At 43.4% G+C, this 72,089-nt stretch overlaps 2 protein-coding genes across 2 annotated transcripts; one reads left to right on the forward strand and one right to left on the reverse strand.

The window, feature by feature from the left end:
• Positions 1 to 2,173: 2,173 nt before the first annotated feature.
• LOC109771737 (monocopper oxidase-like protein SKU5) lies at positions 2,174 to 7,031 on the forward strand. The gene is made up of 9 exons (XM_020330433.4): positions 2,174 to 2,465; positions 3,194 to 3,303; positions 3,972 to 4,242; positions 4,646 to 4,784; positions 5,249 to 5,618; positions 5,752 to 6,117; positions 6,213 to 6,291; positions 6,418 to 6,617; positions 6,716 to 7,031. The coding sequence occupies exons 1-9, from the start codon at positions 2,319 to 2,321 to the stop codon at positions 6,825 to 6,827; spliced, it is 1,794 nt and encodes a 597-aa protein (XP_020186022.1). The 5' UTR covers positions 2,174 to 2,318; the 3' UTR covers positions 6,828 to 7,031.
• Positions 7,032 to 8,285: 1,254 nt separating this feature from the next.
• On the reverse strand, positions 8,286 to 12,417 carry LOC109771736 (uncharacterized). The gene is made up of 9 exons (XM_020330431.4): positions 12,022 to 12,417; positions 11,858 to 11,911; positions 11,337 to 11,420; positions 10,712 to 10,837; positions 10,007 to 10,074; positions 9,855 to 9,924; positions 9,567 to 9,632; positions 9,389 to 9,466; positions 8,286 to 8,941 (listed from the first exon to the last, which is right to left on the reverse strand). The coding sequence occupies exons 1-9, from the start codon at positions 12,358 to 12,360 to the stop codon at positions 8,891 to 8,893; spliced, it is 936 nt and encodes a 311-aa protein (XP_020186020.1). The 5' UTR covers positions 12,361 to 12,417; the 3' UTR covers positions 8,286 to 8,890.
• Positions 12,418 to 72,089: the final 59,672 nt, after the last annotated feature.

Consider the following 72,089-nt stretch of genomic DNA (forward strand, 5'->3'; position numbering starts at 1 on the left):
CGTGGCCTAGCCATGTATGCAACGTTACACAGTTTTCACGTACGACATGCAAAATGCAATGTAGACAGGTGGTAGAATTGGTTTCGATGCCACGGTTTGGTTCCGGTGGATGGATCACACCACCCACACCCACAGTCATAACCATACGTGCGCGTGCTCTCATTTTCAACACCCAGCCCCACTTTAGTTTAATTTGGTATATACTAATAATCAACCCGGTTTGTATAGTTTCCCTTCTTAATGCACGGGTCGTCTTTTTATTATTTGTTACTATATTTTTTCTATAATAAATAAGAATGCATGTATTTGTAGTAAAACATGGCATCAAGTTACGATCACCGGCTTGTTACATCTTCCATGTGAGAGTGTCATTGTTAGTTACTCTGTTTCAAAATAATTAAAGTTCTACTGAGGGATAAGAACCATGAAAAGCAAGATCCTAAATAATAAGAAAACATAAATCGAGAAAGAGGAAACCACAAGAGTGAAGACCACTAAAGCCAACTTCAACTATTCTGGAATCGGTGAAGTTACTAAGAAGTTGCATTGAGCAGCCCGTCCAACTCTACCAACATAATTGCAAACCACGTGTGATGCGGTGTCGCGCACATCCGCATAGGTTTCACAAATGCATTTTCATCCTTTTTGAACATGAACTGCTTTTCTTATAAGCACCATGAAATTTCATCAACTCCCTCCCATAGAGACGATGGTCGAAAACATACCATAGTACTTTTGCACCCACCCACCCAATCCCCACCCCCCCCCCCCCCCCCCCGACCTCTTAGGGCCTCTTTGATTCACGGGCACCGGGTGGCAGACCCGTGGCAACCAGGGTGGGCTGATCCTTTGTCGACTGTCGGTATAATATTAATATTTGGCATTGTTTTACATTGTAGCTATGTTGTTGGCCTGGGACATGACTTCAACCTGACACTATTATTGCTTTGATTTCCGGAAAATGGGAATAGAGAAAACATATAATTAGAGTGTCGAATCACGTGTGATTGTAAACCGAAAGTATTTGCATCAAAAAGTATCTGACATTATACAAGAAACATAAATAAATTGTAACAAGAGGTTTGAGTTACTAGAATTTTTCTCCAAAACGTAATGCAATACAATAATTACTAGTAGAACGCCGTGCGTTGCTACGGGCTATAATACATATATATCAATCAAACAGATGATTAAAGTCATACTCAAAGTCGAAGCTCATTTCTCTCTCATACTTCCAGGCGTGTTCGGACATAAAACAGGGGTCCAGCGGGCTTTCCAAAATTCAGCCGTCTGAATAGTCCAGACTCTCCCCAGTATAGCCCATATGTGGGGAAGAAATGTGATTGTTCGGACTATCCACCATATTATTTCCAAGCGCAGTCCCAACACAAAACTCCACCCCAGATGCATGCACTCTTTCATTTTCTCTGCTGGACCCTCCTTCCCGTTCAGTTTCGCATCGTAGTTGGACATTTCTCGATGGATCCCTCTCCTTTATCGGAAGACGCTCATCTCACCTTCGCCATGATGCCTACGCCACTTTACACTGTACTTCCTCATGGACCGCTAAAAAGCAGTTCCCCATGTGTATCACTTCTCCTTCGCTACCCTCACCATTCAAAAGAACCCTCCATATGGTTTCTAATAGGGCCCATAACAAACAATCGGTCACATTTTCTCTCCTTATCCTCCCTTCCATCAACCACCCCTTACATGTAACTTCAATCCGTACATTCCTCATCATTTATGTTACATAAGTTAAATAAGCAAGGTTTAGAAAAAAAATTCTCAGAATTTTTAGAATTAGGCTCAATTAACCTGCCGCTAACATTTGTAAATCTGGGATATGGCAGTGCACAATATTTGCGTGCATCTTATCAACAACCAATTTGGAATAGGCACTATTTCTCTTTCCTCTCGATTTTCTCTGTGAATGCAGTCACTAAAATACAACCTATGAATTTCTTTGTTGCTGTTTTCTTTTAATAAAATATAAAATAAAGGGGGGTTTCCTTGTGGAGCACCGCCAGATCAACGACTGTATCTGCTAATTTATTTGCTCATGGAAATGCATTAAAAGCGCACGATTGGAAACTCCCATTTTAATATGGAAATGGATCCTCTACACATCTCTCTCTCTCTCTCTGGAAAAGGCTGCTGCCGCTGGTCCTCTCTCCTCTTTTCCTTTCAAAACCCACGCCGAAGGAAAGAAAGAAAGAAAGGAAAACAAAACCTTCCCTGCTGCGCGCAGACGCAGGACGCAGGACGTCGTACGTGCGATACGAGAGCAGGGGAGTTGGTGGCGGGCGGGAGGGCCGATGTTGGCGAGGGTGGTCGCGGCGGCCGTCCTGGCGCTCGCCGCCGTCGTGGCGTCGGCGTCCGCGGCGGCGGCCGGCGACGCCACGTATCCGGTTCGGTGGGAGGTCGGGTACATGACGGTGGCGCCGCTCGGCGTCTCGCAGAAGGTTCGCGTGCAAGGAACAACAACTGCACTCTCTCTCTCTCTCTCTATCTCTCTCTCTCTCTCTCTCTCTCCCTGTGTGTGTGATGTTGATTCCGTCTTCGGACATGTTCTTTTGTTCTTGAAATTTCAGCAAAAAAAGGTGTCGTTTTTGCCGTTGTTTTGAGGAACTCGTGTTGGAAATGCTACCTTTGCCTGTTTTCCTTCTTCTTCTCCCCCGTGTTGCTAATTCGCGGCCTCGAACGCACGATCCCGTCGTGCTGCCTTCGGTTCCTGTTGCAGGGGGGCGTTGATCTGATGGATTTTTTGTCTTAATTGTTTTCAAGGAATTATTTTATCGTTGTAGGCAAAATAAATAAATAATCTATGCGGGTTTTTGTCTTAATTTGAGACAGAATGACGGCCTTAAATCTCGAAATAAATCTGTAGCGGCCTCGCGAGTTTCTTGTCCTAAAAATAGCAAGTTGCCGTATTGTACTTGACTTTTCATAGATCATCAATCTTTTTGGGGGTTGGATTACTGCCTCTCTTTCTCGAGGTTCTAGCATTAATTTCGTGGAAAAAATAGGTTTTGTTTTTACATCAAATTCGTTTGTTCATTTATTATTCATGCCAAGCAGGAGTATTTTTTACAGCTCCCTTCAGAAAGAAAGGGATTTTTTTACAGAATTTATTTATTCATATCTGGTGTGGATGCAAAATTACAAGTGATGATAAAATTCTTTTTTGCAGGTGATTGCAATCAACAACCAGTTCCCTGGGCCACTCCTGAACGTGACAACCAACTGGAACGTGAGGGTGAACGTCCAAAACAACCTGGATGAGCCTCTCCTCCTCACCTGGTTTGTATCCTACCATCCCAGATTCAAAATAATTATTCCTTCTGCATTGCAATTCTTTTCCATTCTTTAGCTAGATATATGTTGGAATGTACACAAATTTGTGAACATGGCGTGCGAATGAAGGAAATGTACAGCTACATCTTTAGTAGTTTCTGTTATCTGTGACGAATTCCCATCTTTAGCTGTAGTCTCATTTGCATGGTGGCAGGAGTATTAGGCATTGTGTCACGCAAATGCTTTCTCTATTTGGGGACGTTTATAAGCTTATTAATACGATCACGCCGTGGCATAACCATATGTGCACATCACTATGCTTTTTTCCATGTATTTGCTCAACTCATCTGTGGACAATTCTCTGTATCATTAGCTCATACATTTATTGTTGCAGAAAATGCTAACTTCTTTCACTGTCTCTGTAGTTTTGTACAGCCCTTTCTTTCAATACGTATTTCCTATACATCCAGTAATCGCTGTTCTACATATAACAAACAACACGTCAACACCTGAAATGCTTACTCATAAGTAAGTTGGGACATGTTAAAATGCTACTTCTCGAGGGCCCTTTCTGCACATTCCAACATTTAAATGTGCATATGGAGGTCCTTGCGCGCCAATTCTGATCAAGTGAATAACTGGGAGTGCTCTCATCTCATATGTATGGCTGGCAGGGATGGCATCCAGATGAGGATGAACTCATGGCAGGACGGCGTCGCCGGCACCAACTGCCCAATCCCTCCCGGATGGAACTGGACCTACCAGTTCCAGCTCAAGGACCAGATCGGAAGCTTCTTCTACTTCCCTTCGCTCGGCCTACAGCGGGCTGCCGGCGGCTACGGCCCCGTAACCGTCAACAACCGCGCCATTGTGCCCGTCCCCTTCAACCAGCCTGATGGCGACATCACCTTGTTCATCGGAGATTGGTACACCAAGAGCCACACGGTAAGTCCTGATTCTTTGGTTGCAATATTCAGTTTAGTTTTCTTTTCTTTTTGCGAAAAATGTTCAGTTTATTGTCTGTCAGTATTTCATAAATAGTCTGAGAGAACACTGAGTTCTTGACCCCTGACACTATCTTTCTTGATTCCTGGCAGAAGCACATTACCATATAGCGTTGATATGTATTGTTGTTCTGGCAAGATATAGGGAAAATCAATCTAGTATTGATTAGAAATTCATTTCCCGGTTTATTCTTGCCTTAGACCGATAATAATTGGCAAGGGAATAATATGTTTTTACAGCAATAAATACAAGTATATCATCCAATGAGTTGTCTGATCCATGGACTGTGATTTTCTTAAACACTTTGCCTTTGTGCTTGAGAAGTGCTCTCTGTCACTTGCAGGAACTGAGGGACATGCTAGATGATGGCAAGGATCTTGGGATACCTGATGGGATTCTGATAAATGCAAAGGGCCCTTGCAGATATGACACCACACTGGTTCCAGAAGGCCTTCAATATGAGATTGTTGGAGTTGAACCAGGTAACTTGTCTTCGATCACAAAAAAGAATGACCTTCGAATCTGCACTTGTATATATGTGCCCAATTCTCATATTTTCTGGATTATTTCATGTTCCTGGTTTAAGCTAGTTATTTATACCATGTTGTAGTCGACAGCTATTCAAAGTCTCCAGGTATAGTGAATATAATTGTGAACTGTTTGAGTTGGAATTTGGCAAAAATGTGACTAGAAAATGAATTGTATCTAATGCTGAGCACAATAGTATGGCATATTATCGTTGTTACAAAATGGTCAGATTTATTACATATCTTAGCGTGACCTGGAAATTGCACGAGTGAAGGAAACGAGATTAGAAAATTCTAGCTACACTAAGATATCAGTGTCAAGATTGTTAACATACACCTTCCTGATAGTTATCAGCACCACTGCTCCCACACTCTATCATATGAAGTATAATACTCCAAAAACCCAATGCTCTAAACAGGCAAAACATATTGCTTCCGCGTTCACAATGTTGGCACCTCAACCAGCCTGAACTTCAGAATCCAGAACCACAACATGCGTCTCGTAGAGGCTGAAGGAACATACACTTATCAGCAGAATTACACCAACCTCGACATACATGTCGGACAGTCGTACTCTTTCTTGGTGAGCATGGACCAAAATGCAAGCACAGACTATTACATTGTGGCAAGCCCGAGGTTTGTGAGCAGCGAAGCTCGCTGGCACGATGTCAATGGTGTAGCAATCCTGCAGTACTCAAACTCCAAAGGCAGTGCTTCTGGCCCCCTCCCTGATGCTCCAGATGACTTCTACGACAAGTACTATTCCATGAACCAGGCAAGGTCTATCAGGTCAGTGACTGATGGATGACTTGACAACATTGCTGTAATAATATTTTGTTCATGTAACTTAGAAACATGTTTGTTCTTAACCATCAACTCTTGAAACTTGTCTCCATGATGAGTCCTTGCATTGTTGTTCCAGGATGAATGTGAGTTCCGGTGCTGCACGTCCAAATCCACAGGGATCATTCCGCTACGGCTCGATCAACATCACGCAGACCTTTGTCTTGAAGAACGAGTCGCCCTTGCGCATTGACGGGAAGCGTCGAAGGACGATAAACAGAGTGTCATACTCACCTCCTGAGACTCCACTGAGGCTTGCTGATCTCCACAACCTTACTGGGGTCTACAAAACTGACTTCCCCACAATGCCAAGCAATGCGCCACCAAGGAGGGCTTCATCTGTGCTAAATGCTTCTTACAAGGGCTTCCTCGAGATGGTCTTCCAGAACAATGAAACCGATGTTCAGACCTACCATCTGGATGGTTATTCATTCTTTGTAGTCGGGTATGCAACATTCTTTGTAGGATACACTTTGTATAGTCTTGAAACCAGCGAGTAGTTACTCATGTAAATGGGCACTATCATGTTGTGAATTCCAGGATGGACTATGGTGAGTGGACGCCAAACAGCAGGGGTTCATACAACAAGTGGGATGCCATCTCTCGCAGTACTACACAGGTAAAAGACATCATCTGACCATCATGTGTCAAAGCCATACTACACTTGTGAAGACAAATGCATTCATGGTCATTCTGATACACAATTCTCTTCTTCTTTTTCTTTTCCATTCCAAATCAACATCAGGTCTTCCCAGGAGGGTGGACTGCGGTTCTGGTGTCGCTCGACAACGTAGGCATCTGGAATATACGTGCCGAAAAGCTGGACAATTGGTACAATGGGCAAGAGGTTTATGTGAAAGTTGCTGATCCACTGGGCTACAACGTCACCGAAATGATCGCTCCAGACAACACTCTCTACTGTGGTCTGCTGGAACACTTGCAAAAGTATGTCCTGAGCTGAAACACTTGATTTACCCTCTACTGCACCCCCGCTCTTGCGCTGCAATTTCTTACTGTGCCTTTTTATTGTGAAAACCTTTCAGGCCACAGATACATGAGACAAGCAAGAAGTCATCAGGGCATGCCGTAGCTCGATGGAGCACCCAGCTTCTCGCAACCGTGTCATTGATTGTCACGGCTGTGATTGGCAGTTAAATTTGACAAACTGCGAAAAGTTGTTAGTTAGGAATCGTGGGGATTGATAGAACATACATGGGGACGTCAACCATATATAGACTGTAACAGGATGCGTTTTAAATTTTCCTACAGATTCTAATGGTGACTATTAAGTTCTTGAGAAGCACTTTGCCAAAGGCCAAAGTATTTATACTTGGAAATGAAACGCTGTTAGTTTCTTTACTTGTACGTGTTCTCTTCTAGTCCTTGATGCTTGATTTACTGGTGACTGCTGCTAACCTATGAGCAATTGGAATTTATACTGAATTTTGTGCATGATGAATGCATTTGCATAAATACGTATACCCGAGCAGTGCAACAAATGCAATTTCATTGATGGATATACTTGTAGACATGTTATTGAGTAGATTTAGCACTTGTAAACCTGTTCCTTAAGAACAAGGAAACTCACATGATCAGGCTTTAGAAAACAAGATGACCTTGTTTAGGCGTCTTCCTGTCAAAGTAGTGGACAGTGGAAAGATCAATACTCCCTCTGTTCACAAATAGTATAAGATGTTCTAACTTTTTTCTAATTTGGATGTATATAGACGCATTTTAGTGTGTTTCTTCACTCATTACTCATTTCAGTTCGTGAATGGAGGGAGTACTTGTTAAGAGTTTGCATCTCCATTGACACCCACACTCCCTTTGGACCTCTCAACGACTCCGAATAGAGGAGGCGAGTAGGTGCATTAGCCTCTTTTCAGTGTCTGCAACTCAAGAGCCTCATCACTTGCTGAAGAAGCAACTTGGTTATGACCACCTTATTTCCATTGAAATTATTGTGGCCTACTAAGCGTTCTAGTTCTAGGTCCATCCAAACATCTGTATTCCACAAATCATCTAGTACAAGCATGCATTCTCTGTTGCAATGTTCACCCAAGGATTTCTACGAGATCTCTCCCGCTAATTGTATCAAATGGACATGCACCTTTCAGGATGTTCCGAATCATCTTCCCTTATGATCGCATGCACATCCAACTTCTGCGATACTGTGATCCAAATATGACAATCAAAGTGGTCAAGTCTTTATGATCAATGACAAGAGTGGTTATCATAGATCGTCCCATGCATGCCCCAAAGGGTGATGACCGAGGTCCAACTTGTTCTTGCAGCTAACCATTGTATCAGCATTATTTTTCTCCTTCAATACCCACCATCTCATCAGCTGGGTAAGAAAGATAAAGAGGAGTCTTCCGTGTTGGTTGAAACTCTACTACCACCAGGCAGTTGAATCTCATACTGAACACGCAAATTCCGGAGATTCCGCAGTCTTAAGCAATAAAAAATATCACACTGCGCTTTTAAGTCTACAAGCTTTACTTATTCAGTTATTTAGAGAAACTAGATTACATTTATCACTAATACGATAGTAATAGATTGTCGACTTCAGTGTTCCTCAGGCCACCCCAAAACAACAGAGGAACATAAATATACCAGTTAGAGGAACTTAAGTTACTCAATTGAACATCGGTTACCAGCTGACTGGTTAGTGATTAACATATTCCCCAAAACCAACATCGGCATTTTGTGGCTCATCACTTTCCTTAGAAGGAGGGAAAACACGCAAAATTTTAGTACATCATACATGGACGACCAATTGATCCACCCACTTTTGGAAGATCTTGTCGCAATCGGCCCATGCCAGGCATGCTGTTAGTTGCCTCCCCCAGAAGAAACAAAAGAAACTGCATAATGCGAACAGAGATATGATGAGTCCATCAATTCAAGACCATGATATGTCGATGTGTGATTGTATTAGTAACTGCTGAGCGACTCCATTGGCTCAGGCGCACAGATGTGCTTTTCATTCCTGATGTGGCTATAGATGATCTGAGGAAACTCTATCTCATCCATGTCTCCCTGGTGATTAGTAGTCTTGAAGACGGTCCAACTACATCCAAAGCTGTCATCCATTTTTATGCCAAAAAAAGCTGCCATCAATTTGCCTGATTGCCTAAAAGCAGTTTGACTTTCAAGAGCTTGACCTTGACAAGGGAAGTATACAACATCTATGGAGTACACATCATGTTGCAAAGTCAGTCATCTTCTAGCTTTCGACAAATTGTCATCCCGTCCCCAATTGGCACCTACAAATTACTCGTCCTTTGTTAATTAAGATCAAGTACTAAGTAAAACATGAGAAGGATGATGCACCAAATGTATAAGCATATCGGGGCGAAAGCCTTTTTCGGTAATGTATCAGCATATCAAATAAAATTTTGAAACAGTTGAACAAATACAGATATAGTATGCACAAAATAAACTAAATCCTAAGGTCCACAAAGTAAACTAAATCCTAAGGTCCACAAGATATGTATGAGAGCAGTATGAACATGTCACAATATCAGGAAAATAAATTTCTGAAATTTGGTTTTGTACTGCACTACTACGACACATTATTGCTGGTGCCCCTCACATGCTCTAAACAACAGACTAAAGTACAGATATCCCAAGAATTTACAACCAACAGTTGAAAATGGTGACTAATAAGTAAACAAGTATGAGATGGACAGACATATGAGAGAGAGAGCTACCATGCTGATAGTGACACGTTTATCCTCCAAAAGTTTCTTATTGAAGTCCCTTATACTGATAGTATTTGGGTCATTCACCTAAGGAAAAAATGCCAAAAGTGTTATCTAATCTAATATAAAATCTACCATGTAACACCTTTATCATGTCATAGCTCAAAAGAAAGAAAACAGAACTCACTAGCGGATCAGCAACCCTTCCATACCATAGGACATTGTCCATTACAATTAAACCACCAACTCTTACCTGAAACATAACAAACATAGATATATATAATGCTCATCATATAGAAAACATAAATGCTACGATCGCTGTGTATGAAAATTGTAGCTAAAATCATAAAAGGTTTGCCATGGGGAATCTTGTATGAAACTATGAGAGAACACTATGGCAATCATAAGCTGAAAGAACACAGGTATTATATCTGAACAAGCAAACCAAAAAGGTAAACTGCATTTAGAATCTTACTAGCTTAAGTAGAAGTTCAAAATATTCCTCGTACATTCTCTTGTCTGCATCAACGAATGCAAAGTCATAACTAGAAAAACAAATGATTAGTTAGAACATGTAAACGGTCAACTAATAAGATGAAGGGTTATACCATACAGAAGTTATTATACCTGGAAGCTTCACCGCATTCGAGCAATGACCTTAGGGAATCTACAGCTAAAGTATGCTTGACATCCACCTAAGCAATTTTTAGACAGGTAAGCACAGAATCTAGCATACAAGACTACAGATTAGTCCTTGCATACTGGTACGCTATACATTCTAGGAGATCCCAAAAAGGGCCAATATTTCAATTGTAGGTTTTAGAAAACAAAAGGAGGCAATTATTATTGGTTAACCCTACACCTACCTATGAAACGAATGTGAAGTAGTATATGTTGGTAATCCTAATTTCAGAAACTATAACTACATAAGTACAAGGTTAAATAAATCTAATAACAGAGGCATGGAAAATACTCCCTCCGTCCCAAAATAAGTGTCTTAACTTTAGTATAACTTTGTACTAAACTTAGTACAAAGTTGAGACACCTATTTTGGAACGGAGGGAGTAAATCATAATGAATAAAGGAGGGAGAAGTGAAACTAAAAAGAAGGTTTTGTTGTCCTCCCCATTTCTGAGTTTCCCTCCATTATCTAAATGGTTGAGAAATTTAACGTTAAACCAAAAATATGTTGTCCAACCTACTGAAAGTTACATGCAATTAACTGAAAATTACATGCTATGGACCATGAAGTAAACTACAAGTAGATAGAATGATGTAGTTAAGTTGTTACCACCAACTGATCATATCAAGCAAGAGGCTGAAAACAATCACCTTGTGTGCAACCCCAGCAAGCTGATAGTATCTCTTGGCAACTTCTAGAGACCTTTCATCCCTTTCACAAGCAACCAAACGACCTGATTCAGGAAGTGCTAATGCGACAGCTAGTGACGAATATCCCTGCAAAAAGATTAAGCAATGCTAAAATAAGCTCAGTGCATTTCCAACGATCTTGTTACTTCTGTTCTGTACAAGAGTATCTCCTTCACAAGGTCTGAAATGATTATCAGTAATTGCAGCACTTGACAAGTTGACATGCACAATGCACAATCCATGGGTATGTTGTCAAAATACTGCTCAAGGGAGGATGTAAGATAGGCTTTTAGTATCAGCAAAATACCATTCGAAGGTTTATTGTGCATATGCTTTTCAGAAGATACAGTACCCAAGGATGATTTGCTGACCGACTCATGCACACTAGTTATTGTTCGCACATTCTACGTTTAGTTTGCTAGTGCTAGGATAACACATCAGCAATTACTAGTTTAGTACAATAAGTATATACGTCAATACAGCATCCTTTGGTTACAACTTACAAGTACTGATAAGTGTTTACTTGCTGGGGGTGGAAAACTGGAAGGCAAGAAAATCCAGATTAAAAAACAATTGGCTCACATACAGTATAGACGCCAACTTCAATACATCGGTCTGCACCAAGAATTTGCACAAGCATTGCCAGAAGCTGAGCCTGTGCGGGAGAAACCTAGCAAGAGAAAGCAATCAGCTTATACTGAACTTTGGTAAAGTATCTACATATTTTTCAAGAATGAAAACAATGTATAGTATATCATCAAACTGAGACAGTGGTATACACATGCATTCCAAGCATGCCCCGAATACACACAAGTTTGAACTTGCTAAAATAGCAAGACCATAGTAAGGCATTTCTGAAGTTACGAAAATAAAAGTGGAAAATGCCACACTGGATCTATAGTCAACCGGAACGTGAGTTTTTTCAAGTCTTAACGCATGAGTAGAGGACAGAGGTGCCACAACAAGGCAGCTTGAGTTGCACTGTTGTGGATGCAATGCAGGTAGTCTTAGAATTAGATGCGTCATGCATGCACGCACTCTCAACTCAATGCAACGTAAGCGGCTATGCGCAGTTGAGTTCATGTGTCATGTGTGCTGCCTATGTACCTGCATCTGGCTCCCCCTCATGGATGCCGTCTCTTCCCGCAGATCCCGAAGCACCTAACGATCACACAGGGTAAGGGCAGGATAAACAAGCACACGCTGGGTCAGAGCCGCGGCGAACAGCAGCGAATTTGTGGGGACGGAAAGGGGGAGGGAAGGGGGCGCACGGGGTGCTCGCGGACGTTGGAGAGGAGGTAGTCGTAGAGCGGCGGGTCCATGCCCAGCTGCTTCCGCCCGCGCCGCGCCTCCTCTACCGCCAGTGCCGTCATAGCAGCCGAGGAGGGGGAGGAGGAGCACAGGCTGCGGCGGCGGCGGGGGCGGGGGCATGGCGGAGAGCAGTGTCCGAGTGGAGGGGAGGTGGCAGCGGAAGCCAGGGCTCGGGCTTGAGGAGGCCCGACGCCGAGTCCGAGAGTCGCGGCCGCAAACGCCGCCGGAGGAGGAAGGGAGGGGGATACGGCCCAGCGACGCATCGCGTTTGCGCTTTTTCTCCAGCACTCAAGCGGCATTGGCTGACGAGACGCGGATTAGCTTAGCGTCTCCGAGCATGGTTTTCAAAATCGGACTTAAGAACGAGCCGGTGAGCCTCCCAGTTTACGTTTTAATCGATCGAATCGTTTGTTCTTCGGTTTAATCACAGTGAGATATGTACGAATATAAGGGCATCTCCGACGCCGACTCGTAAATTTCCTCCCGTTCACGGACTGGGACTAGACCACGAACACAGATACGGAAAGCCGTCATCCAACGTTACCCGTATACAATTTAACTTGTATTTGAACTAATCGGACAGAATTTATGTAAATCGGCCGATATTCATCAAAATTCGAATAGAAAATAGCACAAATCATCCATACATAGCATGCAAATTAAATCTAGTACAACAATGTCTTAAATTCGACTAGATTAACTTGATGTCCAACATCTTTTTTATCAACAGATCATGCCCTCCCACGCATACTCCTCCTTCAGCTTCATCCAACAATGTGTACGTAAATGACCGTCCCTCTGTGATGTGGTACATCAGCAGCGCGTGCGGGCTACATAATGTGTACACCAGCATTGAGTGAATGAATCAATCAACAAGTTGAGCAAGAGAAAGCAAAACTTACGATCCCGTCTTCTGCCGCGTGCAATGGTCACCTTGCCTCCAGCTGACAAACCACGTTACAAAATTTGATGACACTAGTCTGGATAGCGTACCAGCGATACGATAACGACCTCACACTGCGTTGTTGAATGATGTACATGTCGTAGGGCGCAATGTGCTTTCGTGCGTGGTGAAACGATTCATGCACTTGATGCTAGAAGGTACCACCCCCCTCCTGCCTACAAAATCCGCAGATAAGGTCAACTACGCATCGTACAACAACTCATCCTCCATGTCGAGTAGCTCGCCATCCTTTGTACTCTAAAAACGACATAGCGTTAAAAAAAGCTCAATGGCATTTGACTAAACACCTGCCGAGCGTGGTGTCCGCCATGAAGGCCATCTACATGGGGCAGAGTGTACCTGGGTACAAATGGCTCTAGGGTGGACAGCACCGTCGTAGAGACAAGCGGGCACGTCGGTGCTGGTTGCGGACGTCCGGCAATGCCTATGTGGCGGACGGAGACGTACAACAGCGGCGGCGGAGGTGGAGGGTGCGGATGCAAAGCAAGGGGGAGAAGGGACGGAGTGGAAGTGTAACATCCCAATTTTCAATTTGGATGTTAATCATCAGGTCATCATATGCATCCATGCTCTTTGCATTTTTAATTTGGTATATTTGGTCATTTTTGATCCAATAGACCTTAAGCAACTCAAGGATCAATTGAGAGAGTTGGAGGTTTTTCAAAATATCCATTTTTGAATTTTCAAAATTGGTAAATTGGATCAAGGTGATTTTGTTTGAAATTTTTTTCAATTATTTCAAAATAAAAAAACAATGAGAGAAGATAATATGACTTCTTCAAAACAGAGGAAATAATGGAAATTTAATTTTAAACAAAAAATATTTATTTTATTTGATTTTTATTTGAGATTTTACTCGGTTAAATTAGGAAAAATTGCATTTTAATTCAGAAAAATGTTCATGTTGTCCTAAATATTAAGAGACGACCGTGAAAGTTATTTTTGGAATTTTTAGGATTTTTTTTTTGGATTTTTCCATTTGGCGAAATTATTAAAAAAACTTTTCCCTTGGATCGAACTGGGCCAACGGCCCAGCCGGCCCGCGGCCGCCGCCTCCGTCGCCGTGCCCTCTCCTCTAAGCCGCCCCTCCCCGGGCTTTATAAGCCGAGGCCCCGCCACCCCGTCCTTATCATCACCGCCGCCGCAGCCCCGCCTCCCGCCGCTTTGCGCCACCGCTGCCACGCCGCTGCCTCGCCGCGTCGCCGCCGCTACCCCGCGTCGCTGTCCGCCGCCGATGCCGCTGCCTCTCGCCGCTCGCCGGAGGAAGCCGCCGCCGCCGGTTTCTTTTGCCGAACCGGTAAAAACCGAACTGCCCGCCCCGTTTTTTTGGTTTATTCGTTTAGATCGGTTTTAATTTTTTAGGGTTCGCTAATTAGCGAACATTCACCCGATCTTCTCTGTTAGCGAACGAATTCGTTTGTTAGTTTCTGTTAGCGAACGTTCGTTTGTTAGGTTTTTCTTTTTAGTTTTATTTTTTTCGGCCAGGGACCTATCCATAATTACTTTCATCGCAGATTAGTCCGTGATCTTCAAACCTTCGCTACTTTTTGCTCGTTTATCCAAATCCAGTGAAACCAACGCCAAAATCTTCGTCTCGATCCCCTCTATTCAGATAAAGAACTTGAACATGATTTTGAAAATTTAAAATTTGGTTTCAAGAAGATTTGAATTTGAACTTCTTTTGATTATAGTTTGAGTTTCGTAGCTCCGATTCGATTGATTCTTTTTGCAAATCGAAGCTCTTCGTTCGAACTTTCTGTTTAGATCTTTTCTTTTGGGTTTTACCTTTGCATCTTATGCTTGAGTGCTTATGTATGCCATTGTTTGTTCACGATAGAGTTTCCGGAGTGCGAGGCTTGCTACTACGAATCACTAGGGTTTTATGATCGTCAACAAGGCAAGTAACACTTTGATCATATCCCTTTATTACCCAGGTTTTATGCATTAGTTTCAACCCTCAAACATTGCATGAGTAGGACTTTGATAACATGTGGGTATTGGGAAGTAGATGATGAGGTAGGAACCTATTGTTCTTAAATTCAAACCTTGGGTGTTACTACGTTATGCTTATACTGTTTTGCTATGCTAGTAGACGTGGTTTGGGTTGAGAGAATTCATGAAAGATGTGAGAGTTATTATTAACCAAGGGAACTTAAGGTGGCTACTTTAATACACATCTGGGTGGATTGGTTGTGGGCACCTGGGGATATACCAGTGTTGTCTAAGGAGATCCCGGGGAACTCGTGTGATCATCCTATGGTTTGCCACCCAAGCTCAAAGGGATCATATTGTTATTCATGCTGGAAACTCCCGTGTGCAGCCACAAACCATTATGGGCTCTGGCATAATTGAGTATGTTGTGTGACCTCTTTCAGTGGTAGGCTAGCAGATGTAGGAGATGTAGGTGGTACTGTCTACCCATAGTAAAGAGTTAATGCTTCTGAAAGACTGTGTCTCGGTCATCCATTTCTCAAACATCATGTAGTGCGAGAAATCCAACGGAGGAGATCGAGTCTTGTGGGGAAAAGTGCGCAAACCTCTGCAGAGTGTACAAACTAATCATGGTTAGCCGTGCCCCCGGTTATGGACATCTTGAGTATCTGGTACTTGAATTATTATGTTGATCTCATCACTCTACTTAATTAATTTGTCGGGTTTTTAATTCCTAATTTTGGTATTGAGTTGGGGTTACCTTCTCAATGATTTCAATAGACTATGTAGTTAAATAAAATATATTCCTTTTTGTAGGGAAAAACTAGCTTTATGCAAATGATAACCATAGAGCCTCCACCAGCCATATATGCATGTAGTGTTAGCTGTTATTCTGTTCATTGCTCTATAGTGTTATCTTGCCAGCATATTCCATGTGCTGACCTACACAGGCTGCAATGTATCATGTTGCAGAGTTTTCAGACGAAGAGTAAGGTGCGCTAGGTCGTAGTCGTGCACTCAACATTGCCGTGGAGTTGGATGGACTCGTTTATCTTCGAAGCTTCCGCAATTATCTTATTTAGATGGCCTTCGGCCATATTATTGTGATAAGTACTATTTTTGAGACTCTCGATCTAATAAGTGTGTGATTGAACTCTGCAATAAATCCTTGAGTACTGTGTGTGTCAGCAATACCGATCCAGGGATGACACTTAAGCACAGAGACTTGACCGTCTGAGGTCGGGTCGCTACAAGATGGTATCAGAGCATACGCTGACTGTAGGACGCGACCACTAGGACAAACCACATGATACTCTCCTCTACTCATTTATGACTCTTCTCCATTTCTACTCTATAGATGGCAGACCCAAGGAACAAGTTCACTCAACCGGATGACGACACCCCTTTCGGACGACACTTGAATGAAGTCACTAGGTACCTGAGCATCGGCATACCAAGCTTCACCAGGACCTACACCGCCACTTTACCCGAAGAGGAGCGCTGGATGATTCGACTTCATGTTCCAGGAAGGACGTTCGCGCCAGTTACCGAGCCCATAGAGTTTTCCTTTGATGCACCAACCTGGAGTCTAGGAAAGAGCATGGCCGCCCACATCGCCATTGGACGCATCGGCGAGGTATACAACAAGGATCTTAAGGACACTATCTACCAGATATGTGGACGCCGAGATGAGAAATGGGAGATGATTTGCACCAGGAGGGATAAATCCATTGCACCCTACATCCAGGAGTTAAATCAGCACATTCGTCGTCAGGAGAACCAAATGTGCGCCAATATGATAGACATGAAGAAGGTGATGACCAGGAACATGGAGCTAGAAGAGTAACTCAAGTCTACACGCGATGGATATGAAGAAGAAATTGATGTACTACTGGAGAAGAATGAAGACCTAAAGAAGAAGCTAGGAATATTCATGGGTGATCCCGAGCCTGAGGAGGACATCCATTCTGAAGACTACATCATACTAGATGACACCGACTCCGACCCCGACAGCAATGATGATTATGAAGACAAAGCTGGAGCAGATATCATGGAGTCATCCACCGATCAAAATTTCTAGTCGACCACCATATTATCAGCAGTGTTCTCCCATGTATATAGTAATAGTCCAAGTATTATGTAATGCTAGCTTAGATCGATTGTATGATCTTGTTTGAATTGAGTGGTGTGAAATGAATATGTTTGTCTCATGTGCATATGGGTAGTGATTTCTCTTTAGACCTCACTCTATTCTGTTCTCACCCCTCTAAAACCTATCAGATGCCTCCGAGACATGACCCCGGATTTATCTTCCCACCGGAGCTCACTCAGTTGATCCAACAACAGAATGCCTTGATGCAGTTGCTAGTCCAGAACCAAGGAAACAACAACAACCCACCGCCACCACCTCCAGTGGACAACTTAGCCCGTTTTCTGAGGTTAAATCCGCCGGTGTTCTCTAGTAGCACCGAGCCGATTGTTGCTGATGACTGGCCCCGCAAGATTGGAAGGGAGCTGACCACCGCAGGCTGGACAGATGCTGAGAAGGTGCGCTTTGCCGCACTTCAACTGGATGGACCCGCAGCCTCATGGTGGGAGAATTACACAGCCACTTTCCCCGTGGCGAATATCACTTGGGATCAGTTTCAGCAAGCATTCCGCACCGCACATGTTTTAGCTAGAGCCATGAGTATGAAGAAGCGTGAGTTTCGCAACTTGCGCCAGGGGAACTGTACTGTGACACAGTACGTGGATGAGTTCAGCAAGTTAGCTCACTATGCCCCAGATGATGTGGCCACAGATGCCGCGAAGCAGGAGAAGTTTATTGAAGGGCTGAATGATGAGCTGAGTATGCAGTTGATGGTGGCAACATTCGCCAACTACCAGGAGTTGGTAGATAGGGCCCTCATGATTGAAGGCAAGCAGCAGCAGATTGAGAACCGCAAACGGAAGTATGGACAGGGGAAGTACAACTCTGGAGCTCAACAGAAGTGAAAGTGCGTTATATCGACTAGAGGGGGGGGGGGTGAATAGGCGATTTTTATAAATTCTTCACTGAGGAATTTGTGGGTGAGGAAATTCCTTAGCGAAGAACTACTTGCAGCGGAATAAGTACTCAAGAGTATGCATAGCAGAGCACAAGCATAGTCATCATGCTGAAATGAAAACAAGCACAGAGTACAGAAAGCGTAAACACAGGATAACACAGGATGAAGACAAACAGACTGAGGAAATTGAACTGAGAAAATTGAGAAAGTCTTCAGTCAAAGTCTTCAAACACAGATATGAACAATTGCACAACACAGGAATGAGGAAATGAAAGAGTTGAGGAAATGGAACCAGTTGGCTTGGTGAAGACAATGATTTGGTGGACCAGTTCCAATTGTTGTCTCAGTTGTAGGTCTGGTTGGAGCGGCTAGGTATTTAAACCTGAGGACACCCAGTCCCGGACACACAGTCCTCACCGTATTCTCCTTGAACTAAGGTCACATAGACCTCGTCCAATCACTCGTGGTAAGTCTTCAGGTGACTTCCAAACCTTCACAAACTCGGTCACTCGGCGATCCACAATTTCCTCTTGGATGCTCTAGACCATGACGCCTAACCGTCTGGAAGAAGCACAGTCTTCAAAGGTAACAAGCGTCGGATCCACGCAGGATCAATCTCTTCAGTGATGCTCAATCACTTTGGGTTTGTAGGTGTTTGGGTTTGGGGTTTTTCCTCACTTGATGATTTTCGCTCAAAGTCCTCGGAGGATGGGACGCTCTCAAATGACAAGTGTCAGTTTCTCTCGGAGCAGCCAACCAGCTAGTGGTTGTAGGGGGCGGCTATTTATAGCCTAGGGAGTAGCCCGCATGATAAGACATAAATGCCCTTCAATGATATGACCGTTAGGTGGGTAGATATTTTGGGACAGCTGGCGCATAGCACAGCAACGGTCGGAAATTTGAGGTTCAAATTCCTCAGGGCTATCATGTTCCTCACTGTGTAGGCAATCCGCACTGGCAAATTCCTAACTCCTCAGTCAGAACAAATTCCTCAGAGACCAGAAGAACTTCGTCTCTGTCACTGAAGAATATGACTGAGCTGTATGGGATTTCCAATGGCTTCACTCGAAGGGATTGGTAGGTGTAGGATTTTGAATTGAGCATCACATGGAAATTTTTCCTTAGTATTTCCTCGACCCCCTTTAACAGTACGGTGTTTCCTATGACTCAAGAAAGAGAAAATGAAACTACGAAAACAAAAGTCTTCACGCTTCATATTCCTCAAATGAATACCAAGTCTTCAAGGTCACACCAATTTCTTCACTTTCAAAGTCTTCAGAAAAGTCTTCAGAAATCCAAAGTCTTCAGTCGAAGAACTTCATTTTTAGGGGTCGACTTTCTCTGTAATTATCAAACTCCTCATAGACTTATAGATCTGTGTACACTCACAAACGCATTAGTCCCTTAACCTATAAGTCTTCAATACACCAAAATCACTAAGGGGCACTAGATGCACTTACAATCTCCCCCTTTTTGGTGATTGATGACAATATAGGTTAAGTTTTCAACGGGGATAAACATATGAAGTGTAAATACTGATATTGAGGAATTTGATTGCAAGATATAGAAGAACTCCCCCTGAAGATGTGCATAGTGAGGAATTTGCTTTTGAAGCAATGCAGACTTGAAGAGTTGAATCATGGAGATCTCCCCCTATATCTTGTAATTCATACACGCATTTGACATAATATATGTGTTAGAGTTATAATATAAGTCATGTATACCCCTTTGTATTTATCCCGTTGTATAAGGGGTTTCCTGCATATGTACCACACCTGTACGTATATATATATATATATCGGCCTATGGCCTCATGGGAATATAAGTTGCTTATTCCTAACATGGTATTAGAGCTAGGTCAATTTTTTGCACGCTGCAACTCGTGCTGATCCGTCTCGATCGAAGCCGCCGGCTCCCTCTCGCTCGCAGTTTCCGCCGCCGCTGCCTCTCCTCTCGATCTCTCCTCCCGATCGGCGCTGTGTGGATCGCCACGCTGGGCTGGGCCGCTCCCTCTCCTCCACGCTGGGCTGCCCCGTCCTCCCTGCTCGATCGAAGTCGCCGGCTCCCTCCTGCTTTTGGAGTCCGCCAGCAGGCGCTGCTCCCGCCCGGGCTCGCCCGCCAGCTCCCGTCCGCTGCTCCCGTCCGCAGCTCCCGCCCGCCCGCCAGCTCCCGCCCGGGCTTGCCCGCCAGCTCCCGCCCGGGCTCGTCTACTGCTGTTGTCTGAGGTCTGCTGCACCGGATCTCGCTCCCAGCCGCCGTCCTCGTCCGGCCTCTGCTATTTTCGGATCTTTGCCCCAAAAAAAATGTCTGCTGCATCAGGCTACGTTGCTGTCCCTCGCTGTCCAGTGATCTTCGATGGTACCAACTACACCGAGTTCGCTGGCTTCATGCGCATTCACATGCGTGGCATTCGTCTCTGGGGTGTTCTTTCTGGCGAGGTCTGCTGTCCGCCACGTCCGGTCCCTCCGGTGGCCCCTACTCCGCCGACTCCACTGGTTCTTCCTCCGGACGCTACTCAGGCCGCCAAGGATGCGGCTAAGATTGCTGATGAGGCTGCTGATCGTGCCTATGATGAGAGGGCTTTGGCTTATGAGGAGGCTCTTCAGACGTATCATGGTGCTTTGTCTGTTTACACCCAGTGGCTTGATGATGATGCTCGTGCTGCAGCTGTTCTCACTGCTAGTGTTCTGCCTCAATTTGCTTCTGAGTTTTTGGGTCTTCCTACTGTCTTCCAGATGTGGACCTGTCTTCGTCAGCGCTATGAGCCCTCTGGTGATGCCTTATACCTTTCTGTGGTTCGTCAGGAGCATGCTCTTCAGCAGGGTGACTCTACTGTTGATGACTTTTATGCACAGAGTTCTGCTATCTGGCGCCAGCTTGATTCTCTCCGCAGTGCTGGTTGTCGTACTTGCCCCTGTTGTCAGGCTGTCCAGGCCGATTTGGAGTTTCATCGCGTCTACGAGTTCCTGTCTCGGCTCCATAAGGAGTTTGAGCCCCGGCATGCTCAGTTGCTTGCTCGTGGCCGTATTTCTCTCATGGAGGCGCTTTCAGAGATTCGTGTTGAGGAGACTCGCCTACGTGGTGCTGGTTTGCTGGAGGTTCCCTCTGGGCTCGCTACTCGGGTTTCTTCCACTCCGCCGGCTGCACCGCCCCATTCTCGCTCGAGTGCTCCGCTGCTCTTGCCCACTCCTTCTGGAGGCTCAGGTCGCCCCCGTTCACATTGTGACTACTGCAACAATGATGGTCATATTGAGTCCCAGTGCTACACCAAGCGGAAACACCTGCGCAAGGCGCGATCCTCCTCCTCAGGGACTTCGTCATCTCCCTCGCCAGCTTCAGCCATTGCTTTGACTGAACAGGATATTCTGAGACTTAAGCGTCTGCTCGCGGCTTCAGGTTCTTCCTCGACGGGTACTGCTGGTTCTGTGACTGATGCTTCCCGCACTGAGCACCCGCCCTCTACACAATCAGGTACATTCCCATGGGTTCTGGACTCTGGAGCTTCTTTTCATATGTCTTCTCATTCTTCCGCTTTGTCCTCTCTTCGCTCGTTGGATTCTCCTGTTCATGTCTTTACTGCTGATGGTACTCCACTTTCTGTTGCTAGCAGAGGCCATCTTTCCACTCCTTCTTATTCTGTTCCTGATGTTGCTCATGTTCCTCGACTTACCATGAATCTGTTTTCTGCCGGTCAACTTACTGATTCTGGTTGTCGTGTCATCCTTGATGTTGACTCTTGTTCTGTCCAGGATCGTCGCACGCACACTCTGGTTGGGGCTGGCCCTCGCCGCCGTGATTCTCAGGGTCTTTGGGAGTTGGACTGGCTTCATGTTCCTTCCGCTGCCACTACCATCGCCAGTCCCTCCGCTGCTGTCGCCTCTGTTACTGGTTCCTTCAAGCAGTGGCATCATCGACTTGGTCATCTGTGTGGTTCTCGGTTATCGTCTTTAGTTCGTCGAGGTCTTCTGGGGTCTGTCTCAGGAGATGTCTCTTTAGAGTGTCAGGGTTGTCGTCTTGGCAAGCAGATTCAGTTACCATATTCCCATAGTGAGTCAGTGTCTAAGCGTCCTTTCGATTTAGTCCATTCTGATGTATGGGGTCCGGCTCCTTTCGCTTCGAAAGGTGGTCATAAATACTATATTATTTTCATCGATGATTTTTCTCGTTACACATGGCTTTATTTCATGACTTCACGTAGTGAGGTGTTGTCTATTTATAAGCGTTTTGCTGCCATGGTTCATACTCAGTTCTCTTCACCCATTCGTGTTTTTCGTGCTGACTCCGCTGGTGAGTATATCTCTAAGATGTTGCGTGGTGTCCTTGCTGAGCAGGGTACTCTTGCCCTGGTGCTCATGCTCAGAATGGCGTGTCTGAGCGCAAGCATCGTCACCTTCTTGAGACGGCTCGTGCGATGATGATCGCTGCCTCTCTTCCACCTCATTTTTGGGCCGAGGCTATCTCCACTTCCGCCTATCTCATCAACCTTCAGCCGTCCGCTGCTCTGCAGGGTGGTGTTCCTTTTGAGCGTCTTTTTGATCGTTCTCCCGATTATTCGATGCTTCGCTTGTTTGGTTGTGTTTGCTATGTTCTTCTTGCCCCTCGCGAACGCACCAAACTGACCGCTCAGTCTGTTGAGTGTGTCTTCTTAGGCTACAGTGATGAACATAAGGGCTATCGTTGTTGGGATCCTATCGGTCATCGGATGCGTATCTCTCGAGACGTGACTTTTGATGAGTCTCGTCCTTTCTTTCCACGCCCATCTTCCTCGATATTTTCCGTGGAAGATATCTCTTTCCTCACTTTTCTTGACTCCCCTATCACCCCCGTCGCGCCTTTGCCTATTCATTCCACTCCCTCTGCTTCTCCACCCCTCGTCGATTCGCCGCCACCATCTTCCCCGGTCTCCTCACCTAGCATGTCACCGGATTCTCCACCTTCATCTCCGGTGACTTCTTCGTCGCCACCCCCTGATTCTACCTTGGTGATTCCTCCTTCTCTTGTTCCATCTCTTCCTCAGCATTACACTCGTCGTTCACGACCTGTGGATGCTTCCTTGGATGAGTCGTCCTCTTCCTCTCAGCCTACTTATGGCTTGCGTTCTCGTCCTCGTCCGCCTATTGATCGCTTTGGATTTCCCACCGCTGGTGCTGCTGTTCTTGAGCCGACTTCTTACCGTCAGGCTGTTGTTCATCCTGAATGGCAGTTTGCGATGGCAGAGGAGATTGCTGCTCTTGAACGCACTGGTACCTGGGATCTTGTTTCTCTTCCTCCCGGAGTCCGTCCCATCACTTGTAAGTGGGTCTACAAGGTTAAGACTCGCTCCGATGGTTCTCTTGAGCATCACAAAGCTCGTCTCGTGGCTCGTGGTTTTCAGCAGGAGCATGGTCGTGATTATGACGAGACTTTTGCTCCTGTGGCCCATATGACCACTATTCGTACACTTCTTGCTATTGCCTCTGCACGTCACTGGTCTATCTCTCAGCTTGATGTTAAGAATGCCTTTCTTAATGGTGAGCTGTGTGAGGAGGTGTACATGCAGCCACCACCTGGGTATTCTGTTCCTGATGGCATGGTGTGTCGTCTTCATCGCTCTCTGCTTACTGTGTTTTTCTTGGCGGTTCTCTCATTGCCTGGAAGACGAAGAAATAGATTGCAGTTTCCCGTTCGAGTGCTGAGGCTGAGTTGCGAGCTATGGCTCTTTTGACGGCAGAGGTGACTTGGTTATGGTGGTTACTTCAGGATTTTGGTGTTTCTGTCACTACACCGACTATGCTCTTATCTGACAGTACAGGTGCTATTAGCATTGCGCGTGATCCTGTGAAGCATGAGCTCACCAAGCATATTGGTGTTGATGCTTTCTATGTGCGCGCTGTTGTGCAGGATCAGGTCATTGCTCTTCAGTATGTGCCTTCCGAGTTACAGTTGGCGGATTTCCTGACGAAGGCCCAGACTAGAGCACAACATGGCTTTTATCTCTCCAAACTCAGTGTTGTTCCTCCACCATGAGTTTGAGGGGGGGGGGTGTTGGAGTTATAATATAAGTCATGTATACCCCTTTGTATTTATCCCGTTGTATAAGGGGTTTCCTGCATATGTACCACACCTGTACGTATATATATATATATCGGCCTATGGCCTCATGGGAATATAAGTTGCTTATTCCTAACAATATGAAGAGTTTGAAATGCATGATGAAATATGGTGACTGATGTAATTCAGCATGCATGCAATAACATTAATGAGGAATAAGCATGCAGAAGAAACAACAAAAGTATCACGCCACCATAGAGTTTAAGTTTACAACTCGATCCAACAAAGTCATCAGAAGAACGAGGGTTGTAACTTTAGAAAAAAACGCCCATAAGATAGACCCGCTTTAAGACTAACTCAAATTTCTCCCCCTTTGTCATCAAATGACCAAAAGAGTCGAAAATGAGGACTAACGCCCCTGAAGAATATCAAGGTGATGAAGGAGCGTCAGCATTGTTGGGGTTAGTTGTTGGAGTAGGGCCTGCCGCAGTGTCGTCCAAATCTTCATTTTCATCAGTGTCACATGATGAAGAATAGGAGCTAGCCACCAAGGAAGGAACCTTGACCTTCTTGTACTTCTTCGGAGGAGGTGCAGCCCAGTCAAGATCATCCTTGAGACCCATTGTCTTAAGAATTGAACCAAACTGACGCTTGACCCATTTATGATTGCGATCAACCTTCTGGTGAAGACTGAGGAGAAGCTCACGGTCAGTCATCACCCTGGGTGTTGTGCCTTGAGGATTTTGCTTGGGTGCGTTGGCGGCAGAGTCATCATTGGTGGAGTAGGATGCAGCCTTGCGAAATTGTCCATCCAATGGACGACTGCCTTCATCAATTACAGCAGTAGCCTTGCCCTTTTCATTAGCTGAGGAAAATGTCCGTTTGAGGACTTCAATTGGGGGCAAGTAGCTGCAATGATTCAGTGTATCAGCTTTATAGTTGAGTGAAGACCTTGTCCTGATGAATCTCATAATCCAAGGTGCATAAGGCTTCAACTCAAATGGTGACATGGCGACATTAGCCAGAGTCCTCATGAAGAAATCATGGAAGTTGATGGGTATGCCATGAATGATATTGAAAAGCATATTCTTCATGATGCCAACGACTTCTTCTTCATTTGAGTCGTGGCCCTTGATTGGATCAATGTCTTCATCAGAATGCAATAGACAGTCCGAGGCACATACAGCAATTCCTTCACAAGGAATTTTGTTCTTGAGGTCTGACCTGGCTTCAAAGGCTTCATCAGCACTTGCATGTAGTGATCGGTTAGCTCAGGTTCATTATAGACGCAACAAGCATCTTCAAGGGGCGGACTGAGAGGTAAGGCACGAAGCAATTCAGTAGCTGGAGCCTTATAGTGAGTGTTTTCAGACATCCAGTCCAGCACCCATGAATTCACATCTTCAGAATTTCCAGTGATGTGCAGCGTTGCATAGAATTGAAGAATAAGTTCTTCATTCCAATCACAGATGTCAGTGCAGAAATTTAACAGTCCAGCGTCGTGAAGAACACTGAGGACTGGCACGAAGCACGACAGAGATTCCATGTCCACGTGAGGAATGTGCTCATGATCGAAGACTTTGTCTTTGTCGAACAGCACTGAGGAATAGAAATTTGCCTGGCTGGCAGTCCAGAAACGCCTCTTCCTTATGCGAGCAGAGTCATAGGGGTTGTAATCAGTGAAGAATACATGCTCACCAAAGAAGGCATCAGTCTTGAATTTTTGCTTCCTGGAGAAAGGATCCTTTGGTTTGGGCAGAGGAGTGTCAGTGAGTTGCATCACAACCTCAGGAATCACAATCTCAAGTTCTTCAGGCTGAGGAATTTCTGGTTCCTCTTCAGTGGCAGCCTCATTCTTGAATTCTTCATTTTTAGTTTCTTCAGCACTAGCGGCTGGAATGTCTTCATGAGCTTCATCAGATCCCATTTGAACTGTAGTGACTGGGGACTGAGGAATTTGCTGCAGTGGAGTGAAGAATGGAGAATTGGGGTGCTGACTTTCCCAAAAGTCATCATTCATCACAGGTGTGGTACAACCAATGTCCACATCTTCATCTTCAATTTCTTCAACGCCGGCCTCTTCAGCAGTAAACCGAGGCACAGGCGAGGAAACAACTGGGGTTGAAGGGATTTCATCCACTTCAATTTCTTCATCCATCTGCTCTGACGTAGCAGCAGAAGGAGTTTCTTCATCAGATCCGCTAGGGATCACATATTCTTCACCAAAAGGAACAAGGTCCTTTGATGGCATGGTTGAGATTGGAACAACATCAATCGGGTATGCAAAAGAGCTGGTCATAGGCTTCATTTTCTTCGGAGCAGAAGAATTGAAGAAGCTGATGCTTTCCTTTTCTTCACTGCTGCATGCTCTGCAGCCTTGGTCTTCTTCACATCAGATGCAGATGGAAGGATTGGAGTTGGAGTAGGCGCAGGAGGAGCAGAGGAATTTGGTTCAGTTTCTTCAGGCATAACTGATGCAGTTGCCCTGACCTCTTCATTTTCTTCAGGCGCACCGCTAGTGGGTGCCCTGGAACTCACATTATCTTCAGCAGCCTGATTGTCATCAGTGGTGCTGGCATGTTCTTCAGTTTGCTGAGCAGATGCTTCAGCCTGAGTGACTTCAATATGCACAGGGGCAGCGGCACTTGAAGTGAGTGTCTTCGTCAGATTGACGAACCTGACTTTGGCTCCTTTCTAATCAGCATAGTAAGCGTTGAAATCATCGCTGAGGACTTTGATTTCAGACTGGAGCTTTACAAGTTCATCAGTTGTCATAGAGACAACGTTGTTCTTTAGGAACTTCTCCTTCCTGTACTGTGCTTTCTTGAGTTGCCTGGCCTTCTCATATTTCCATTTTTCTTCACTGATGAAATGGGTCAGCATGTGACTTTGGCCAGGTGTCAACTTGAAATCAGGCATAGGAGTGTTTGGGTCCTTGTGCCAGAGATCAATGTAGTCGAGGATCAGCTTTGGATCCAAAAGCAGTGGCACTTCTGTGCCCTTGGCTCTAGCGGCCCTGACTTGCCTGTCTCTGATGATTTCAGCAAGTTCTTCATCATCAGCTTCGTCTTCATCAGACGGTACTTGGAAGGCGACCTGCTTCTTCTGAGGACTTGGGCGAGAGCCTTGTCTAGCAGTTGTCTTTGTCTTCAGCAGAGAGGGTCCTGTTGAAGACTTTGGTGCAGCTGAGGAACTAGCTGAAGCTCCTGAGGCAATAGAGATGCCTGTAGTCCTTTGGCACGTGGCAAGATGCATAGGTGCTGAGGATTTTGTCGGAGCAGCTGAGGACTTTGGAGGAGCAGGAGCGGCTTGAGGAATTGGCCGTGAGGGCTGAGCTGAGGAAATTGGCCGTGAGGGCATTGACAAAGAGGCACTTGGCTTGTGCGCAGGCTTCTTTGCCATGGATTTCTCCGGCTGTACAGAGGCCTCAGCAGCAGTAGCAGTGGAATCTTCGTTGAATTTCTTCACTGCATCTTTTGCTTGTTTGGCCAACTTGGCTTGGCGCTTGGCCCATTCTTCAGGAAAATCCTCACCGCGTTTGATGCTAGTGGGATCTGCTTCTTGGCCAGGTGCCAATGGAGGTCTTGAGCATGGAGGAGTAACAGCGAACTTCTTCATGTATTTTGGAGTCACATACATGTACTCCCTCCACTCTTTTGCCCATCTCCTTTCTATCCTCTGAATGCGCACTTTGCACTAATTTTTATCTTCCTCAGGGGGTGTGCAGTACTCCGCATAAATGTCCTCAGGGATTTCAAAGGCAGTATTGACCTCAGGCTTCTTTCCTCCTTTCTGTGGCCTCTTTTCAGTAGCCATTTTCTTCAGTTGAGGAATTTGAACAATTGAACTCTCTGAAGAAGTATGCAACTTTTCTTCAAGGAACGCTGCAAATGAGTTAAGTTGATGAGAACCTAGTGATTCAGCAGCGGACATGAGTACCTGTGAACAGAGTATAGTTGCGAGGAATTTGGAGAGGTCATATGCGTTCTCAGAAGGTTTTTCAATAAGAACAAGTTTGAGGAATTTGACCAGATGAGTCTTGAAGAATTTCACTAAGCGTTCTTTGTCTTAGGTTCCAGAGTTGTATAGATCAAAGATCCACACAATTGAGGAATCTTGAAGAAAAGTGATGCTTAGAGAAACGAATCAAGAGCAGATGACATGTGAGGTGTTTAGTGTGTGAGGATTTGAAGAAAAAAACACCTTTAAAGCTTTTGTAGTAAACATTTGAATCAAAGTGGGCAGTAAAAGTAACTTTTAATTACCCTGAACGAAGAACACGATGAACTGGGATGTGGAGAAGTGAAGCTCGTCTGTGCAGATCTTCCACGCCCTAACTTGGCGGAGGAAGACGACTACGACGGTGATGGAGTGAAGATTTCCGCGGCCGGCGTGAGTACGGCGACGACGAGGTCGAGGCAGTGAAGCTCTTCCTCACCAGCGATGATGATGTAGCGGCGGCGCTAGGGTTTGAGAAGCTCGAGCTGGAGAGAGGTCGAGCGGAGTAAAAGAAGTGAGGAAGGGGAGAGGGGGTATTTAAAGCCATGGTGAAAAACGGTTCGCCCGAAGAAATTGGACGAACGTGCCCCTGACCCTTCTCATTCGCATGACATGTGTCACCCACGTACTGAGAGGTGGAGATCGTGTTAGATCATGGGTGAATAGATAAGTATATCGTGGGAAGCGGAACGGTTTGAGCGGCAAAACCGAAAATTTGGATAAGATAAGTTAAAAGTTTCGTTCGCAAATTCTTCAGCTGACAAGGACATAGTGAAGATTTTGAACGAGTTTCAAATAGAACGCACATGAAGAATTTGTGAATAGATTGGGTTGAGTTTAGCATAGAGGGGGAAGGGTCCGATCACATTCACTTAGCAGAAATAGCAACTTGAAGAAATAGCAATAAGTGAATGCTGTAGAGGACATAAACTCATATATATGTATATATATATGTATATATATATATATATAGCCCATGAAGAGAAATGACGGAAACAGTGAAGATTTTGCGAAGTTGAAGAATATGAAAAACTGAGGAATTTCAAAACTGAGGAAAAACTCAAATTGAAGATTTTCAACTTTTGTGGTGGCGTGACCCACCGTATAAGAATGATGATTTCAGACACCGCGTACAATTGTCGTAGGGTTCTGAGAATCAAATTTTTCATTAATTTCGTCACACTTAGAGTGTTATTCTTCATAGATTGAAGAAAAACGTTTCTTCATGTGTTGCACATCTAAGTCATCAATTTTGCATAAGTGTTAGGATGAGTGTCCTTTTCAAAGAACATTCGAAGATTCTAAGATATTTAGCTCACACCACAACTTGCTAAATCTCTTCTCATCCAAGGGCTTTGTGAAGATATCGGCTAGCTGTTCTTCAGTCTTCACATGCTCAATAGAAATGTCGCCCTTCAACACATGATCGCGAAGAAAATGATGACGAATCTGAATGTGCTTTGTCTTCGAGTGCTGAACTGGGTTGTGAGCAATCTTGATGGCACTCTCATTGTCACAGAAGAGAGGCACATTCTTCACGTTGATGCCGTAGTCCTTGAGAGTTTGCTTCATCCACAGCAATTGAGCACAGCAAGAACCAACAGCAATGTATTCAGCTTCAGCAGTAGACAGTGATACGCAGTTCTGTTTCTTCGAGGACCAACAGACCAAAGATCGTCCGAGGAAATGACATGTACCAGATGTTGACTTGCGATCCACACGATCACCAACATAGTCAGAGTCAGAATATCCAACGAGATCAAAAGCCGAGCCCTTGGGGAACCATAATCCTAGTGTTGGTGTGTGAGCTAGATATCGAAGAATATGCTTCACTGCCTTATGGTGTGATTCCTTTGGTGCAGCTTGAAATCGGGCACACATGCAAACACTAAGCATAATATCTAGCCTAGATGCACATAAGTACAATAAAGAACCAATCATGGAGCGGTATACCTTTTGATCGAAGTCAATACCATTTTCATCAGTGCACAAATGGCCATTAGTGGGCATAGGAATTTTGACGCCTTTGCAATCTTGCATGCCGAATTTGCTCAGTACATCCTTGAGGTATTTCTCCTGAGATATGAATATGCCATTGCGCTGTTGACAAATTTGAAGACCTAAGAAGAATTTCAACTCTCCCATCATAGACATTTGATATTCTTCACTCATCATATAGGCAAATTCATCACTATAACGTTGGTCAGTACAACCAAAGATGATGTCATCAACATATATTTGGCATACAAACAATTCATCATCATATGATTTAGTGAAAAGAGTAGGGTCGAGTGAACCGGGTTTGAAGCCTTTCTTCATGAGGAATTCCTTCAAAGTATCATACCACGCCCGAGGGGCCTGCTTGAGGCCATAGAGGGCCTTATTTAGTCTGAAGACTTTGTCAGGATGCTTAGGATCTTCAAAACCTGGGGGTTGAGCAACATATACTTCTTCCTCAAGCTTACCATTGAGGAATGCACTTTTCACATCCATTTGATATAAGGTGATATCATGATGGTTAGCATAAGCAAGTAATATGCGAATAGCTTCAAGCCTAGCAACAGGCGCAAAAGTTTCATCGAAATCAACTCCTTCAACCTATGTGTAGCCTTGAGCTACTAGCCGTGCCTTATTCCTCACCACAAGGCCATTTTCATCTTGCTTGTTGCGGTAGACCCACTTTGTGCCAATGATATTGTGTTTGCGAGGATCTGGACGATTGACCAGTTCCCAAACGTTGTTGAGCTTGAACTGATGTAATTCTTCTTGCATGGCCTGAATCCACTCAGGCTCCAGAAATGCTTCATCTACCTTAGTGGGCTCTGAGATAGAGACAAAAGCATAGTGCCCACAAAAGTTAGATAAATGTGAAGCTTTTGAGCGTGTGAGAGGACCTGGTGCTTCAATGTCATCGATGATCTTCTCAACTTGCACTTCTTTTGCAACGCGAGGATGAGTAGGTTGTCGTCGAGGAATTTGATCAGCATTTTCTTCAGCACCATTTTCTTCAGCAATTTCTTCAGGTGCATTAGCTCGACGTTCTTCATGTTCTGGAATGAATTCTTCAGCAGATTCTTCGGTAGGAATGACATCCTCAATAGCCTTGAACTTGATAGTTTCCTCAGGTGCTGGTTCATCTATCACAGAGGGTAGGTGCTCTATTGGGTTTCTTGTCAGTGAGGGGTTCATAGGCAGTCTTCTTGAAGAATTTGTGAAGATATACCCTGTTGATGATGTGGCACGCAGTATAAATTGCCTCAATCCAGAAGTGACGAGGTGTCTTGTACTCATCAAGCATAGTGCGAGCCATCTCAACAAGAGTTCTGTTCTAGCGCTCCACGACGCCATTTTGCTGAGGAGTGTAAGCAGATAACTCATGAGTAATACCAAGTTCATCAAGATAGTCATCAAGACCAGAATTCTTGAACTCAGTTCCATTGTCACTTCTGATGTGCTTGATCTTCACACCAAAGTTGGTTGAAGCCCTCGAGGAAAATCGTTTGAAGACTTCCTGCACTTCATGTTTGTAAGTAACAATGTGTACCCATGTGTAACGAGAGTAATCATCAACAATAACAAGCCCATAGAGGGATGCGTCATTTGTGACAGCTGAGTAATGGTTAGGACCAAAGAGGTCCATGTGAAGCAATTCGAATGGTCGAGTAGTGGTCATGATAGTCTTCACTGGATTCTTAGCCTTGGTCATCTTTCCAGCTTCACAAGCTCCACACAAGTGATCCTTGAGGAATTTGACATTCTCAATGCCAATGACATGCTTCTTCTTCGCAAGTGTGTGCAAATTCCTCATGCCTGCATGACCAAGTCGTCGACGCCATAGCCATCCTTCTGAAGCTTTTGCAAGTAGGCACACGGCTGGTTGCGGTCCTGTAGAGAAATCAACAATATACAAGTCTCCTCTCCTAAAGCCTTCGAAGACTTTGGAATTGTCAGCTTCCATAACCACAACACAACGATACTTGCCAAAGACAACTACCATATCAAGATCACAAAGCATTGAGACAGACATGAGATTGTATCCTAAGGACTCGACAAGCATGACTTTGTCCATGTGTCGATCCTTTGTGATAGCAACCTTACCTAGACCCAATACCTGACTTTTGCCTTTGTCAGCGAAGATGATATGCTTCAGATGCGATGGTGATAAGGGAGCATCAATCAATAGATTCTTGTCACCAGTCATGTGATTTGTACATCCACTATCGAGGACCCACTCAGTGGCTTTGGGTTGATCATCCTGCAGATGAATTAGTGCAGCTTACGAACTTCATATACTTCATCAGTGAAGAATATGACATCAATTCATCAGATCAATTTCATCAAGCAATAGAACAGATAAAGCAGTATTGAGGACGTGAGAAATGAAAGTTCATTTCTTCATGATTAGCCTGCGTCCTTTCAGGCATTTTGTCAGGTCCCCAGCAAATTCTTCAGACGTTAAAGTACGTCTGGAGACCTGACCCTGCATAAGAGATTAGTTCTTTTTATTCACCACCCACATCTGAAGGGGTGGCAAAGAGTTCATCACTCTACGAGCTCCATAAGAGAAAGGTGGCATAGAAGCCAATCCATTTCGTTTCACATAAGAGGAGTTAGGGTAAGCATATGAATAAGCAGAGAAATTCTTCGAGGACTTATGAACATAATGATTAGAAGAATAATGCTCATATTCATAGCCCTTGGCTCTTCCCTGCGAAACAGAGTTAGCACGATGATGTTCATATGAGGACTTTGATCCATGTGAGGAATTTGGTCCGTATGAGGACTTGGATCCATATGAAGAATTTGGTCCATATGAAGAATTTGATCTGGGGTTCCTATTTCTCACAGGTGGTGTCATGAGGACATTCACCTGAAGACTTTCAAGCCACTTTTTTGGGAACCCAGATTTTCTTCATAGGGGAACCGTTCCTACAGTTAGTGCCAACATATCTAGCAAATACTTCACCATTCTGATTTTTGAACAGTTTGTAGTTGGAGTCAAATGACTCATCAGAAGAATGAGAAGATTCACATGTAAAGCCAGATAAATTAGATGGATCAACTGGAGGTCCCGTTGCAGCAACCCATGAGGTTTTGGGGTACTGCTCAGGCTTCCAATATGTACCATCAGCGTTGAGTTTCCTCTCAAAGGCAATACCCTCTTTCCTAGGGTTCTTGTTGAGGATCTGCTTTTTAAGCACATCACAAAGAGTCTGATGCCCTTTGAGGCTTTTGTACATGCCTGTCATGTACAATTCCTTCAGTCCTGCATCGTTAGTGATACTAGCAATGTCCTCAGATGAGGAATTAGTGATAGCAGAGACAGTTGAAGAATTTGTAGCATTTGAAGCATTTGAACATTCAGGTGAAGAATTAGCAGATTCATGTTCAATGCATTTCAAACATGGAGGAACAAATTCTTCCTGAGCAGCACTGATTTGTTGAGCAAGTAATGAATCGCGCTCCTTCTGAAGATCTTCATAACTCACTCTTAGCTTCTCAAGATCTTGCTTTCTTTGAAGAAATTCATAAGAAAGCTTCTCATGATCAGATAAGAGAGTGTTATGTTGATCTTGAAGGGTGTCATACTTAGTATGAAGTCTCTGAGGACTTTCCGCCAAAGCTTTTGACTGATCCATTTCTTCACCCAACATGTCATCGCTCTTACTAAGCATGTTTTGAACCTTTTCCAAAGCTCTTTGTTGTTTAGCAGCAAGGGAAACAAGCTTGACATAACTGGGTCCTAATTCATCATCACTAGATTCAGACAGATAGCATTCAGTTACCTTTTCACCATCTACCATAAGGCATGGTGAGGAGGATGATGATTCTGGTTCGAATGTCATTGATTTGAGAGATTCCTTGAAGTCCTCAAACCAAGGATCATGACGGGTTCGATGACCTTCATAGACATCAGAGAGACGATCCCAGATAAGCTTCGCCTGATCGAGATGCATAACGTTCCTGAACTGATTTTGAGACAGATAGGAGCAGATGACACCCTTCGCCGTGAGGTTGAGAAGAGTGTACTTGCGAATGTCATCAGCTTCCGCCGTCTTGCACAGATCGGTAAGACCAATCTCAGTGACGGTCCACAGCTCGCTGTTCATCACCATGAGGCGCTTCTTCATCATGGCCTTCCACTTGGGATAATCATGACCGTCAAAGATGGGACATGTCACTTTCTTCATACCTGTGGTCGACATAACTAAAACTCCAGGTGGTTAAACCAAAATCACACAGAACAAGGGAGTACCTTTCTCTCATACCAATTGAAAGTGCGTTATATCGACTAGAGGGGGGGGGGGTGAATAGGCGATTTTTATAAATTCTTCACTGAGGAATTTGTGGGTGAGGAAATTCCTTAGCGAAGAACTACTTGCAGCGGAATAAGTAATCAAGAGTATGCATAGCAGAGCACAAGCATAGTCATCATGATGAAATGAAAACAAGCACAGAGTACAGAAAGCGTAAACACAGGATAACACAGGATGAAGACAAACAGACTGAGGAAATTGAACTGAGAAAATTGAGAAAGTCTTCAGTCAAAGTCTTCAAACACAGATATGAACAATTGCACAACACAGGAATGAGGAAATGAAAGAGTTGAGGAAATGGAACCAGTTGGCTTGGTGAAGACAATGATTTGGTAGACCAGTTCCAACTGCTGCCTCAGTTGTACGTCTGGTTGGAGCGGCTAGGTATTTAAACCTGAGGACACCCAGTCCCGGACACACAGTCCTCACCATATTCTCCTTGAACTAAGGTCACACAGACCTCGTCCAATCACTCGTGGTAAGTCTTCAGGTGACTTCCAAACCTTCACAAACTCGGTCACTCGGCGATCCACAATTTCCTCTTAGATGCTCTAGACCATGACGCCTAACCGTCTGGAAGAAGCACAGTCTTCAAAGGTAACAAGCATCGGATCCACGCAGGATCAATCTCTTCAGTGATGCTCAATCACTTTGGGTTTGTAGGTGTTTGGGTTTGGGGTTTTTCTTCACTTGATGATTTTCGCTCAAAGTCCTCGGAGGATGGGACGCTCTCAAATGACAAGTGTCAGTTTCTCTCGGAGCAGCCAACCAGCTAGTGGTTGTAGGGGGCGGCTATTTATAGCCTAGGGAGCAGCCCGCATGATAAGACATAAATGCCCTTCAATGATATGACCGTTAGGTGGGTAGATATTTTGGGACAGCTGGCGCATAGCACAGCAACGGTCGGAAATTTGAGGTTCAAATTCCTCAGGGCTATCATGTTCCTCACTGTGTAGGCAATCCGCACTGGCGAATTCCTATCTCCTCAGTCAGAACAAATTCCTCAGAGACCAGAAGAACTTCGTCTCTGTCACTGAAGAATATGACTGAGCTGTATGGGATTTCCAATGGCTTCACTCGAAGGGATTGGTAGGTGTAGGATTTTGAGTTGAGCATCACATGGAAATTTTTCCTTAGTATTTCCTCAACCCCCTTTAACAGTACGGTGTTTCCTATGACTCAAGAAAGAGAAAATGAAACTACGAAAACAAAAGTCTTCACGCTTCATATTCCTCAAATGAATACGAAGTCTTCAAGGTCACACCAATTTCTTCACTTTCAAAGTCTTCAGAAAGTCTTCAGAAACCCAAAGTCTTCAGTCGAAGAACTTCATTTTTAGGGGTCGACTTTCTCTGTAATTATCAAACTCCTCATAGACTTATAGATCTGTGTACACTCACAAACGCATTAGTCCCTTAACCTATAAGTCTTCAATACACCAAAATCACTAAGGGGCACTAGATGCACTTACAAGAAGCCTCGTCTTACCCCGAACTCGGGAGGACATACCCATCATAACCATGGAAGCCACATCACAATGGAGGGAGTTCACATAACCACAGTGGCCCTAAGAATGGAAATGGGAATGGAGCAAACAGCAGCCAGAGACGTTCCAACCCAGCAACACCCGCCAAGAAGGATCCGAGTCACGTTACCTGTTTCAAGTGTGGGAAGACTGGACATTACGCCAATGAATGCCCTGAGATAAAGAATGTCAATGGAAATGGAAGCTCTGGAAAGAAGCCCAATCCCTTCACCAGAGGTCAAGTGAACCACATCAACGTGGAGGAAGTTGAAGAACAGCGTGACACAGTGATTGGTAAGTTCTTGATTAAGTCATTTATCGCTCTCGGTTTTTTGACACTGGTGCATCGCATTCATACATATCAAGGGGATTTGTGGACAATTTTAAATTGCCAACCTCAGCCCTTAGGTCAGCCATGTTAGTATGCTCACCAGGAGCGGAGTATATGGCCAGTCGATGGTGTGATCGGTTACTGTTAACCATTGGTAGCCATTTTTTCCCCTCAGACCTAATAATTTTGGAGTCACAAGGATTGGATATAATACTAGGTATGGATTGGCTATCGAAGTATGGAGGAAACATCGACTGTCCTAGTAAGTGAAGGAAATATGCCCTAGAGGCAATAATAAAGTTGTTATTTATATTTCCTTATATCATGATAAATGTTTATTATTCATGCTATAATTGTATTAACCAGAAACTTAGTACATGTGTGAATACATAGACAAACAGAGTGTCACTAGTATGCCTCTACTTGACTAGCTCGTTGATCAAAGATGGTTAAGTTTCCTAGCCATTGACATGAGTTGTCATTTGATTAACGTGATCACATCATTAGAGAATGATGTGATTGACTTGACCCATCCGTTAGCTTAGCACTATGATCGTTTAGTTTATTGCTATTGCTTTCTTCATGACTTATACATGTTCCTATGACTATGAGATTATGCAACTCCCAAATACCGGAGGAACACTTAGTGTGCTATCAAATGTCACAACGTAACTGGGTGATTATAAATATGCTCTACAGGTGTCTCCGATGGTGTTTGTTGGGTTGGCATAGATCGAGATTAGAATTTGTCACTCCGTGTTTCGGAGAGATATCTCTGGGCCCTCTCGGTAATGCACATCACTATAAGCCTTGCAAGCAATGTGACTAATGAGTTAGTTGCAGGATGATGCATTATGGAACGAGTAAAGAGACTTGCCGATAACGAGATTGAACTAGGTATTGAGATACCGACGATCGAATCTCGGGCAAGTAACATACCGATGACAAAGGGAACAACGTATGTTGTTATGCGGTTTGACCGATAAAGATCTTTGTAGAATATGTGGGAGCCAATATGAGCATCCAGGTTCCACTATTGGTTATTTACCGGAGATGAGTCTCGGTCATGTCTACATAGTTCTCGAACCCGTAGGGTCCGCACGCTTAACGTTCGATGACGATCGGAATTATGAGTTTATGTGTTTTTTGTCTGAAGGTTGTTCGGAGTCCAGGATGTGATCACGGACATGACGAGGAGTCTCGAAATGGTCGAGACATAAAGATTGATATATTGGACGATGTTACTCGGACACCAGATGAGTTCCGGGGGTCACTGGATAAATATCAGAGTGCCGGGGGGTTATCGGAAGCCCCGGGGGAACTAATGGGCCTCTATGGCCTTAGTGGGAAGAGAGGAAAGTCCAGGAGGGACCGGCCAGCCTCCCCCTTGCTCCTTTATATACGGGCGCAGGGGGCACCCTAGAACACACAAGTTGACAGTTGTCTTAGCCGTGTGCGGTGCCCCCCTCCACAGATTTCCACCTCGGTCATATCGTTGTAGTGCTTAGGCGAAGCCCTGCGTCGGTAACTTCATCATCACTGTCACCACGCCGTCGTGCTGACGAAACTCTCCCTCGACCTCAGCTGGATCTAGAGTTCGTGGGACGTCACCGAGCTGAACGTGTGCAAATCGCGGAGGTGTCGTACCTTCGGTGCTAGGACCGGTCGGATCGTGAAGACGTACGACTACATCAACCGCGTTGTCATAATGCTTCCGCTTTCGGTCTACGAGGGTACGCAGATTACACTCTCCCCTCTCGTTGCTATGCATCACCTAGATGGATCTTGCGTGTGCATAGGAATTTTTTTGAAATTACTGCGTTCCCCAACAGTGGCATCAGAGCCAGGTCTATGCGTAGATGTTATATGCACGAGTAGAACACAAAGAGTTGTGGGCGATAATAGTCATACTGCTTACCAACATGTCATACTTTGGTTCAACGGTATTGTTGGATGAAGCGGCCCGGACCAACATTACGCGTACGCTTACGCGAGACTGGTTCTACCGACTTGCTTTGCACACAGGTGGCTGGCGGGTGTCAGTTTCTCCAACTTTAGTTGAATCGAGTGTGACTACGCCCGGTCCTTGTTGAAGGTTAAAACAGCACACTTGACGAAAAATCGTTGTGGTTTTTGATGCGTAGGTAAGAACGGTTCTTGCTAAACCCGTAGCATCCATGTAAAATTTGCAACAACAAGTAGAGGACGTCTAACTTGTTTTTGCAGGATATGCTGTGATGTGATATGGTCAAGACGTGATGATATATAAATTGTTGTATGAGATGATCATGTTTTGTAACAGTTATCGGCAACTGGCAGGAGCCTTATGGTTGTCGCTTTATTGTATGAAATGCAATCGCCATGTAATTGCTTTACTTTATCACTAAGCGGTAGCGATAGTCGTGATAGCAATAGTTGGCGAGACGACAACGATGCTTCGATGGAGATCAAGGTGTCAAGCCAGTGACGATGGTGATCATGACGGTGCTTTGGAGATGGAGATCAAAGGCCCAAGATGATGATGGCCATATTATATCACTTATATTGATTGCATGTGATGTTTATCCTTTATGCATCTTATTTTGCTTAGTTCGGTGGTAGCATTATAAGATGATATCTCACTAAATTTAAAGGTACAAGTGTTCTCCCTGAGTATGCACCGTTGCGACAGTTCGTCGTGCCGAGACACCACGTGATGATCGGGTGTGATAAGCTCTACGTTCACATACAACAGGTGCATGCCAGTTTTGCACATGCAGAATACTCGGGTTAAACTTGACGAGCCTAGCATATGCAGATATGGCCTCGGAACACTGAGACCGAAAGGTCGAGCATGAATCATATAGTAGATATGATCAACATAGTGATGTTCACCATTGAAAACTACTCCATCTCACGTGATGATCGGACATGGTTTAGTTGATTTGGATCACGTGATCACTTAGATGATTAGAGGGATGTCTATCTAAGTGGGAGTTCCTAAGTAATATGATTAATTGAACTTTAATTTATCATGAACTTAGTACCTGATAGTATTTTGCATGTCTATATTATTGTAGATAAATGGCAAGTGCTATTGTTCCGTTGAATTTTAATGCGTTCCTAGAGAAAGCTAATTTGAAAGATGATGGTAGCAACTACACGGACTGGGTCCGTAACTTGAGGATTATTCCCATTGCTGCATAGAATAATTACGTCCTGGAAGCACCGCTAGGTGTACCACCGACGCCGGCAACTGCGGACATTGTGAATGCCTGGCAGTCGCGTGTTGATGACTACTCGATAATTCAGTGTGCCATGCTTTACGGCTTAGAACCGGGACTTCAACGACGTTTTGAACGTCATGGAGCATATGAGATGTTCCAGGAGTTGAAGTTAATATTTCAAGCAAATGCCCAGATTGAGAGATATGAAGTCTCCAATAAGTTCCATAGCTGCAAGATGGAGGGGAATAGTTCTGTCAGTGAACATATACTCAGAATGTATGGGTACCACAACCACTTGACTCAACTGGGAGTTAATCTTCCTGATGATAGTGTCATTGACAGAGTTCTTCAATCACTGCCACCAAGCTACAAAAGCTTCGTGATGAACTATAATATGCAAGGGATGAATAAGACAATTCCCGAGCTCTTCGCAATGCTAAAGGTTGCGGAGGTAGAAATCAAGAAGGAGCATCAAGTGTCGATGGTCAACAAGACCACCAGTTTCAAGAAGAAGGGCAAAGGGAAGAAGGGGAACTTCAAGAAGAACGGCAAGCAAGTTGCTTCTCAAGTGAAGAAGCCCAAGTCTGGACCTAAGCCTGAGACTGAGTGCTTCTACTGCAAAGGGACTGGTCACTGGAAGCGGAACTGCCCCAAGTATTTGGCGGATAAGAAGGATGGCAAAGTGAAAGGTATATTTGGTATACATGTTATTGATGTGTACTTAACTAATGCTCGCAGTAGCGCCTGGGTATTTGATATTGGTTTTGTTGCTCATATTTGCAACTCGAAACAAGGGCTGCGGATTAAGCGAAGATTGGCTAAGGACGAGGTGACGATGCGCATGGGAAATGGTTCCAAAGTCGATGTGATCGCGGTCGGCACGCTACCTGTACATCCACCTTCGGGATTAGTTTTAGACCTGAATAATTGTTATTTGGTGCCTGCGTTGAGCATGAACATTATATCTGGATCTTGTTTGATGCGAGACGGTTATTCATTTAAATCAAAGAATAATGGTTGTTCTATTTATATGAGTAATATACTTTATGGTCATGCACCCTTGATGAGTGGTCTATTTTTGTTGAATCTCGATAGTAGTAATACACATATTCATAGTATTGAAGTCAAAAGATATAAGTTTAATAATGATAGTGCAACTTATTTGTGGCACTACCGTTTAGGTCATATTGGTGTAAAACGCATGAAGAAACTCCATGCTGATGGGCTTTTGGAATCACTTGATTATAAATCACTTGATACATGCGAACCATGCCTCATGGGCAAGATGACTAAAACTCCGTTCTTCGGAACAATGGAGCGAGCAACAGATTTGTTGGAAATAATACATACTGATCTATGCGATCCAATGAATGTTGATGCTCGCGGCAGGTATCGTTATTTTCTGACCTTCACAAATGATTTGAGCAGATATGGGTATATCTACTTGATGAAACATAAGTCTGAAACATTTGAAAAGTTCAAAGAATTTCAGAGTGAAGTAGAAAATCATCGTAACAAGAAAATAAAGTTTCTATGATCTGATCGTGGAGGAGAATATTTGAGTTACGAGTTTGGTCTTCATTTGAAATAATGCAGAATAGTTTCACAACTCACGCCACCCGTAACACCACAGCGTAATGGTGTGTCCGAACATCGTAACCCCACTTTATTATATATGGTATGATCTGTGATGTCTCTTACTGATTTACTGCTATCATTTTTGGGTTATGCTTTAGAGACGGCTGCATTCACGTTAAATAGGGCACCATCTAAATCCGTTGAGACGACACCATATGAACTGTGGTTTGGCAAGAAACCCAAGTTGTCGTTTCTTAAAGTTTGGGGCTGTGATGCTTATGTGAAAAAGCTTCAACCTGATAAGCTCGAACCCAAATCGGAGAAATGTGTCTTCATAGGATACCCAAAGGAGACTGTTGGGTACACTTTCTATCACAGATCCGAAGGCTAGATATTCGTTGCTAAGAATGGATCCTTTCTAAAGTAGGAGTTTCTCTCGAAAGAAGTGAGTGGGAGGAAAGTAGAACTTGATGAGGTAATTGTGCCTTCTCCCGAATTGGAAAGTAGTTCATCACAGAAATCAGCTCCAGTGATTCCTACACCAATTAGTGAGGAAGCTAATGATAGTGATCATGAAACTTCAGATCAAGTTACTACTGAACCTCGTAGGTCAACCAGAGTAAGATCCGCACCAGAGCGGTACGGTAATCCTGTTCTGGACATCATGTTACTAGACCATAACGAACCTACGAACTATGAGGAAGTGATGATGAGCCCAGATTCCGCAAAATGGCTTGAAGCCATGAACTCTGAGGTGGGATCCATGTATGAGAACAAAGTGTGGACTTTGGTTGACTTGCCTGATGATCGGCAAGCCATCGAGAATAAATGGATCTTCAAGAAGAAGACTGGTGCTGACGGTAACCATGTTACTGTGTACAAAGCCCGACTTGTTGCGAAAGGTTTTTGACAAGTTCAAGGAGTTGACTACGATGAGACTTTCTCACCCGTAGCGATGCTTAAGTCTGTCCGAATCATGTTAGCAATTGCCGCATTTTATGATTATGAAATTTGGAAAATGGATGTCAAAACTGCATTCCTGAATGGATTTCTGGAAGAAGAGTTGTATATGATGCAACGAGAAGTTTTTGTCGATCCAAAGGATGCTAACAAAGTGTGCAAGCTCCAGCGATCCATTTATGGACTGGTGCAAGCCTCTCGGAGTTGGAATAAACGTTTTGATAGTGTGATCAAAGCATATGGTTTTATACAGACTTTTGGAGAAGCCTATATTTACAAGAAAGTGAGTGGGAGCTCTGTAGCATTTCTAATATTATATGTGGATGACATATTGTTGATTAGAAATGATACAGTATTTCTGGATAGCATAAAATCATACTTGAATAAGAATTTTTCAATGAAAGAACTTGGTGAAGCTGCTTATATATTGGGCATCAAGATCTATAGAGATAGATCAAGACGCTTAATTGGACTTTCACAAAGCACATACCAAAGTAATCCAGGAGTGGATCACTGGACAGCGGTCAAGAACATCCTGAAATACCTGAAAAGGACTAAGGATATGTTTCTCGTTTATGGAGGTAATAAAGAGCTCGTCGTAAAAGGTTACGTCGATACAAGCTTTGACACTGATCCAGATGACTCTAAGTCACAAACCGGATACATGTTTATATTGAACGGTGGAGCTGTCAGTTGGTGCAGTTCTAAGCAGCGCGTCGTGGCGGGATCTATGTGTGAAGCGGAATACATAGCTACTTCGGAAGCAGCAAACGAAGGAGTCTGGATGAAGGAGTTCATATCCGATCTAGGTGTCATACCTAGTGCATCGGGTCCAATGAAAATCTTTTGTGACAATACTGGAGCAATTGCCTTGGCGAAGGAATCCAGATTTCACAAGAGAACCAATCACATCAAGAGACACTTCAATTCCATCCGTCATCAAGTGTCGGAAGGGGACATAGAGATTTGCAAGATACATACGGATCTGAATGTTGCAGACCCGTTGACTAAGCCTCTCTCACGAGCAAAACATGATCAGCACAAAGACTCCATGGGTGTTAGAATCATTACAATGTAATCTAGATTATTGACTCTAGTGCAAGTGGGAGACTGAATGAAATATGCCCTAGAGGCAATAATAAAGTTGTTATTTATATTTCCTTATATCATGATAAATGTTTATTATTCATGCTAGAATTGTATTAACCAGAAACTTAGTACATGTGTGAATACATAGACAAACAGAGTGTCACTAGTATGCCTCTACTTGACTAGCTCGTTGATCAAAGATGGTTAAGTTACTTAGCCATTGACATGAGTTGTCATTTGATTAACGGGATCACATCATTAGAGAATGATGTGATTGACTTGACTCATCCGTAGCTTAGCACTATGATCGTTTAGTTTATTGCTATTGCTTTCTTCATGACTTATACATGTTCCTATGACTATGAGATTATGCAACTCACGAATACCGGAGGAACACTTAGTGTGCTATCAAACGCCACAACGTAACTGGGTGATTATAAAGATGCTCTACAGGTGTCTCCGATGGTGTTTGTTGGGTTGGCATAGATCGAGATTAGGATTTTTCACTCCGTGTTTCGGAAAGGTATCTCTGGGCCCTCTCGGTAATGCACATAACTATAAGCCTTGCAAGCAATGTGACTAATGAGTTAGTTGTGGGATGATGCATTACGGAACGAGTAAAGAGACTTGCCGGTAATGAGATTGAACTAGGTATTGAGATACCGATGATCGAATCTCGGGCAAGTAACATACTGATGACAAAGGGAACAACGTATGTTGTTATGCGGTTTGACCGATAAAGATCTTCGTAGAATATGTGGGAGCCAATATGAGCATCCAGGTTCCACTATTAGTTATTGACCGGAGATGAGTCTCGGTCATCTCTACATAGTTCTCGAAACCGTAGGGTCCGCACATGAGTTTATGTGTTTTGATGTACCGAAGGTTGTTCGGAGTCCCGGATGTGATCACAGACATGACGAGGAGTCTTGAAATGGTCGATACATAAATATTGATATATTGGACGATGTTATTCGGACACCAGATGAGTTCCGGGGGTCACCGGATAAATATCGGAGTGCCGGGGGTTATCGGAACCCCCGGGGCAACTAATGGGCCTCTATGGGCCTTAGTGGGAAGAGAGGAAAGGCCAGGAGGGGTTGGCCGTGCCCCCTCTTGGGTCCGAATTGGACTAGGGGAAGGGGGCGGCACCCCCCTTTCCTTCCCTTCCCCCTCTCTCCCTCTTGGTGGATTCCTACTAGGACTTGGAGTCCTAGTAGGATTCCCCTCTTGGGGGCATGCCCTAGGGGCCGGCCAGCCTCCCCCTTGCTCCTTTATATACGGGGGCAGGGGGGCACCCTAGAACACACAAGTTGACAGTTGTCTTAGCCAAGTGCGGTGGCCCCCTCCACAGATTTCCGCCTCGGTCATATTGTTGCAGTGCTTAGGCGAAGCCTTGCGTCGGTAAATTCATCATCACCGTCACCATGCCGTCGTGCTGACGAAACTCTCCCTCGACCTCAGCTGGATCTAGAGTTCGTGGGACGTCACCGAGCTGAACGTGTGCAGATCACGGAGGTGCCGTACCTTCGGTGCTAGGATCGGTCGGATCGTGAAGACGTACGACTACATCAACCGCGTTGTCATAACGCTTCCGCTTTCAGTCTACGAGGGTATGCAGATTACACTCTCCCCTCTTGTTGCTATGCATCACCTAGATGGATCTTGCGTGTGCGTAGGATTTTTTTTTGGAAATTACTGCGTTCCCCAACAGTAAGTCGATACTACTCACCACCCCTGAGGGAAAAAGGATCAAGTATGTATCTAGGCATGCGCCAAGGAGGACTCAAGTGAATTCACTTTCGGGAGTTGTTTAGGATGAAGTGCCAGTTGTGAAGGATTATCCCGACGTATTCCCGGAGGAACTACCAGGCATGCCACCAGATCGATATATAGAATTCTTTATAGAACTGTTGCCAGGCACCGGACCAATATCAGAGAGACCATATCGGATGCCCGCGAATGATCTGGAGGAAATTAAGAAGCAAATTAAGGAGTTATTGGAGAAAGGTTATATTCGACCAAGTTCATCACCGTGGGGATCCCCAGTGCTCTTAGTTGAGAAGAAGGATGGATCTTTGATAATGGTTGTTGATTATCGTGCATTGAATGAGGTGACGATCAAGAACAAGTACCCACTACCGATGATCAATGATTTGTTTGACCAGCTACAGGGAGCCAAAGTATTCTCCAAGATCGATCTACGATCAGGATACCACCAGTTGAAGATCCGAGAACAGGATATTCCTAAGACAGCTTTTACCACAAGGTATGGGCTATATGAGTACACGGTCATGTCTTTTGGATTGACTAACGCCCCTGCCTATTTTATGAGTACGATGAATAAGGTGTTTATGGAGTTCTTGGATAAGTTTGTTGTGGTGTTCATTGATGACATATTGGTGTACTCGAAGAATGAAGAAGAACACAAGGAGCATTTGCGATTAGTTCTCGAGAAGCTCAGGGAACATCAGCTATACGCCAAGTTCAGCAAATGTGAGTTTTGGTTGAAGGAAGTTGGATTTCTTGGACATCTTATATCAGGAGAAGGTATAGCAGTAGACCCTACCAAGGTTCAGTCTGTCACTGAGTGGTTGGCACCCACCTCAGTTGGAGAGATACGCAGTTTTCTTGGACTCGCAGGATATTACCGGAGGTTCATTGAGAATTTTTCCAAGATTGCGAAGCCCATGACAGAGTTATTGAAGAAGGACACCAAGTTCAAATGGACTGAGGAATGTGAGGCCAGTTTTCAGGAGTTGAAGAAACGTTTAGTTACAGCCCCAGTGCTAATTCTTCCGGATATACGCAAGGATTTCCAAGTATATTGCGATGCTTCTCGCCAAGGAGTTGGAGGTGTACTTATGCAAGACGGAAGAGTTGTTTCATATGCCTCACGTCAGCTTCAACCTCATGAGTTGAATTATGCCACTCATGATTTGGAGTTAGCAGCCGTAGTGCATGTGCTCAAGACCTGGAGACATTTTCTTATTGGATCATGAGAGCTTGAAATACATTTTCACGCAAAAGGAGTTGAATCCCAGGCAAAGGAGATGGTTGGAGCTCATAAAGGATTATGATATGAAGCTGCACTATCATCCAGGAAAGGCCAATGTTGTAGCAGATGCTTTGAGCTGCAAGAGTTACGTAAATACTCTCTTAACCGGAGGATTACCTCAGGAGTTAGCCGAAGATCTCAGGGAACTTCGTTTGGAGATAGTTCCTAGAGGTTTTGTAGCAGCATTGGAGGTTCAGTCCACATTGTTGGGAAAGATTCGAGAAGCCTAGAAGACTGATAAGGAGATTACAGAAATAAAGGAAAAGATGAGTAAAGGAAAGGCCAAAGGTTTTCTTGAGGATGAACATGAAACCTTATGGTTTGAGGATCGTATATATGTACCCAAATGACCCAGAGATCAGGAAGTTAATACTTTAGGAAGCTCATGACTCGCCATACTCGATTCACCCCGGAAACACCAAGATGTATTTGGATTTGAAGGAACGTTTCTGGTGGACAGGTATGAAGAAGGATATTGCCGAGTATGTAGCAGTATGTGATGTATGTCAGAGAGTTAAGGCAGAACACCAGAAGCCAGTAGGGTTACTACAGCCTATGCCGATACCCGAATGGAAGTGGGATAAACTTGGCATGAATTTTATCACCGGATTACCAAGGACCCGATCAGGATATGACTCCATCTGGGTAGTAGTAGATCGCTTGACCAAGGTGGCCCACTTTATCCCCGTGAAAACCACTTATACAAGCGCGAAGTTGGCCAAGATATATATGACCAGGATCGTATGTCTGCATGGAGTTCCAAGGACCATAGTATGAGATAGAGGAACACAGTTTACTTCAAATTTTTGGAATTAGTTACACCAGACTTTGGGTACCAGGCTAGAATTTAGTACAACCTTTCACCCGCAGACAGATGGATAGACCGAGAGAGTCAATTAGATTTTGGAGGTCATGGTGAGAGCTTGTGCGCTAGATTACAGATCTAGTTGGGATGATAATTTGCCTTACGCAGAGTTCTCGTATAACAACAGTTACCAGGCTAGTTTGAAGATGGCCCCTTTCGAAGCTTTGTATGGAAGGAGGTGCAGGACACCGTTGATGTGGGATGAAGTTGGAGACCGTCAGTTGTTTGGACCAGATTTAATCAAGGAGTCTGAAGAGAAGGTTAAGTTGATTCGAGATAGATTGAAGGTAGCTCAGTCCAGGTAGAAGAGTTATGCTAACACTAAACGCAAGGAGGTAGTCTACGAAGTTGGAGACAAAGCATATCTTTGTGTGTCACGCCCTCGAGGAGTTAAACGATTTGGAGTCAAAGGGAAGTTAGCCCCAAGATTTGTAGGACCATACCGAGTTTTGGAACGTATGGGAGAAGTGGCCTACAAGTGAATTACCCGAAGGATTGTTAGGAGTTCATGATGTATATCACATTTCCCAGTTGAAGAAGTGCCATGCAGAGATGGCTGATATTCCTCTGAGAGATACAGTGCCCCTGGAAGCAATTCAGTTGGAGAGTGACCTAACCTACGAGGAGAAACCCGTCAAGATTCTCGAGTTTGCCAGCCGAGTTACACGCAGCAAGGTCATCAAATTTTGCAAAGTTCAGTGGAGCCACCATACCAAGGAGGAAGCCACCTGGGAGCGAGAAGAAGACCTATGGAAAGACCACCCACACCTATTTTCTAGCCAACCCGAATCTCGACGGTGAGATTCATCTTAAGGGGGGTAGGTTTATAACATCCCAATTTTCAATTTGGATGTTAATCATTAGGTCTCATATGCATCCATGCTCTCCAACGTATCTATAATTTCTCATTGTTCCATGCTACTATATTATCTGTTTTGGATGTTTATGGGCTTTATTTTACACTTTTATATTATTTTTGGGACTAACCTATTAACCCAGAGCCCAGTGCCAGTTCTTGTTTTTCCCTTGTTTCAGTGTTTCGAAGAAAAGGAATATCAAACGGAGTCCAAACGGAATGAAACCTTCGGGAGAGTTATTTTTGGAACGGAAGCAATCCAGAAGACATGGAGTGTACGTCACGGGAGAAACGAGGAAGGCACAAGGCAGGGGGCGCGCCCTCCACCCTCGTGGGCCCCTCGTGGCTCCCCTAACCGACTTCTTTCGCCTATATATATCCATATACCCTAAAAACTTCGGAGAACAGAATAGATCGGGAGTTCCGCCGCCGCAAGCCTCTGTATCCACCAAAAACCAATCAGGACCCTATTCCGGCACCCTGCCGGAGGGGGGAACCCTCACCGGTGGCCATCTTCATCATCCCGGCGCTCTCCATGACGAGGAGGGAGTAGTTCACCCTCGGGGCTGAGGGTATGTACCAGTAGCTATGTGTTTGATCTCTCTCTCTCTCGTGTTCTTGAGGTGATACGATCTTGATGTATCGCGAGCTTTGCTATTATAGTTGGATCTTATGATGTTTCTCCCCCTCTACTCTCTTGTAATGGATTGAGTTTTCCCTTTGAAGTTATCTTATCGGATTGAGTCTTTAAGGATTTGAGAACACTTGATGTATGTCTTGCCGTGCTTATCTGTGGTGACAATGGGATATCACGTGATCCACTTGATGTATGTTTTGGTGATCAACTTGCGGGTTCCTCCCATGAACCTATGCATAGGGGTTGGCACACGTTTTCGTCTTGACTCTCCGGTAGAAACTTTGGGGCACTCTTTGAAGTACTTTGTGTTGGTTGAATAGATGAATCTGAGATTGTGTGATGCATATCGTATAATCATACCCACGAATACTTGAGGTGACATTGGAGTATCTAGGTGACATTAGGGTTTTGGTTGATTTGTGTCTTAAGGTTTTATTCTAGTATGAACTCTATGATAGATCGAACGGAAAGAATAGCTTTATGTTATTTTACTACGAACTCTTGAATAGATCGATCCGAAAGGATAACTTTGAGGTGGTTTCGTACCCTACCATAATCTCTTCGTTTGTTCTCCGCTATTAGTGACTTTGGAGTGACTCTTTGTTGCATGTTGAGGGATAGTTATATGATCCAGTTATGTTATTATTGTTGAGAGAACTTGCACTAGTGAAAGTATGAACCCTAGGCCTTGTTTCCTAGCATTGCAATACCGTTTACGCTCACTTTTACCATTAGTTACCTTGCTGTTTTTATATTTTCAGATTACAAAAACCTATATCTACCATCCATATTGCACTTGTATCACCATCTCTTCGCCGAACTAGTGCACCTATACAATTTACCATTGTATTGGGTGTGTTGGGGACACAAGAGACTCTTTGTTATTTGGTTGCAGGGTTGTTTGAGAGAGACCATCTTCATCCTACACCTCCCACGGATTGATAAACCTTAGGTCATCCACTTGAGGGAAATTTGCTACTGTCCTACAAACCACTGCACTTGGAGGCCCAACAACGTCTACAAGGAGAAGGTTGCGTAGTAGACATCAAGCTCTTTTCTGGCGCCGTTGCCGGGGAGGTGAGTGCTTGAAGGTATATCTTTAGATCTTGCAATCGAATCTTTTAGTTTCTTGTTTTATCACTAGTTTAGTTTATAAAAGAAACCACAAAAAAATGGAATTGAGTTTGTCTCATACGCTTCATCTTTCTAATATCTTTCGTGAGAATGATGGAAAGGAAAATTGTGCTCAAGTGCTAGAAGAAGAAATCTATAAAATGTTTGGCACTAAATCTTTGTATGATGAGCATGATTGCAATGTTGTTAGTATGAATTCCTTGAATATCCATGATGCTAATGATATGCAAAGCCACAAGCTTGGGGATGCTATGTTTGATGAACATGATATTTTTAGCCTCCCAAGTTTTGATATGCAAAGTTGTTATGATGATAGCATGCCTTCTACCTATGATGATTATATTGATGAAAGTGGGTTTGGAAGAGTGTCAACTTTAGGAAGTAATGATCCCACTATTTTGGAGGATGTTGAATCTTATAATAATTATGAAAGTGGATTTGGAGAGGTCATGACTTTATTTAGTGATGAATCCACTATTTCGGAAGAGGTTTCAATTGATTATGATGAGAAAAAAGTTGCTACTTATGATGATTATTGTGATGAAACTTATGCTATAAAGAGTAGTGATGATTATATTTATAAAACTTGTCATGATTATGATTACTCTTTTTCTGAACATTACTCATTTAATGTGGAAACAATTTATAGTATTCGAGTCTCTTATGATACTCTCACTATTCCGAATGAGAAGAATTTTGCTTATGTGGAGAGTAGTAAATTTTCTATGCAAGTAGATCATGAAAAGAATGTTTTAGGTGCTGGTTATATTGTTGAATTCATTCATGATGCTACTGAAAATTATTATGAGGGAGGAATGTATGCTTGTAGGAATTGCAATAATATCAAGTTTCCTCTTTATGTGCTTAAAATCTTGAAGTTATGCTTGTTTTACCTTCCTATGCAAGTTGATTCTTGTTCCCATAAGTTGTTTGCTCACAAAATCCCTATGCATGGGAAGTGGGTTAGACTTAAATGTGCTAGTCATATTCTTCATGATGCTCTCTTTATGTTTCAATTCTTATCTTTTATGTGAGCATCATTGTAATCATCATGCCTAGCTAGGGGCGTTAAACGTTAGCGCTTGTTGGGAGGCAACCCAATTTTATTTTAGTTTCTTGCTTTTTGGTTCTGTTTAGTAATAAATATTTGATCTAGCCTCTGGTTAGATGTGGTTTTATGTTTTAATTAGTGTTTGTACCAAGTAAGACCTATAGGATCTTCTTGGATGATAGTTATTTGATCTTGCTGAAAATTCCAGAAACTTTCTGTTCACGAAAACAATTGTTAAAAATCACCAGAACGTGATAAAATACTGATTCCAATTGCAGCAGATCAATAATCAAATTGTCTAGGTTGCCCTATTTTGGTAGAAGTTTTTGAGTTCCAGAAGTTTGCGTTAGTTACAGATTAGTACAGACTGTTCTGTTTTTGACAGATTCTGTTTTTCGTGTGTTGTTTGCTTATTTTGATGAATCTATGGCTAGTAAAATAGTTTATAAACCATATAGAAGTTGGAATACAGTAGATTTAACACCAATAAAGAATGAGTTCATTACAGTACCTTGAAGTGGTGTTTTGTTTTCTTTCGCTAACGGAGCTTACGAGTTTTCTGTTGTGAAGTTTTCAAGTTTTGGGTAAAGATTCGATGGACTATGGAATAAGGAGTGGCAAGAGCCTAAGCTTGGGGATGCCCCGGATGGCATCCCCTCTTTCGTCCTCATCCATCGGTAACTTTACTTGGAGCTATATTTTTATTCACCACATGATATGTGTTTTGCTTGGAGCGTCATGTCATTTTTTTTTGTTTTGCTTGCTGTTTGAATAAAATACCAAGATCTGAAATTCTTAAATGATAGAGAGTCCTCACATAGTTTCATAATTATTAAACTACTCATTGATCTTCACTTATATCTTTCGGAGTAGTTTGTTGTTTGCTCTAGTGCTTCACTTATATCTTTTAGAGCACGGCGGTGGATTTATTTTGAAAAAATAGATGAACTCTCATGATTCACTTATATTATTTTGAGAGTCCTAAACAGCATGGTAATTTGCTTTGGTTAAGAAACTAGTCCTAATATGATAGGCATCCAAGAGGGATATAATAAAAACTTTCATATAAAGTGCATTGAATACTATGAGAAGTTTGATTCTTTATGATTGTTTTGAGATATGAAGATGGTGATATTAGAGTCATGCTAGTGGAGTAGTTGTGAATTTGAGAAATACTTGTGTTAAAGTTTGTGATTCCCGTAGCATGCACGTATGGTGAACCGTTATGTGATGAAGTCAGAGCATGATTTATTTATTGATTGTCTTCCTTATGAGTGGCGGTCGGGAACGGGCGATGGTCTTTTCCTACCAATCTATCCCCTAGGAGCATGCACATAGTACTTTGTTTCGATAACTAATAGATTTTTGCAATAAGTATGTGAGTTCCTTATGACTAATGTTGAGTCCATGGATTATACGCACTCTCACCCTTCCACCATTGCTAGCCTCTCTAAATACCGCGCACTTTTCGCCGGTATCATACACCCACCATATATCTTCCTCAAAACAGCCACCATACCTACCTATCATGGCATTTCCATAGCCATTCCGAGATATATTTCCATGCAACTTTCCACCGTTCCGTTTATTATGACACGTTCCATCATTGTCATATTGCTTTGCATGATCATGTAGTTGACATTGTATTTGTGGCAAAGCCACCATTCATAACTCTTTCATAGATGTCACTCATGAGTCATTGCACATCCCGGTACACCGCCGGAGGCATTCATATAGAGTCATATTTTGTTCTAAGTATCGAGTTGTAATTCTTGAGTTGTAAGTAAATAAAAGTGTGATGACCATCATTATCAGAGCATTGTCCCAGTGAGGAAAGGATGATGGAGACTATGATTCCCCCACAAGTCGGGATGAAACTCTGGACTAAAAAAAAGAGGCCGTAAAAAAGAAGAGAAAAGGCCCAAATAAAAAAAATGAGAGAAAAAGAGAGAAGGGACAATGCTACTATCCTTTTACCACACTTGTGCTCCAAAGTAGCACCATGATCTTCATGATAGAGAGTCTCCTATGTTGTCACTTTCATATACTAGTGGGAATCTTTTATAGAACTTGGCTTGTATATTCCAATGATGGGCTTCCTCAAAATGCCCTAGGTCTTTGTGAGCAAGCGAGTTGGATGCACACCCACTTAGTTTCTTTTGTTGAGCTTTCATACACTTATAGCTCTAGTGCATCCGTTGCATGGCAATCCCTACTCACTCACATTGATATCTATTGATGGGCATCTCCATAGCCCGTTGATACGCCTAGTTGATGTGAGACTATCTTCTCCTTTTTGTCTTCTCCACAACCACCATTCTATTCCACCTATAGTGCTATATCCATGGCTCACGCTCATATATTGGGTGAAGATTGAAAAAGTTTGAGAACATCAAAAGTATGAAACAATTTCTTGGCTTGTCATCGGGGTTGTGCATGATTTAAATACTTTGTGTGGTGAAGATAGTGCATAGCCAGACTATATGATTTTGTAGGGATAGCTTGCTTTGGCAATGTTATTTTGAGAGGACATGATTGCTTTGTTAGTATGCTTGAAGTATTATTGTTCTCATGTCAATATTAAACTTTTATCTTGAATCTTATTGATCTGAATATTCTTGCCACAATAAAGAGAATTACATGGATAAATATGTTAGGTAGCATTCCACATCAAAAATTCTGTTTTTATCATTTACCTACTTGAGGACGAGCAGGAATTAAGCTTGGGGATGCTGATACGTCTCCAATGTATCTATAATTTTTGATTGTTCCATGCTATTATATTATCTGTTTTGGATGTTTATGGGCTTTATTTTACACTTTTATATTATTTTTGGGACTAACCTATTAACCCAGAGCCCAGTGCCAATTCCTGTTTTTTCCCTTGTTTCAGTGTTTCGAAGAAAAGGAATATCAAACGGTGTCCAAACGGAATGAAACCTTCGGGAGAGTTATTTTTGGAACGGAAGCAATCCAGAAGACTTGGAGTGTACGTAAGGGAAGCAACGAGGAATGCACGAGGCAGGGGGCGCGCCCTCCACCCTCGTGGGCCCCTTGTGGCTCCCCTGACCGACTTCTTTCGCCTATATATATCCATATACCCTAAAAACTTCGGAGAACAGAATAGATCGGGAGTTCCGCCACCGCAAGCCTCTGTAGCCACCAAAAACCAATCGGGACCCTGTTCCGGCACCCTGCCGGAGGGGGGAACCCTCACCGGTGGCCATCTTCATCATCCCGGCGCTCTCCATGACGAGGAGGGAGTAGTTCACCCTCGGGGCTGAGGGTATGTACCAGTAGCTATGTGTTTGATCTCTCTCTCTCTCTCTCTCGTGTTCTTGAGGTGATACGATCTTGATGTATCGCGAGCTTTGCTATTATAGTTGGATCTTATGATGTTTCTCCCCCTCTACTCTCTTGTAATGGATTGAGTTTTCCCTTTGAAGTTATCTTATCGGATTGAGTCTTTAAGGATTTGAGAACACTTGATGTATGTCTTGCCGTGCTTATCTGTGGTGACAATGGGATATCACGTGATCCACTTGATGTATGTTTTGGTGATCAACTTGCGGGTTCCACCCATGAACCTATGCATAGGGGTTGGCACACGTTTTCATCTTGACTCTCCGGTAGAAACTTTGGGTCACTCTTTGAAGTACTTTGTGTTGGTTGAATAGATGAATCTGAGATTGTGTGATGCATATCATATAATCATACCCACGGATACTTGAGGTGACATTGGAGTATCTAGGTGACATTAGGGTTTTGGTTGATTTGTGTCTTAAGGTGTTATTCTAGTAGGAACTCTATGATAGATCGAACGGAAAGAATAGCTTTATGTTATTTTACTACGGACTCTTGAATAGATCGATCCGAAAGGATAACTTTGAGGTGGTTTCGTACCCTACCATAATCTCTTCGTTTGTTCTCCGCTATTAGTGACTTTGGAGTGACTCTTTGTTGCATGTTGAGGGATAGTTATATGATCCAATTATGTTATTATTGTTGAGAGAACTTGCACTAGTGAAAGTATGAACCCTAGGCCTTGTTTCCTAGCATTGCAATACCGTTTACGCTCACTTTTACCATTAGTTACCTTGCTGTTTTTATATTTTCAGATTACAAAAACCTATATCTACCATCCATATTGCACTTGTATCACCATCTCTTCGCCGAACTAGTGCACCTATACAATTTACCATTGTATTGGGTGTGTTGGGGACACAAGAGACTCTTTGTTATTTGGTTGCAGGGTTGTTTGAGAGAGACCATCTTCATCCTACACCTCCCACGGATTGATAAACCTTAGGTCATCCACTTGAGGGAAATTTGCTACTATCCTACAAACCACTGCACTTGGAGGCCCAACAACGTCTACAAGGAGAAGGTTGCGTAGTAGACATCAAGCTCTTTTCTGGCGCCGTTGCCGGGGAGGTGAGTGCTTGAAGGTATATCTTTAGATCTTGCAATCGAATCTTTTAGTTTCTTGTTTTATCACTAGTTTAGTTTATAAAAGAAAACCACAAAAAAATGGAATTGAGTTTGTCTCATACGCTTCATCTTTTTAATATCTTTCGTGATAATGATGGAAAGGAAAATTGTGCTCAAGTGCTAGAAGAAGAAATCTATAAAATGTTTGGCACTAAATCTTTGTATGATGAGCATGATTGAAATGTTGTTAGTATGAATTCCTTGAATATCCATGATGCTAATGATATGCAAAGCCACAAGCTTGGGGATGCTATGTTTGATGAAGATGATATTTTTAGCCTCCCAAGTTTTGATATGCAAAGTTGTTATGATGATAGCATGCCTTCTACCTATAATGATTATATTGATGAAAGTGGGTTTGGAAGAGTGTCGAGGAAGTAATGATCCCACTATTTTGGAGGATGTTGAATCTTATAATAATTATGAAAGTGGATTTGGAGAGTGTCAACTTTAGGGAGTAATGATCCCACTGCTCGCCGCCGCCTCGCCGCGCCGCCGCCGCTACCCTACGCCGCTCTCCGCCGCCGACGCCGCTCGTCGGAGGAAGCCGCCGCCACCGCCAGTTTCTTTTGCAGAACCGGTAAAAACCGAACCGCCCGCCCTGGTCTTTTGTTTATTCGTTTAGATCGGTTTTATTTTTTTAGGGTTCGCTAATTAGCGAACGTTCACCCGATCTTCTCTGTTAGCGAACGAATTCATTCGTTAGTTTCTTTTAGCGAACGTTCGTTCGTGAGGTTTTTCTTTTTAGTTTTATTTTTTTCGGCCAGGGACCTATCCGTAATTACTTTCATCGCAGATTAGTCCCTGATCTTCAAAACTTCGCTACTTTTTGCTCGTTTATCCAAATCCAGTGAAACCAACGCCAAAATCTTCGACTTGATCCCCTCTGTTCAGATAAAGAACTTGAACATGATTTTGAAAATTTAAAATTTGGTTTCAAGCAGATTTGAATTTGAACTTCTTTTGATCGTAGTTTGAGTTTCGTAGCTCCGATTCGATTGATTCTTTTTGCAAATCGAAGCTCTTCGTTCGAACTTTCTATTTAAATCTTTTCTTTTGGGTTTTACCTTTGCATCTTATGCTTGAGTGCTTATGTATGCTATTGTTTGTTCACGATAGAGGTTCCGGAGGGCGAGGCTTGCTACTACGAATCACTAGGGTTTTCCGATCGTCAGCAAGGCAAGTAACACTTTGATCATATCCCTTTATTACCCAATTTTTATGCATTAGTTTCAACCCTCAAACATTGCATGAGTAGGACTTTGATAACATGTGGGCATTGGGAAGTAGATGATGAGGTAGGAACCTATTGTCTTAAATTCAAACCTTGGGTGTTACTACGTTATGCTTATACTATTTTGCTATGCTAGTAGACATGGTTTGGGTTGAGAGAATTCATGAAAGATGTGAGAGTTATTATTAACTAAGGAAACTTCAGGTGGCTACTTTAATACACATCTGGGTGGATTGGTTGTGGGCACCTGGGGATATACGAGTGTTGTCCAAGGAGATCCCGGGGAACCCGTGTGATCATCCTATGGTTTGCCACCCAGGCTCAAAGGGATCATATTGTTATTCATGCTGGAAAATTCAGCGTGTAGCCACAAGCCATTATGGGCTCTGGCATAGTTGAGTATGTTGTGTGACCTCTTTCAGTGGTAGGCTAGCAGATGTAGGGGATGTAGGTGGTACCGTCTACCCATAGTAAAGAGTTAATGCTTCTGAAAGACTGTGTCTCGGTCATCCGTTTCTCAAACATCATGTAGTGTGAGAAATCCAACAGAGGACATCGAGTCTTGTGGGGAAAAGTGCGCAAACCTCTGCAGAGTGTACAAACTAATCATGGTTAGCCATGTCCCCGGTTATGGACATCTTGAGTATCTGGTACTTGAATTATTATGTTGATCTCATCACTCTACTTAATTAATTTGTCGGGTTATTAATTCCTAATTTTGGGATTGAGTTGGGGTTACCTTCTCAATGATTTCAATAGACTATGTAGTTAAATAAAATATATTCCTTTGTTGTAGGGAAAAACTAGCTTTATGCAAATGATAACCATAGAGCCTCCACCGGCCATATATGCATGAAGTGTTAGCTGTTATTCTGTTCATTCCTCTATAGTGTTATCTTGCCAGCATATTCCATGTGCTGACCTACACAGGCTGCAACGTATCATGTTGCAGAGTTTTCAGACGAAGAGTAAGGTGTGCTAGGTCGTAGTCGTGCACTCAGCATTGCCGTTGAGTTGGATGGACTCGTTTATCTTCGAAGCTTCCGCAGTTATCTTATTTAGATGGCCTTGAGCCATATTATTGTGATAAGTACTCTTTTTGAGACTCTCGATGTAATAAGTGTGTGATTGAACTCTGCAATAAATCCTCGAGTACTATGTGTGTCAGCAATACCGATCCAGGGATGACACTTAAGCACAGAGACTTGACCGTCTGGGATCGGGTCACTACAGGAAGGAAATGGGAGGCGGATTGCGTGGGCCGGGGGTGTTGGAGTCCTACGTCTCTGTTGTCCGAACTCCCCCACCCACCTCCACTTTGTCTCCAATTTGTGAAAGAAAACACGTCCGGACCGCTCGGCGGACCAATACAGTCTCGCGTTGGATGGCTTCCACAGTCAGGACCACCCGGTCCGGATATATGCGTCTTGTTTGAGGGTCGGTGTTGGATATGCCCTAAGGCATCTCCAACGACGATCCGCAAATTTTCTCCCGCATCCGTCTGCAGACAGGGGGGACCAGTCCGCGGATATGGATGCAGGAGACCGCCGTCCATCCTACCTGCATATATATGGCCTCCCTCATTTTTTTAAAGTCTGCACGTTCAAATAGCCACATACATAGAGTTCAGACGTTCAAATAGCCGCATACATAGAGTACATGCATTCAAGAACCGCCTGCATCATCGCCATCTCATCCGTGTAGTCCTCCTCGTCGGACGAGCCGCCGGACGACACAACATAGTGCTCGTACATGTTCCAAATCGGAATTCATTGCTAGAAAGAAGAAGGGAAACCCTTTTTAACTCCGGCAGTTCATCGAACAGTTGCCGGGCATGGTGAGTATAGCATGAGCGGATGGTACCTGGCAGGGCGGTCGGAGGAGAGGGGTTGAATGGTGACGAATGAGAAGCGGGGTGGAGCCTGACTGGAACGCTGGAGGTGACATAGACGTAGAGTTCCAGCAAGGGTGTGGCGTGGCGGCTGGGGTGGTGGAGCGGCGGTGAAGGCAAGAGAGAAAGAAGGAAGGAGAGAAAATGGGGAGGATGGAGGCGCGGGGTCTGGGAAGGGTTTTGGGTGGGTCGAGCGTGTCGGAGTCCTACATGTCTGTTGTCCGAACTCCCACAAAATCCCTCATGTTTGTCTTGGGTTTGCCGAAAAAAGTACGTCTGAACCGCTCGGTGGACCGATACAAGCCTGTGTTTGATGGCAAACCGCGTCCGGACCACGCGATCCGGACGGTTACTAGCGGTTTGAGGGATCCGCCTTGGAGATGCCCTAAGATGGGAATGGGCTGACTCAGACCTGGCCCCGTTGACGGTGTCCTGGACTAGGGGGTCCTAGCCCAGCCGGACTAATGTATGGGCCAGACTACCAGCCCACTAAGGAAGCAAGACTCCGGAGGCCTTTAGAGTGCGGCGACCGAAGACTTGACGTGTACTTCAAGCATATTCGACTACATTCAACATGTAAATCCTTAGATGGCAACCGACCATGTGTAACCCTAGATACCCCTGGTGCCTATATAAACCAGGAGGTTTAGTCCGTAGAGGCGATCCATCCACACACCCATTCGTCATACCCCTAAGGTTTAGACCACAACTTACGATCTCGAGGTAGACCAACTCTGTACTTCGACACTTCATAATATAAACAAGAGCAGGACATAGGGTTTTACCTCCATAGACAGGGTTGATACGTCTCCAACGTATCTATAATTTTTTATTGTTTCATGCTGTTATATTATCAATCTCGGATTTTTATATACATTTACTGCAACTTTATATCAATTTTTGGGACTAACCTATTGACATAGTGCCAAGTGCCAATTTCTGTTTTTGCTTGTTACTCTGCAGAATATCAATAACAAAACATTTTGGAGATTTTTTCCTGCCCAGAAGACACCCATGGAGCACACGGGAGGAGGCCCATGGGGCCCACTAGGCACCAGGGCGCGCCAGGGGGCCCAGACGCGCCCTGGAGGGTAGTGGAGCCCACGAGCACCCTTTTGACCTACCTCCGCCTCTATAAATACTCTAAAATCCCAAAAACCCTAGGGGAGTTGGCGAAACACTTTTCCTGCCGTCGCAAGTTCCAGAACCATGAGATCCAATCTAGAGGCCTTTTTCGGCACTCTGCCGGAGGGGGCAACAAACATGGAGGGGTTCTTCATCATCCTTGTCGCCCCTCCGATGATGCGTGAGTAATTTACCACAGACCTATGGGTCTGTAGTTAGTAGTTAGATGGCTTCTTCTTTCTTTTTGATCTTCAATACATTGTTCTCCTTGATGATCTTGGAGATCTATTTGATGTAACTCCTTCTTGCGGTGTGTTTGTTGGGATCCGATGAATTGTGGGTTTATGTTCAGTTCTATCCATGAATATTATTCAAGTCTTTTCTGAACTCTTTTATGCATGATTGTTATAGCCTCGTATTTCTTCTCCGATTTATTGATTTGGTTTGGCCAACTAGATTGATTTATCTTCCCATGGGAAGAGGTGCTTTGTGATGGGTTCAATCTTGCGGTGATCAATCTCATTGACAGAAAGAGACATGACACGCATGTGTCGTTGCTATTAAGGGTAACAAGATGGGGCTTGCTCGTACGTGAGTTAATTTCGTCTACATCATGTCATCGTTCTTATTGCATTACTCTATTTTTCCATGAACTTAATACACTAGATGCATGCTGGATAGCAGTCGATGTGTGGAGTAATAGTAGTAGATGCAGGCAGGAGTCGGTCTACTAACCTTGTACGTGATGTCTATATGCATGATCATTGCCTTGGATATCGCCATGATTATTTGTTTTTCTATCAATTGACCATCAGTAATTTGTTTACCCACCATATGCTATTTTCTTGAGAGAAGCCTCCAGTGATAACTATGGCCCCCGGGTCAACTTCCTATCATATTAAATCTAAAAATACCTTGTCGTACTTTTTATTTCTTTATTATATTTTGTGTTTTAGTTAGATCTATTTATCAAATCTCATACAATTTAATCTATCTCAATACTATTGAGGGATTGACAACCCCTTTTACACGTTGGGTTGCAAGTATTTGTTGTTTGTGTGCAGTTGTTGTTTACATAGTGTTGCTTGGTTCTCCTAGTGGATTGATAACCTTGGTTTCATCACTGAGCGAAATACTTACCTTTCCTATGCTGCATCATCTTCTCCTCTTCGGGGAATTACCGACACAGATACAAGCAATCAGGAAGAATTTTTGGCGTCGTTGTCGGGGAGACATCATCAATAGCTATCAGGTACCTATGCATAAACTCTCATCTCCTTGCAATTTGTTTATTTTCCATTTGCCTCTCGTTTTCATCTCCCCCACTTCTAAAAAGTTTTACAAAAACACAAAAATATTTTTTGTTTGCCTTTTCCTTGTTTGCTTCTTTTCTTGCTTTGAACCTATCATCATGAGTTATTTTGGTATGGCAGAAACAGATGATGGTAGAACTCCTAAAATTGGTCGTTCCACTAATCTGGATGCTAAAACTTTTGTTTTGGAACAAGGGAATGTTATAGGAAAAGGTGTCATCCAAGAATTCTTTAATTGCATTGGAACTTTGACTTGTGATGATGCTCCTATACTTAAAAGAACTAAAACTTATGCAGAAGCTATTTCAGCACTTGTTCTTAAACTTGAGAAAAAATTTATGCGCACTCATCCTACCTTGCAAAGGTTGTTTTATGAGCTACCTGTTATAAAGGATCCTAGAGCAAAGAATATAGCTACCCTTGTTCTTATGAATGAGTTTGATTACATACTGTGGGAAGCTAGGGAGATCTTTGATTTTTATGGTATGAACATGAAAAACCAGTAATAGATGAGATCCTTTACAATAGCGATTATTTATTAAGACATTTGCTTGGTAATGATCACATATTTGATGAGGATCTTAAAAAGGAAGTTCCCGTTTTGGATATGATCCAACAAGTTTTCAATGATGTTAATCAACAATATTCTTGGATCGTAGTCGGTAATCAAAGGGGATATGCGGATGGAAAACTTGACAATGCTAAAATTTCTATGGATGATGTGTTTTATGTTATGTTTGAAAAACCTCCTGACAAGAACACATCTATGGATATAAGAAGAAAGATGACAATACTTTAATCTATGCATTATGCCTATCTAGGTGCGTAAAACAATAGCGCTTGTTGGGAGGCAACCCAATAGTTATCTTTGAGATTTTTCTTTTTCTTTCTGTTCTTCAATAAATACACAATTATGCCACTGTTATGAGTGTGCTTTTATGTTTTAATTAGTGTTTGAGCCAAGTTAAGCCTTTAGGATCATGTTGGGTGATAGTTGATTTGATCTTGTTGGAAAGCAGAAACTTTTGCGTCCAGTAGCAGAATTGTTAAAATTCAGTGGAGTGTGATAAAATTCTGAGTTTTTTAAACATTATTTATATACAAATTTCATACGATTTTCTAATTTTTCAGAATTTTTGGAGTTACATAAGTATGGAGAAAGTACAGATTACTACAGACTGTTCAGTTTTTTGACAGATTCTCTTTTCGTTGTATTGTGTGCTAATTTTGATGAATCTCTGGATTGTATTGGGGGTATAAGACATGGTAAAGTTAGAATACAATAGGTATAATGCAATAATAAAATATGAATGGTTTGCAATAGTGCTTAAAGTGGTGATTTGCTTTATTATACTAACGGATCTCACGAAGGTTTTGTTAAGTTTTGTGTGATTGAAGTTTTCAAGTTTTGGGTGAGATCACGATGGATGAAGGAATAAGGAGTGAAAAGAGCCTAAGCTTGGGGATGCCCATGGCACCCCAAGGTAATATTAGAGGAGTACCAAGCAACTAAGCTTGCCCTCTTTCTTCTAACGACCATCGGTAATTTTACTTGGAGCTATATTTTTATTCGTCACATATCATGAGTTTTGCTTGGAGCGTCTTGTATTATATTAGTTTTTGCTTGTTTTGCTTTTTAGTTTGTCACAATCATCATTGCTGGACACACCTATTTGAGAGAGCCATAATGATGCTATGATTTGTTAGAATTGCTCTGTGTGCTTCACTTAAATTCTTTGAGCTAGGGAATTGCTCTATTACTTCACTTATATCATTTTTAGCACAATGGTGGTTTAATTTTTGAATAAATACTCTCATGCTTCACTTAGATAATTTTGAGAGTTAGTAAAATTTTGAAGAAATTCTCTCATGCTTCACTTATATCATTTTGAGTGTTAGTAAAATTTTGAAGAAATATGCTTTCATGCTTCACTTATATCATTTTGGGAGTTGAAAATTTTGAAGAAATATTCATACTCTTGTGCTTCACTTAAATTTGTTTGAGAGCTTGTTAGTAGCAATGGTAATATATGAAATTAGTCCCAAAGTGGTAGATATTCAAGGGGGATATAATAAACACTTCCATGAAGATCATTGGATATTATAAACTTGATTCCTTGTAATAGTTTTGCGATATGGAGATAGTAATATGTGAGTCATGTTGGTGAGTAATTATGCTTTAGTAAGAATATTGGTGTTAAGCTTTGTGATTCCCTATGCAAGCATGAAAGTCAATAGTTATGCAATGAAGTTATATCCTACTTGTGGTGCATTATTCAGTGTTAATTATGTGTAATGCTCGTTTATGATCGTTTTTGTTTTTTGGTTGGTTGCTTCTCAATCTATTTGCTAGCCTTTCCTTATACTAAGCGGGAATACTGCCTGTGCATTCAACTCCTTAAACCAAAGTTGTGCCAAATGAGTCCACCATACCTACCTATATGCGGTATTTCCATGCTGTTCCAAGTAAATTTGTATGTGCCAACTCTAATTTTCAAAATGAATTTCCTTTTTGTGTGCCCGTACCGCTCATGAAGCGACAGGGGGTGGCCAATATTTTCCATGCTAGGTAGGTTATTCTCAAGATGAGTGTTTATTCACTTGTCATTGCACGAGAGTGTGGCAAGTAATAGGGATGCCCGGTCCCAAAATGATTTTTTACTTATGTTGTCAATAATAAATTCCTTGGAAAGTGTTGGTATGGAAGGCACCCGTGGATACGGCTAGCCATGGATTGTGAAAGAATGGTGGAAAAGGAAATAAACTTTATTTTATGTTTGGGAACCGCCTATGATTTACCTTGCATGGGAGATTGGAAATTCTCGGTCGTTTTCGTTGACAGGAAAAGCGTGCCTCTCAAAACGATTTTATCTCTCAATTTAAGCTTTGAGCTCTGGCACCTCTACAAATCTCTGCTTCCCACTGCGAAGGGCATATCTATTTAATTTTATGCAATTTTTATTTTTATTGAGTCTCCATCTTGTCTTATAAAGCACCAACTAGGAAACACTATTATCATACTTGTGCATTCGGCATAGCTAATATTTGAGTGTGTTTCATGAATGGATCAATGATTGAGCATATTGGGCTAGGGATATCTTTCTTTAGCGTTGATATTTTGAAAGGCATGGTTGCTTGTTGATATGCTTGAGTATTGATGTCCTCATGTCAGTTATAGACTATTGCTTTGAATCATCTAAAGTCCAAATGTCCATGCTACAAAAGAAAAGAATATATGATGAACATGTTAGGCAGCATTCCACATCAAAAATTCTATTTTTATCATTTACCCACTCAAGGATGAGCAGGAATTAAGCTTGGGGCTGCTGATACGTCTCCAACGTATCTATAATTTTTTATTTTTCATGCTGTTATATTATCAATCTTGGATGTTTTATATACATTTACTAGCAACTTTATATCCTTTTTTGGGACTAACCTATTGACATAGTGCCCAGTGCTAGTTGCTCTTTTTTGCTTGTTTTTACTTTGCAGAATATCAATAACAAACGAAGTCCAAATGTCACAAAACTTTTTGGTGATTTTTTTCTGCCCAGAAGACACCCAGGGAGCCAAAGGAGCACATGGGAGGATGCCTATGGGGCCCACTAGGCACCAGGGCGCGCCAGGGGGCCCAAGCGCACCCTGGTGGGTAGTGGAGCCCATGGGCACCCTTTTGACCTGCCACCGCCTCTATAAATACTCTGAAATTCCAAACCCTAGGGGAGTCGACGAAACACTTCTCCAGCCGCCGCAAGTTCCAGAACCATGAGATCCAATCTAGAGGCCTTTTCCGGCACTCTGCTGGAGGGGCAACAATCACAGAGGGGTTCTTCATCATCCTTGTTGCCCCTTCGATGATGCGTGAGTAGTTTCCACAGACCTACGGGTCCGTAGTTAGTAGCTAGATGGCTTCTTCTCTCTTTTTGATCTTCGATACAATGTTCTCCTCATGTTCTTAGAGATATATTTGATGTAACTCCTTTTTGCGGTGTGTTTGTTGGGATCTGATGAATTGTGAGTTTATGATCAGTTCTATCCATGAATATTATTTGAGTCTTTGCTGAACTCTTTTATGCATGATTGTTATAGCCTCATATTTCTTCTCTGATTTATTGGTTTGGTTTGGCCTACAAGATTGATTTATCTTGCCATGGGAAGAGGTGCTTTGTGATGGGTTCGATCTTGCGGTGCTCAATCTCAGTGATAGAAAGAGACAGGACACGGACGTATCACTGTATTAAGGGTAACAAGATGGGGTTTGCTCATACATGAGTTTATTTCGTCTACATCATGTCATCGTTCTTATTGCAGTACTCCGTTTTCCATGAACTTAATACACTAGATGCATGCTGGATAGCGGTCGATGTGTGGAGTAATAGTAGTAGATGCAGGCAGTAGTCAGTCTATTAATCTTGGATATGATGCCTATATACATGATCATTGCCTTGGACATCGTCATGATTATTCGCTTTTCTATCAATTTCCCAATAATAATTTGTTTACCCACCGTATGCTATTTTCTTGAGAAAAGCCTTTAGTGAAAACTACGGCCACGGGTCTATTTCCTATCATATTTAATCTAAAAATACCTTGCTGCACTTTCTCTTTATTTATTTTATTCTATGTTTTAGTTAGATCTATTTATCAAATCTCATACAATTTAATCTATCTCAATACCATTGAGGGATTGACAACCACTCTTACGCGTTGGGTCGCAAGTATTTGTTGTTCATGTGAAGGTGATGTTTACATAGTGTTGACTGGTTCTCCTACTGGATTGATAACCTTGGTTTCAAAACTGAGGGAAATACTTACCTTTGTTGTGCTGCATCATCCTCTCCTCTTTGGGGAATTACCAACACAGATACAAGCAATCAAGGGCCCGAACCTGGGTAAACTCCTTGTTTGTTCTTCTCCTGTTACCCATCGACTGATCTAACAAATCGGCCCCTACCCGAGATCTGCCGGTTTTGACACCGACATTGGTGCTTTCATTGAGAGCTCGTTGTCGGATCGCCAAGGGTTGATGGACTCACCAATCGGCGATCGGATTTCCCTCAATGCCGTGGGCGTATTGGCAGCTCTTGCCAATGAGCTGCCGGAAGGCCCTCCTGATCCCAAGACACTCTCCCCTTCGAGGTGATAGAGAATGACCAGGAAACCGGCTTGAAATTTTATAGTCCCTTCTCGAGCCTGGCCAACGAACCCAGTTCAAAGGAAGCTCGGATCTGAATTCCCCTGCGGGGAATAAGCACGGAACTAATCAGACAAGCGAAATAGGTGATTCGACGTTGAGCCAAGTCTAGACATCTCCCTGATGAACACGTCCTGTGATAGACGCGAGGGCGCTTTGGATCCCTCCCCAATCGGGTTATGATTTTTTGTCCCACCCACCTCACACATCGAATAATGTCCAAGTAACTCGAGGCCTCCCGATGTCTGTGACCTGCTGTATGTAAAACGGCGTTCCGAGAACAGTTCGGCAATTCTGGTAATGGTTTATGTCCTTAAGAACATAATAGTCAATTCCCCCGAGGCGGAAGCATTGGATGTCTTCCACCACAACTGTCACGACGATGGCTTGTTAAATGCCCTCACCTGGCACCGAGTCCAGACTTTCTCCGAGCTCTCAGAGTTGGTGTCAAAAATTTGCACCATTGAGGAGACCTGGCTGACCCAGGGATCAGTGCACTCGGATAAACAAAAAGCGCATGACCTCGCACAGCGGGAGCACGGCATGTAGGCGCCCCGTGCCAGCAGGATCACCGCGAAAAAGAAAGAAGATGGGACACCAGACCGCCCTAGAAGGACTACTGGACCAACCATGTCCTATGCACTCTACATTGCTCAATGCTAATCCAACCCATGGAGTTCTAGCTTGTTGGGTTGTGAAGCAAGTCGCTAAGGGTGGCGAGGTCCTCCTCACGAATAGGCACACCACCAATCATTCCACAAAATCCTTGGAAGAGGCCGAAGTCCTGATGATCTATCAAACATATAAGTCAGGTAACCAGAAAAAGGGCCCTACGGGAGCTCATCCACGCCCCAATACGTACACCCTCGGCCACATGGTTGGACATGCCGATCATGTTTAAGCAGCACGATTTGCCAGTGATCGACCCGAGCCGATGCCCAGCCGCTTTGGTCCTCAACCCCACAGTGGACGGATGCCGATTGCATAAGGTATTAATGGACAATGGCAGCAGTTTAAACCTCATTTATGAGGGCACGTTGGAAAAAAATGCAATTCGACACAACTCGCATCCAGCATAGCTCAATCACATTCAAAGGAATCATCCCCGGCAAGGAAGCGTGATGCAAGGGAAAGATCACCCTTGACGTGGTCTTTGGCACTCCTGAGAACTATAGGTCCGAAGAGTTGACCTTCCACATCGTGCCCTTCTAGAGTGGCTACCACACCCTCCTGGGGTGAGAAGCGTTCATAAATTCCATGCCATACCCCACTACAGGTATATGAAGCTCAAAATGCTCGACCCCAATGGAGTAATAAATATCACCAGCAACCCGGATAGGGAGCTTAGAGCCGAGAACAAAATGGCTTCGCTGGCCCTCGAGTCGCTAGCCGAAACATTTGTAGCCGAAGAACTTACTGCACTTCGGGCCATAGTTAACTCGGACGATGTCTTTCTTGACAAAAGATGCAAATCAACCTCGTTCACGCCAGCCAATGAGGTCCTCAAGTTTCAAGTACACCCAACGGACCCGAACAAAATGACATCCATTGGTGGTGAGTGATACGTCTCCAACGTATCTCTAATTTTTGATTGTTCCATGCTATTATATTATCTGTTTTGGATGTTTAATGGGCGTTAATATACTCTTTGATATTATTTTTGGGACCAACCTATTAACCGAAGGCCCAGTGCAAATTGTTGTTTTTTTGCCTATTTCAGTGTTTCGCAGAAAAGAAATATCAAACAGAATCCAAACGGAACGAAACCTTCGCGAGGATCTTTTTTGGAACAAACGCAATCCAGGAGACTTGGAGTGGAAGTCAAGGAAGAAACGAGGCAGCCACGAGGCAGGAGGGCGCGCCCAGGGGGATAGGCGTGCCCCCACCCTCATGGGCCCCTCGTAGCTCCACCGACCTACTTCTTTCGCCTATATATATACTCTTATACCCTGAAAACATCCAGGGGAGCCACGAAACCACTTTTCCACCGCCGCAACCTTCTGTACCCGTGAGATCCCATCTTGGGGCCTTTTCCGGCGCTCCGTCGGAGGGGGATTCGATCACGGAGGGCTTCTACATCAACACCATAGCCTCTCCGATGATGTGTGAGTAGTTTACCACAGACCTTTGGGTCCATAGTTATTAGCTAGATGGCTTCTTCTCTCTCTTTGGTTCTCAATACAAAGTTCTCCTTGATGTTCTTGGAGATCTATTCGATGTAATACTTTTTGTGGTGTGTTTGTCGAGATCCGATGAATTGTGGGTTTATGATCAAGATTATCTATGAACAATATTTGATTCTTCTCTGAATTCTTATATGCATGATTTGATATCTTTGCAAGTCTCTTCAAATTATCGGTTTAGTTTGGCCTACTAGATTGATCTTTTTTGCAATGGGAGAAGTGCTTAGCTTTGGGTTCAATCTTGCGGTGCTCGATCCCAGTGACAGAAAGGGAACCGACACGTATTGTATTGTTGCCATCGAGGATAAAAAGATGGGGTTTATATCATATTGCTTGAGTTTATCCCTCTACATCATGTAATCTTGCCTAATGCGTTACTCTGTTCTTATGAAGTTAATACTCTAGATGCATGCTGGATACCGGTCGATGTGTGGAGTAATAGTAGTAGATGCAGAATCGTTTTGGTCTACTTGACACGGACGTGATGCCTATGTTCATGATCATGCCTAGATATTCTCATAACTATGCGCTTTTGTATCAATTGCTCGGCAGTAATTTGTTCACCCGCCGTAATATATGCTATCATGAGAGAAGCCACTAGTGAAACCTATGGCCCCCGGGTCTATCTTACATCATATTAGTTTCCTGTCAACTAGCTATTTCTGTCACCATTTATTTTACAATCTTTACTTTTCAATCTATACAACAAAAATACCAAAAATATTTATCTTATTATCTTTATCAGATCTCACTTTCGCAAGTGGCCGTGAAGGGATTGACAACCCCTTTATCGCGTTGGTTGCAAGGTTCTTGATTGTTTGTGCAGGTACTAGGCGATTTGCGTGTAGTCTCCTACTGGATTGATACCTTGGTTATCAAAAACTGAGGGAAATACTTACGCTACTTTGCTGCACCACCCTTTCCTCTTCAAGGGAAAACCAACGGATGCTCAAGAGGTAGCACTGAGCTGGATCCAGAAATCGATGAGGCACTACGAAATTTCCTTAAGAAAAATTGGCACATTTTCTCCTGGCACCCCTCTGATATGCCACGAATCCCAAGAAACCTAGACGAACACAACCTCAACATTGTTAAGGGTTCAAAACATGTTAAACAGGCACTTCAGGGATTTTTCGAGCCCAAGCGTCAAGCCATGGGCGAGGAACTGGCTAAATTCCTTGAAGTCGGATTCATTCGTGACATTAAGCACCTCGAATGGCTGGCTAATCTGGTTATGGTACCCAAGAAGGACAAATTCTGGCGCCTTTGCATCAACTTCAAAGATGTCAACAAGGCTTGCCCTAAGGATCCTTTCCCCTTACCATGTATCGGCCACATCATTGATACCATAGCGGGACATGACTCTTTGTGTTTCCTGGATGCATATTCAAGCTACCATCAAATCAAGATGAAGGAGTTAGATCAGGAAGCGACAACTTTCATAACACCGTACGGGCCATTTTGTTTCAACACAATGCCGTTCTGACTAAAAAACACCGATGCAACCTATCAGCGCATGATTCAAACATGCCTAAAGGACAATATCGACAAGACAACTGAGGCCTACATGGACGACGTGGTTGTCAAAACTAAGGACGTCCGTCAGCTCATCAAAGATCTCAGTGACATATTCACCAGTCTTTGGGTATATCATATCAAGCTAAACCCAAAAAATGCATATTTTGAGTACCAGTAGGAAAACTGCTCGGATTCATCGTTTCCCATAGAGAAATCAAGGCCAACCTGGCCAAGATCAGGGCCCTCACAACTTTGGCAATACCTATCGAACTCAAACACATTCAAAAACTCACCGGCTGTGTGGCCGCCCTTAGTCGACTCATATCACGACTAGGAGAAAAGGCCCTGCCGTTGTACAAACTCCTGAAATAGACCAAGAACTTCAAATGGACCAGCAAGGCAGGGGATGCCCTATAATAAATCAAAAGGCTTCTTGCTGCAAACCCTATACTCGCGGCACCTGGAGTAGGCGAGCCGATGTTATTATACATTTTGGCCACTAACCAGTTTGTTAGTGTTGTACTCGTGGTCGAATGAAACGCTAAAGACCACAAGTTCCAGGTGCAAAGATCCATATACTATGTTTCCGAGGTATTGACCCCATGTAAAACAAGGTATCCACACTATCAGAAAATTGTATACACTGTGTTCATGGCATCCCAGAAGCTGCGGTATTACTTTCAGGAGTGTTCCATCATAGTCGCATCCGGAGTCCCTCTCGGTGACATCATTAATAATAGAGATGCAACCGACCGCATCGGTAAGTGGGCCATTGAGCTACTACCCTTCAAAAACGTGTTCCGCCCACGCCGAGCTATTAAATCCCAGGTGCTAGCAAATTTCGTGGCCGAATGGACAGAGGCCGAACTCCTTAGGGAGTACAACACATTCTCCCATTGGACAATGTACTTTGACGGCTCCAAGATGCTGGCCGGGCTGGGGGCTGGAGTAGTCCTCACCTCACCAACCGGTGACAATATAAGGTATGTACTGCAAATAATGTACACCAATTTGAACAATGGGGCCAAATATGAGGCCCTGCTGCATGGATTGCGGATAGCGACGTCTATGGGAGTCCAATGATTGGATGCCCGAGGTGACTCAAACCTTGCAATATCACAAGTCAATGCGGAGTTCGACGCCAAGGATCCAAAAATGACCGCATATCGAAATGATGTTTTCGCCATCTCGGCCGTTTTGAGGTCCTGGAGTTTCACCATGTGCCATGAGACATCAATCAAGCCGTTGATGTACTCGCACGGATGGGAGCCAAGCGTGACCCAGTTCTGGAAAATACATTTCTAGAGCGGCTCTTTAAGCCATCCGTTACTTGGCCAAGCGAAAACACCACCACGACCCCTGTGGACTCCAGCAAAATCAACTCTTCAGCATCCGAGGAGGACAAGGGCATAATAGGTGGCTCGACAGTCGAAGAAACTGCTGGAAATATGCCCTAGAGGCAATAATATTTATATTCTTATATTTACATATTCATAGTTAAGAGTTTATATTCTATGCTATAACTGCTATGATCCTGGAATATGCGATTCAGTGGAAAACTCATATGCACATGTGGAATGATAAATGGTAAATAAAAGGTTCCTAGTTGATACAACTCCAATGTATCTATAATTTTTTATTGTTCCATGCTATTATAGTATCAATCTTGGATGTTTTATATGCAACCATATATCATTTTATGGGACTAACCTATTAACTTAGTGCCAAGTGCCATTGTTGGTTTTTTGCCTGTTTTTGGTTTTCCAGGAAATCGGTACCAAACAAACTCCAAATGCCACGAAACTTTTTAACATTTTTTTAGACAAAAGAGACACTAGAAGGTTCGGGAGGAAGTCAGAAGGCGAAGGAGGAGGCCACACGCCACTAGGGCGTGCCCAGGGGGGTAGGCACGCCCTGGTGCCTCATGGGCCCATTGTTGCTCCGATTGACCTAATTTCGCCTCTATAAATTCTCTAAAATCGGGAAACCAACATAGAGCCACCCAAAACAATTTTTCCACCCCGCAAGTTTCTGTTCTCGCGAGATACCATCTAGAGGCCTTTTCTGGTACTCTGTCGGAGGGTGAATCGATCACGGAGGGCTTCTACATGAACCTTGCTGCCCCTCCGATGATGTGTGAGTAGTTTGCCGCAGACCTGCGAGTCCATAGCTAGTATCTAGATGGCTTCTTCTCTCTCTTTGATCTTCAATAAAATGTTCTCCTCGATGTTCTTGGAAATCTATTCAATGTAATTCTTTTGCGGTGTGTTTGTTGGCATCCGATGGATTGTGGGATTATGATCAGATTATCCATGAATATTATTTGAGTCTTCTCTGAACTCTTTTATGGATGATTATTATAGCTTTGTATTTCTCCCCGATCTATTGATTTGCTTTGGCCAACTAGATTGATTTATCTTGCAATGGGAGAGGTGCTTTGTGATGGGTTCGATCGTGTGGTGCTTAATCCCAGTGACAGAAGGGGACATCACACGTA

Source organism: Aegilops tauschii, chromosome 7 (assembly GCF_002575655.3).
Source record: "Aegilops tauschii subsp. strangulata cultivar AL8/78 chromosome 7, Aet v6.0, whole genome shotgun sequence".
Classification (NCBI taxonomy): Eukaryota; Viridiplantae; Streptophyta; class Magnoliopsida; order Poales; family Poaceae; genus Aegilops; species Aegilops tauschii.

What these genes read in the sequence shown, in the direction of transcription:
- LOC109771737 (XM_020330433.4), top strand. Translation starts at nt 2,319, where the DNA reads ATGTTGGCGAGGGTGGTCGCGGCGGCCGTCCTGGCGCTCGCCGCCGTC. An exon ending in GAGCCTCTCCTCCTCACCTG is followed by an intron (nt 3,304 to 3,971) that starts GTTTGTATCCTA and finishes TATGGCTGGCAG; the next exon opens with GGATGGCATCCAGATGAGGA. An exon ending in AACCAGGCAAGGTCTATCAG is followed by an intron (nt 5,619 to 5,751) that starts GTCAGTGACTGA and finishes TTGTTGTTCCAG; the next exon opens with GATGAATGTGAGTTCCGGTG.
- LOC109771736 (XM_020330431.4), bottom strand. Translation starts at nt 12,360, where the DNA reads ATGCCGCTTGAGTGCTGGAGAAAAAGCGCAAACGCGATGCGTCGCTGG. An exon ending in TGAGGGGGAGCCAGATGCAG is followed by an intron (nt 11,421 to 11,857) that starts GTACATAGGCAG and finishes TTCTCTTGCTAG; the next exon opens with GTTTCTCCCGCACAGGCTCA. An exon ending in TTGCTGGGGTTGCACACAAG is followed by an intron (nt 10,075 to 10,711) that starts GTGATTGTTTTC and finishes AAAATTGCTTAG; the next exon opens with GTGGATGTCAAGCATACTTT.